Source organism: Enhydra lutris, unplaced genomic scaffold, assembly GCF_002288905.1.
Source record: "Enhydra lutris kenyoni isolate GAN:26980312 unplaced genomic scaffold, ASM228890v2 scaffoldscaffold56, whole genome shotgun sequence".
Classification (NCBI taxonomy): Eukaryota; Metazoa; Chordata; class Mammalia; order Carnivora; family Mustelidae; genus Enhydra; species Enhydra lutris.
This window is the reverse complement of record NW_019154140.1, coordinates 7,578,086-7,639,033: the sequence shown is the minus strand read 5'-3', so window position 1 is coordinate 7,639,033 and position 60,948 is coordinate 7,578,086. Positions and strand designations below refer to the sequence as shown.

General features: G+C 46.9%; 3 protein-coding genes across 4 annotated transcripts; 2 read left to right on the top strand and 1 right to left on the bottom strand.

The window, feature by feature from the left end:
• Positions 1-358: 358 nt before the first annotated feature.
• LOC111157808 (ADP ribosylation factor 3) lies at positions 359-19,466 on the top strand. 2 transcript variants are annotated; one of them, XM_022519470.1, is made up of 6 exons: positions 359-574; positions 960-1,065; positions 14,449-14,688; positions 15,500-15,610; positions 15,848-15,972; positions 16,512-19,466. In XM_022519470.1, the coding sequence occupies exons 3-6, from the start codon at positions 14,541-14,543 to the stop codon at positions 16,671-16,673; spliced, it is 546 nt and encodes a 181-aa protein (XP_022375178.1). In that variant the 5' UTR covers positions 359-574; positions 960-1,065; positions 14,449-14,540; the 3' UTR covers positions 16,674-19,466. The 2 variants fall into 2 exon arrangements, with proteins under 2 accessions (XP_022375178.1, XP_022375177.1); XM_022519469.1 differs by lacking the exon at positions 960-1,065.
• Positions 19,467-21,627: 2,161 nt separating this feature from the next.
• Positions 21,628-31,013, top strand: LOC111157807 (FK506 binding protein 11). The gene is made up of 7 exons (XM_022519468.1): positions 21,628-21,642; positions 27,338-27,658; positions 27,838-27,903; positions 28,285-28,372; positions 28,675-28,708; positions 29,076-29,146; positions 30,785-31,013. The coding sequence occupies exons 2-7, from the start codon at positions 27,533-27,535 to the stop codon at positions 31,000-31,002; spliced, it is 603 nt and encodes a 200-aa protein (XP_022375176.1). The 5' UTR covers positions 21,628-21,642; positions 27,338-27,532; the 3' UTR covers positions 31,003-31,013.
• A 314-nt stretch (positions 31,014-31,327) lies between these two features.
• LOC111157934 (coiled-coil domain containing 65) lies at positions 31,328-42,656 on the bottom strand. Its single transcript, XM_022519676.1, has 8 exons — positions 42,339-42,656; positions 41,594-41,761; positions 35,024-35,193; positions 34,350-34,488; positions 32,824-33,021; positions 32,405-32,623; positions 31,915-32,067; positions 31,328-31,800 (listed from the first exon to the last, which is right to left on the bottom strand). The coding sequence occupies exons 1-8, from the start codon at positions 42,468-42,470 to the stop codon at positions 31,483-31,485; spliced, it is 1,497 nt and encodes a 498-aa protein (XP_022375384.1). The 5' UTR covers positions 42,471-42,656; the 3' UTR covers positions 31,328-31,482.
• Between the last annotated feature and the right edge of the window lie 18,292 nt (positions 42,657-60,948).

The window sequence follows — 60,948 nt, the reverse complement described above, 5'->3', positions numbered from 1 at the left end:
AGCCTGTGGTCTGGAAGAACAGGGTAGGCCACAGCAAGGGCTCTGCACTCATACCCTGCGCCTGGTTTTGCCTCTCCGCCCAGCCTCTTCCAGGGTGGCCAGCATGCAGCTCCAGTCCTTAAATTCCAGGCACGGTGCTGGAGCTTGGGATTCTCACCTCAGTGCCCACTGCCTCATCCCCACTTCCCGGTTCCCGCCTCCGCCGCCCGCAGCCTGCAGCCCCCACATCGCCCCCGCCCAGGCTTTAGCTCCAGCACCCGGTTGCTTCTGCTGCAACCGCTGCCATGGTGATGGATCTCGCGAGAACTGCCGCTCGCTACCGCGCTGTTCTCGCGCGATCGGGGAGGTGGGAAGTATCCCGGTCTGGGGGTGGGGGTGCGCCGCACAGCTCCCGTCGCCGTCGCGGCTTCCGGTGCTAGGTGGAGGAAAGGAAGGAGGGAGCTGGGGAGCGGGGCCAGGGGAGCAGCCTTGCCGAAATCGGCGTGGGGGAGTCGGAGGGAGCGGAACCAGTGCCGAGCGGAACCTGCGGAGGCGGAGGCGGTGGCTGTGGCGGCGGAGCTGGGATCAGGAACAGGTGAGGGGCTGGGGAAGGAAGGCGGGTCCCCGTAGAGGAGAGGCTCGGGGTGGGGGCTGAAGAGACAGACACCCCCCGCCCCCGGCCCCCAGCACTGCCGGTCATGGAGCGGTGTGGTCTTTCCCACCCGAGAGCTCGGGGAGGGGGCGCCGGGCCAGTCTCTCTCCTGCCCCCACATTTGAAGGACGCGGAGCTGCGGTGGGGGTGGGGGGCGCACACGAATTTGTGCTCTGCCTCGCACGCGGGGGCGACCCGGGCTGCAGTTAGGTTCCCCTCGCCTGCAGGAGGTGGGCTTACGGGGGGTCGGGGCTGGGTTGAAGGAACAGTCCAGAGGGAGGTGATGCGGGGGCGGTGATGACTGTTTTGTATCGTTTTCCTGTTAAAGGGCTAGGGAATGCCGCTTTTTCCTATCCTCTCTCCTGCTCCACCTTAGTACTAGGAGACCAGAGCCTTGCTGCAGTGACACCCTGTACTCCCTCCATGGGGCAGGAGTGCGTAGGGGGTTTAGGCATCAGTTTGCCAGGCAAGCTAGTGGGGTACCCCAGGGGCACTATTCCGGTAGAGGTTGCGCTTTGAGTCTTGGGAACTGCACGTTGGGAAGAGGGCAGCAGGTGGGGAGCGGGCGGAGGAGAGTGGGGGGGGATCAGATCTTTGCTGGGAGAGCAGAGGTGGTGCCTTCCTGCCCCAGGCAAAGCGGAGGCGGTCTCACAGGAGGAGGGAGCAGCTTGTCGCTGGCTCTGAGTTTGTGTCTTCCAATCCACATTCTTCTTTAGGAAGTACCAGGATTCCCGGAACAGAAAATGGAGCCATTGCTTACACCAATGTTTGAGGGAAGGAGGCGGAGGTGGAGTTCCCTGTTAACCCGGGCCACTTGCATAGCAAAGTGATAGCTCCTCTTTTGGGGGAGTTCCCTTCTTTCTGGGTTTTATTACAGCCGGTCTTCCTCTGGCCAGGCCAGGAGGAGTGTGGTATGTGGTCAGGAATGAGAAGAAATAGTGAGGTCATCCAGTTGAGGGAGAAGCGTAACTCAAAACCTACCTCAGTGCTGTTGGATTGGGTCACCCCTGGTCTATGGCATGAAAGTTTTATGGCTAGGAGATCTGCTGCAGGAGTCTGATTGCTTGGTCAGTGCAACAGGAAAGAATCTAGTCTCTGCATACTTTTCTCCACTGGCCTTAATCAGGTGGTGACCATCTTTGCTGCCATTTTGTCTTGAGCTTCTCGGGGTAAGTGTCTCCACTTAATATGACTGAAGTGGAGCAGTGAATTGGGTTTTGCCCATTAGACCTGAGTTTGAATAACATGTCTCTGAAAGCTCATTTTAAGGAAGAAACTGATCCACAGAGGTCACCTTTTCACAGAATGAATCATTGACCTTGGATTTAGCTGGGAAGGGCCCCCTGTGTATCACACATTTACATGCTTCCTGCCTCCCAGCATAGAAGAATTACTTACTATTATTACTTTAAAGATTTTATTTATTTGTTAGAGAGAGAGAGAAAGCATGAGCAGGGGTAGAGACAGAGGCAGAAGCAGGTTCCCTGCTGAGCAGAGTGTCTGATGCAGGGCTTGATCTCAGGACCCTGGGATCATGACCTGAGCCGAAGGCAGCCAGTTAACCAACTGAGCCACCCAGGCGCCCCACAGCATAGAATTATTACGTTGCATCATCAAAAATTTTATGTGTAAGTCTTGTTTTTCCAAGAGATGAGACACTTTGATTGGAGGGATTGGATTTTATGTTGTATCTCCCACAGTGCCTAACACGAACAGTAGGCCCTCAGGATGAATACAGGATGTGGATGGAGAGAACCCAACGAGCTTTTGGACTAAAGTTTAAGGAAAGAGAAAAAGGTGATTTGGCTGTCAGGGAGAATGCCTGGAGATAGCTGAGTGAGGGTACAAACGCCCTTAGGCATTGTAATTAAGAAATCTTGGTCTCTCCACCTTCCTAAGAGGCACAGTACAGACATGGATAATGGAAACTAAGACCCATAAAGAAAAATATTACTAGAACACAAAGTCATTATTTATCTGAAATCCCAGATCTCCTGCTTCCCCATCAAGGGCAAAGGGTTCTCCATCAGATGTTAAGTCCTTCAGAGTATTGTCAAAATTGAAATTCTGGAAATGACGGAGGAGAGAGCCAATGTATGTATGTAGTGCCTGGCACAGACCTGATGCCAGTGAATGGTAGTTGCTATTATTAAATTGAATGTAATATAAAGGAGGGGTGACAGCAGGCTGGAAAGAGTGGAAGTGAAGTCTCAAGTGCACAGAGGATCATACTGTGTGTGTTCATTTTTGCTGCTCTCTTTTGCCCTGGAGTCATAATAAGAGGAAATGGACTCAGAGGGTAGTGGGTGGGATTTGTTGCTTGAAGGAGGAACTTCTTTAAAACCAGGTTTGTTAAAGCTGAGTAAATAACAGGGAAATTGTGGAGTCTGCTTCCCCATACACCTTTAAGAATGGATGCCAAGCAGCCCAAGACTCAAAGCATATCACCGTTTTTTGGCTCTCCTCAGCATTTTTTGTTGTGGGTCAGTTTAGAGGCAATATGTTGTGGTTTTTCAGAGGTGGACCTTGGAATCAGACAAAATTGGGTTCACATCCTGCCTCTGCTAATTACTAGTTTTATGAGTTTGATGAAATTACTTGTCCTCCCTTAGCTTCATTTTCCTCATCAGTAAAGAACATGATAATGATAGTGCCTACTTCATAGTATTGGCATGTGAATTAAATGAGATAATCTATGTAAAGTGCTTAGTACCATACAAAGCACATAGTAAGCCCCAAATAAATGTTAGTTGCTATTAATAATCTTCATCATAATAGTAATAATAATATGAGCACTCAGGGCTGCCTTAAAAGAGAGGAGGTTGACAAAAGAATAACTTGCCGCCTGTGTAGAGGGATGATTGTTACCATGACTTTCTTTGCTGGTCGTAGGCTTATGAGCAATGAAATCTTTTTTCAGCATCAGCTTCACAGAGGCAGCTCCTGCTGCCTGAGTGGGAGGTGAAGCTGGAGCAAGGCAGGGGCCCTGAACCATCAACTTGGATGCAGGGTAAGGACGTGGGGGCTTGAGAATAGTGTTCATGTTAGAAAGTCAGCATGAGGGCTGCTGCCTGGGTGACTCAGGGTTAAGCCTCTGCCTTCGGCTCGGGTCATGATCTCAGGGTCCTGGGATTGAGCCCCACTTTGGGCTCTCTGCTCAGCGGGGAGCCTTCTTCGCCCTCTCTCTCTGCCTGCCTCTCTGCCTACTTGTGATCTCTCTCTCTCTGTCAAATAAATAAATAAAATCTTAAAAAAAAAAAAAAGGAAAGTCAGCATGATTGAAGTAATGGTTGACTCTTTAGTACAAGAGCACTCTAATTGACCTAGGTCAGGGATTTAAATTCCTGGGTCCCTTTACCTTAGGTCTCACTCAGTATTTCAGCATCCTCCATTTCCTGGGCCACTCTTTTCATTTAGTTATATCTCCTTTAAATGTCTGCCTCTGAGTATGTTTCAGAATGTACTGTATTAAGGCCCAAAGTTGTGATGTCTGTGTAATTCTATCTGCTATACCTTTTCAGCATCTGTCACAAATACAGGTGGAGTGCTAGGAAAGCTTTTTGATACTGAAAAGACGTGGGGAGCATTCGGAAGTTCCACAGATGTTTGAAGGCTTGCATTATAGTCTGGGAAAGACCTGATTGAGGTAGGGATTCCATGAACGTTTTAGAGCTTTGCATAGGACTTTTACAAAGGATCTGCTGTGCCATATGGACCAGAAGGGACATGGCTTGGGATTTCATGGATCCACCGTTATCATTATCACCATATTCCTGAAGAAAAGTGAGATGACTGGGTGTAGCAGATCTCATCCTACCCTTTAGCTCTTCCATTACTGATGAGAGCTTGGTATAACCCTTCCTTTATGAGCTTTTACACTAGAGCATCAGGCATGGATGTTTAAACTTTAGCGTGATTTAGGATGCAGGAGAACATCTGCTCTTTGTTGTAGTGGTTTTTAACCCCCCTCTAACTCTTCTGTTAAAAGCAATTAAACCTTACCTTATATAAAGTCTTATTTGAAGTCTGATATGTTACGTGGATAAAAATGGGCTGCTCTGGTGGTGGTGTAGAGGGGAGGAGCATAATTAGAGCCTCTTATATAGTACCCCCATCCCCAAGCCTATGAATCCCATCTAAGGAACCCTAGAGCTCTGAGAACATAGCAACCATTTCTTGAGTTTGTCAGATACAAGAAAAGGATCAGGGATCACCTATAGAACACTGTCTTCCTCAAGCTCAGAAATATTTTACCACCATCAGTAGAAACATACTCCTCAAAAGCAAACATGTTAGTCACTAGCTACAGATTAGTCATGGTGCTGGGGACATGAAACATGAATAAGGCATGGTCCCTGCTGACAAGGGGCTCATAGTTTAGTGAAGTAATTCCTCAACCTTTTGTCATCATGGCATAAACAGAAAATGGTAATAGTGAGACAGACCTAGTTCTTGCAGCCTAAGATGACTGGCCCTTGAGCTGTAGCCACCCTAAGCCCTGCCTAGCCATCCAGTACTGATGGGATGTTTGACAGACCTGTAATGCATTAAAGGCACATTATTTGGGAACTTTTAGCTCTGGAAAGCAAAACAGACAAATATGAATAAAACATACTAAATCCTAGAGTAGGAGTGTGTTTGAGGTGCTCAGGGGTAATCAGTAACTGTTATTCCCCAAGCTAGTCAGTTTCCTGTTTTCTGAATCCTTAGATTGCTCTGTAATGGTGGGCCTTGTCTAAACCATAGCGTCCTGTGTCATCTCTTCACCAGCAGCTCCATTTTGACCTGTGAAGTGGGAGCCAGATTGGGGCAACATTTATTAGGGCTTTAGGATGAGGATTACTACTTGTGGAATTTCAGTGCTTTTGTAATTAAGAAAGCATAGTGAAACATCAAAATAGTAGAATCCACAGGATTTAATGACTGATTAAATATAGGAAGGAAGAGTAGATGAGTCAAAGATGATTCCCAGGTTTCTGGCTTGGGTGATCTGGTGGCACTTCTTTAGCCAAGAAGTACAAGAGGAACAGATCTGAGATTGAAGGTATTTGTTTTTATTTTTTATTTTTTGTGTTTGTTTTTAAAGATTTTATTTATTTGACACAGAGAGACAGGGAGAGAGGGAACACAAGTAGGGGGAGTGGGAGAGGGAGAAGCAGGCTTCCCGCCGAGCAGGGAGACCGATGAAGGGCTCAATCCCAAGACACTGGGATCATGACCTGAGCTGAAGGCAGACGCTTAATGACTGAGCCATCAAGGCGCCCCTATTCTTTGTATTTTTGAAAGATTTTATTTATTTGAGAGAGAGAGAGACAGCATGAGGATGAGCAAAGGGGGAGGAGGCAGAGGGAGAGGGAGAAGCAGACTGCCCGCTGATCAGGGAGCCCAATGCTCCCTGGGCTGATCCCAGGATCCTGAGATCATGAGCTGAGCAGAAGGCAGATGCTTAATCGACTGAGCCACTCAAATGCCCCAAAGATATATTTTTTTAGATTAAACTTGGATTTTGAGGTGCTAAGGTATGAGCTCAGGAGAAAGTCTGGGCTGGGTATTTGGGAATCATCTGCGCAGATAGTAACTGAAGCCATAAGAGAAACCAAGATCCAGGATGACAGCAGTTAACTGGCTATCTACCCAAAGAGCCATTCTTCCCCTTCCTGCTTCTAACAGAACCCCAATCTGTTCAGATATTGGGGAGGGAGGGCATAAAGATACCCTTCCCCAGCCGTAAGGGATGTGGGCATTCCATTTCCCTTGCCAGTGACTGAGTCACAAATGGTCATGTACTAATTCTAGCCAATAAGATATGGGGAATGTCTACTGGGAGCTTCTGAGGAAATTTTCCTCAATCTTAAAAAAAAAGACATATGGCAACATTCTTTTGTCTGACTTTAGATGTTTATGTAGAAGAGTGAGATGCTGGAGTGATTCTGAGAGCATGAAGAGACAGACATAAGAACTCTAGGATGGGGCGCCTGGGTGGCTCAGTGGGTTAAGCCACTGCCTTCGGCTCAGGTCATGATCTCGGGGTCCTGGGATCGAGTCCCGCATCGGGCTCTCTGCTCAGCAGGGAGCCTGCTTCCCTCTCTCTCTCTCTGCCTGCCTCTCTGTCTACTTGTGATCTCTCTCTGTCAAATAAATAAATAAAATCTTAAAAAAAAAAAAAAGAACTCTAGGATGTCAGAGCAGAAAAATGGAGAAAATGTGGGTCCTTAATAATGCTGTAAAGCTGGTAGATTAAAAAACCAAGTGTTGGGCTCCTGGGTGGCTCAGTGGGTTAAGCCTCTGCCTTCGGCTCAGGTCATGATCTTAGGGTCCTGGGATCGAGCCCCATATCAGGCTCTCTGCTCAGTGGGGAGTCTGCTTCCCCCTCTCTCTCTGCCTGCGTCTCTGCCTACTTGTGATCTCTCTCTATCAAATAAATAAATAAAATCTTAAAAAAAAAACAACCCAAGTGTTCTAGCTCTAGATTTCTTTGTGTATATGTATGTGTGTAGGGGAATATGTATAACACAATTTACCATTTTGGCCATTTTTAAGTGCACAGTAGAGTGGCATTAAGTACATTCACACTGTTGTGCAACCATCGCCGCCATCTATCTTCAGAACTTTTTCATCTTCCCAAACTGGAACTCTGTAATTGTTCTTTTTTTTTTTTTTTAAGATTTTATTTATTTATTTGACAGACAGACACACACACACACACACACACACAGTGAGAGAGGGAACACAAGCAGGGGGAGTTGGAGAGGGAGAAGCAGGCTTCCCGCTGAGCAGGGAGCCCGATGCTGGACTCTATCCCAGGACCCTGGGATCATGACCTGAGCCGAAGGCAGATGCTTAACCCACTGAGCCACCCAGGCACCCCAAGAAACTCTGTAATTGTTAAATAATAACCTGTATTTCTCCTACCTCCAACTCCTGGCAACCACCATTCTACTTCTATCTCTATGAATTTGACTATTCTAGACGCTTCGTATATATGGAATCATACAATTTTGTCCTTTTGTGTCTGGCTTATTTTACTTAGACTTCAAGCTATACGTTTTAATAAATTTACTTGTTGAAGCCCCAGGTGTGTCTTTTGTCTTTTGCAACTGATGCTATTCTAACTGATATATCTAGCGTGAGTCAGTACAGTGGGACAGGAGAAAAGGCCAAAGGCAGAAACTTGGGGCACATCAACATTTAAAGCAGCGGGCAAAAAATGAAGGCCAGGAAGGAGAATAAGAAGCAACCAGAGTGGCCAAAAGGACATCAAGACAGTAAGACAGCATAGATACCAATGAGGAAAAAACCTTAAAAAAAAACAAAAACAAAAACAGAGGCACCTGGGGGGCTCAGTGGGTTAAAGCCTCTGCCTTCAGCTCAGGTCATGATCTCAGGGTCCTGGGATTGAGCCCCGTATAGGGCTCTCTGCTCAGCAGGGAGCCTGCTTTCCCCCTCTCTGTCTCTGCCTGCCTCTCTGCCTAATTGTGATCTCTCTGTCAAATAAATAAATAAAATCTTTGAAAAACAAACAAACAAAAACAAAGGGCAGGAAGGTCAAAGGCTGTAGAAAGGGCAAATTAAAATAAGACCTGAAAGGGGCACCTAAGTGGCTCAGTGGGTTAAGTCTGACTCTTGGTTTCAGCTCAGGTCATGATCTCAGGGTTGAGATTGAGCTCCACTACGGCTCCACACTCAGTGTGGAAACTGCTTGAGATTCTTTCCCCCTTCCTCTCCCTCCCCCTCTGCTTCCTCCCCCATCCTCCTGTTCCCTCACACACCTTCACTCTCAAATAAACAGACAAATAAATGAAATCTTAAAAAGCCTGAGAGATGCCTGTTAGACTTAGCTACTAGACAGTTGATGATATTCTTACAAATTAAAACATATCTAATTAAAATTAGGCTCTGCTTAACTCAATTAACGGTGTTTAGGCTCAGGCCAGAATCATGCCAGTTTTCCTTCTAGTCTGAGATGACTTCAGTACAGAAGAACCTGAAAGGAGGCCACATTATCAAGAAAAGAAGGATCGAACTTGCTCTGTCTGCTTAGAGAGACCCAAGCACCTGGGAAGGGTCTGGTTTTTCCCATGGACAGCCCTTTTCCTGTGGACAACCAGCAATTGAGTCAGAACAAAGAATCTGGTCTTTCAGAATACATGGCCAGATAAAAAAGTGATGAGATAAAAACTAGACTCATTTGTTTCTTTGGAACATTCCGTGGCACTGCCCTCTAACCAAAGCTGCCCTATTCTTAGAAACTGACCAGCTTACAACCATTTCATCTGATATTCCATGGCTCTTCCAATGCCTACAACTATAGCCTTGGATATTCGGAACACGATGTTTTTTTAAAAATTATTTTTTATTCTTTAAAAAAAATTATTTTATTTACTTATTTGAGAGAGAGAGCAAGAGAGCCTGCGCATGTGCAAGGCTGGGTACGGGGATGGTGGGGAGAAAGCAGACTCCCCACTGAGCAGGGAGCTCAATGTAAGGCTCAATCCCAGAACTCCGGGATCATGACCTGAGCCTAAGGCAGTAGCTTAACTGACTGAGCCACCTAGGTGCCCTGTTTTGGTGTTTCAAATCTGTCGTTTTGTTTTTATTGCCATCTGTGGTTAAGAACTTTTGATTTCTCAGCTGTATTACTGTACCTCCCACATGGGCTCTCTTCCTCAAGTCTTTTCTCTTTTTAATTTATACCCTAAATGAATGTCAGAATGGTCCTTTTTTTTTTTTTTTTTTTTTTTTTTAAAGCAAGCTTTAGACCCAGCATGGGTCTTGAACTCACAACTGTGAGATCAAGAGTTGCATCCTTGGGGCGCCAGGGTGGCTCAGTGGATTGGGCCTCTGCCTTCGGTTCAGGTCATGATCTCAGGGTCCTGGGATTGAGCCCCACATCAGGCTCCCTGCTCAGCGGGGAGCCTGCTGTCCACCCGCCCCCACACCTGCCTCTTTGCCTACCTGTGATCTCTGTCAAATAAATAAATAAAATCCTTAAAAAAAAAAAAAAGAGTTGCATCCTCTACTGACTGAGTCAGCTAGGTATTCAGAAAGAATGGTCTTCCTAAAGCACATACTTGATCATGTTACTCAGTGTGGCCTTTAAGCCCCTTCATGATCTAGTCCCTTCTTATCTCTCCATTGTGGTCACTTCCTTTTACTCACAATGTGGCACCCAAATAAACTGACTCCAACTGCACCTGGCTTGGCTAGTAAAAAGTGCTGTCTCTAATTCAAGTCTTTATGCCTTTGACACACTGTTCCTCTCCCCCACTCCTTCTTCTTTATTGTTTGATTACTTCCTGTTCTGTTGGGAGTCAGCTCAAGGGTGACCTGAAAATCATGTCTGGGAATTGCCCTTTAGCCCTTAGTCTTGATGAATTGCTCTAGTTTTCTGTCCCCATAATACTATGTGCTTATTCTACACTTAACCCTCCTGCTGTTTGTAATTCTCTGGTTGCTAGTCTTTCCCTCTCATTGACTGAGTTTCATGAAGGCAGAAGTTGTCTTCCTCTCTTTATCCCTAGTTCTGTATAGTTGATAATTGCTTAGTGAATGGATGGAAGCTGCCATCAGAAGCTATTCCTTGTGTTTGGGAAATCTCTGAGTCCAGTAGAAGTCATTGAGATATTAATCTAGGAGTTCTTGTGTGCTTGTGATTACAGTGCTCTTGAGACAAAAACTTGGAAAGTTTATAGTGGTCACAAGCCAGCTGTGCTAAGGAAACTAAATACGGGCAGAACCTGCTTTTGTTTCCTTATATTTTATTGGGCTGCTCCATTGGCTTTACTAAAAATAGCATCTCTATTAGTGATATCTCAGTGTGAAAATGGTCTGGGAACAAAGCTGCTTTTAGCGCACCCTGCCTGGCAGCAGAGGGTTTGAGAGACCTTGGTCTCCCTTTCCCTGGACCCGGGTAGCCTGAACAGGAGGAAGAGGTGCCAGGTCAGAGGTCCCCTCAGAGGTAGGTGTCATTGGAGGCAAGCCCGAGTCAGCCCGCAGAGTTAGGTGGGGGTGTGTTGTATGTGGCAGAGTGAGTGTGACTTTCAGAATCACCTGGAGAGTAAGGCAGGCCAGGATGGCTGAGCCATCCCAGCAACAGCCTGCTTCTCCTGGGGGGGTGGGAGGACCGGCTCGGGGGCGGTAAGCAGTCGTCAGTGAGGACATCCTCAGATGAAGCTTAAATCAGGCAGTGTGCTTGATTGAGCTCCTGCAGTGTTCCACACAGATTGTACTGGAACACACTTTAGGAGCTCTTCTTGTTATTTGTACCAGCTATAACAAAGTTTGTGGCTGTAAAATAGAATGTTGAGATATACTTTTTTGATAATAGGGATATTGCCATAGCCCATTTTTCATCTGAAGCCACTCATCTTCAGTTTTGACTGCCGATTCTTGGTTTCTCACAGCCCGTGGAACCCTGGCATTTTGCCCTATCGACACAGGAGTGCCATCTGTGGTAGAAGAGAGTAACTAGAGGCTGTGCAGTACATAGGGAAACAGTCCAGGGTTTTTTTTTTTTTCTTGCCATGCTGCTTCCCAGAGCTTTTTTAGGAATGCAGTATGGGTAAAAGTGAAGATCGGCTATATAACCCAAGAGGTGTGTTCGTGACACAAAGCTGTAAGTTGCCACCATCCTCGTGGTAGAGGCAACGTGCTAGCTGGTGATAGGGACAGAGAAGGCCAGGACAAGAGAACCAGCATCCACTTGGGAACGCTCATCTGAGTCCAGCTCCTGATTATATTAAAGAGGAGTCAGAATGTCCACTAATTTCAAGGTGTGGCGCTGCTGCCAGAGGACATGCAGTGACTCCGTGGGCATTTCATCAGTTATCCATCAGGCCCATTGCATATTCAATGGCAGAAAATTCCACCGATTTTGGTCTTCTAGTTCTTTTGCGGTGTTTCCAAACCAGTCTTGGGGTCAAATATGGTGTGGAAGATGGCCAAGAATTGACAGGATATCACAGAAACCAGCTGTGCATTACACAGAGAGACCAAGTACTGCTAGCGCAGAAGAAATGATAGGGACATCCTCAGAGGAGGCTCAAATTGGCCCATGTGCTTGGTTGAACTGCTATAGGGGGCTTGGTACTTGGAGTGGGGACAAATCCAAAATAAGTAAAAGGCAGTCCTTGCCCATGGAGAATACAGTTAAACTGTACAGACAGTAAATGTACAGACTTCTGAGAGAGAGAGAAAGCTCCATGAGGTAGTAAGTGCCACATGTCCAGGGACATGCCAGGAAAGAGACGTAAGTATAACACTGGGCTCAGCTTTTGAACCAAGACGTTAGCATATTAGCTTAGCAGAGAAGCAAACCAGAGGACAGTGTGTGCATGTTTTGGGGCGAGGGGTATTTGTTAGCCACTCACAGTTGGTAATCTCTCAGTCAGCAGTTGCTTCATTCATGAGGACAGCAAGATAAATGCGTGGTGTAAATTCAGTTCAAAACCTGGGCCAAAGCCTATTACCAAAGCCTTAAAGCAAAGTATCGTCTGGAGCTGGAGAAGAGGAGACCTGAGTAGGAAACAAGATAAAGACCAGGAAGACTTGGGGAAGGTTTAAATTTCTGGAGGTGAGGGTGGCAGAACCAGAAGTCTGACTACTACAGATTGCCAGGGTTGATGGAATCTGATCTTATTAGCTGGGCAGAGGTCCCCTCTTGCCTAGGGATCCTCTGGGATCTGCCTGCCTGGGTGGGTTTAGGCAGGATGGGCAGGGAGGATGGCTAGTGGGCGACTTGGCTGAAGTTGAGCCCTAGGGTTGAGCCAGGTCCTCTCCCTGGGGTGTGAGCCCTCTGGGTCAGGGGCAGGGCTCATCTGAGGAACCTACCAGAAGCACCACGCCTGGCTCATTAGTGGATGTCTGGGAAGGCCTTTGAAGATGAAACACTCTATAAGCACTCATTGTTTCTGTTTTTTGGACAAACTAGTACTTTGGTCTCCAGGGACTGTCGATCTGGCTCCTCTGTACCAGTCTGGAATTTGCTGCAAACTGAGTAGAGTAGGAAACAAACAAACAAAACTGAAATAGTTTTTGAGAAAACAGCTCAGCTCCCACTAAACCCCCATGCTTTAGCTTGTAAACCAGATTCCTCCCCATCCACCTTTCACATTCTTAGGTTTGGGTGCACTCTGTCTTGACCTGTTCCTTCGCCTGCTGGGTTTGGGGTGTGTGTGTGTGTGTGTCTCTAGTTCCCAGACTCTGTAGAGAATGCCAGCAGCTGGCATATGGTGATTGCTGAATAAGCTGCCCGCTGACACATGTCTCCTGCAGGCACAGAGAACTGGCTGGCATGGGCGATTCTGAACCCCTGTTTCATTGTCTCAGAGATGCATTTCTGTGGCTGTCTTGTGCCATAGAGAAGGGAGGGAAGAGGAGAGGGAATGAGTGACTCTAGGATTCTGTCTTCGGGGGCAATAGGTGGGGTGGGAAGGTGGGCATTTTGTAGCTTCATAGTGCTTCTTATTGCCATTTTTGTATTTTCCGCAGATCTTAGTTAAGATCCTAGTATGCATCAGGCATAAGCTTCCAGTCCATCTGAGAGAGCTGCTTAGTAAGGTTAGTATTAGATCCTGGAAGTTTTAGTTCATTTGTTCAACTGCTGTGTACCAGGCACTCACTATTCAAGCTACTGGGAACACAGCAGTGAATAAAGTAGATAAGGAGCCGACGTTGTAGTAGGAGAAAAATAGTACAGCAAGAAACAAATATGTGATGTATCCAGTGGTGCTAAATGCTATGAAGAAAAATGTGGGATAAATGGGGTGAAGAGTGATGTGTGTGTGTTAGAGGTGGTTGTGGAAGGCCTCGTTAATAAGGTGATCCTCCAATGGATACCTGAAGGAAGTGAGGGGATACTCTGTGAAGGTTCTCTGGGAGAGGAACATTCAGGGCAGAGCAAATAGCAAGCTTTGAGGCAGGAAAGTGTTGGGAAACTGAAATGGAGTAAGCCAAGGGAAAAGTAGTAGGAGAGAAGCAGGGTAATGCAGATCGTGCAGGACCTGGTAAGCCACAGTATGGCTTTGGATTTTACTGAAAGGAAGATAAGAAGCCAAGAGAGGGTTTTGAACAGAGAAGCAGCATGACCTGATTTTGGTGTTAAAAGTAGTCTGGCTGCTATATGGGGAATAGACTGAAGGGGGTTAGGGAGGAGGCAGGGAGTGAGGTGACTGCCTCATTGCAGGTGAGAATGTGGAGGAGCTCTCCTTGGATAGGCCACGGTGAGCCTGGGAGTGAGGGTTAGCCTAGGTGCTCCGTTGTATGAATAGGGCACAACTTGACCTTATTTCTTTCTGATTAATTTTGGTATGTGGAAGGAGGGTGGAATTGTAGGCATATAGAAAGGGAAGAAGTGGAGTCTTTTGATTGAGCATGGACCTTGGGAACCTGACAAGCCTGAACTTTGTCAGGGGTCACAAAGAGCCACTCCTCATTCCGCTCCTTCCTCTTTCAGCCTTTCCAGGAGTCTCAGGGTAAGGTTGGGGGAGGGAGGGGCATTCATGGTCTTGCAAGGCTTTGTATGGTATAGAGTGAGAGAATTGAAGGGACTTCAGTAGTCATCTAGTTCAATCCCTTCCATTTATAAGGGCAGATATGGATAGGGAGAAAAGCTCATCCAAAGTCCCACAGGTACATTGTGGCAGAACAGGTGTCCTGAGTGTTCACGGCTTTGTTTCTGCTCCCAAAGACTCAGGATATGTCTGAGTGGGACTTGATCTTCATAGCTTGTTATAAATTTCAGCCATGACTTTGACAAATCCCATTTACATGAAATCCTGACTAGCAGAGGGTGGTAATGAATGTGTCTCTCTGCCTAGGATCGTGTTCTCCATACCAGGGCCTGGGCCAAAACCAGACTGCCACTCCTGCACTTGAGCCCTCCTGTCCTCAGAAAGTGGTTGCTGTGATCATGGGTAATATCTTCGGAAACCTTCTGAAGAGCCTGATTGGGAAGAAGGAGATGCGCATCCTGATGGTGGGCTTGGATGCTGCAGGGAAGACCACCATCCTGTATAAGCTGAAACTGGGCGAGATTGTCACCACCATCCCCACCATTGGTAAGGGCACAGCTTAGATGGAGGCTTTCATGCCAACAGCTGGGCCAGGCAAGGGCCTATTCCTAGATCCCCCACCTGGCCACCAGGCAAGTCCATACAGCTTGGGGGGATTCAGGGAAGGATGGTTATTTAGCTTACTAGCAGGTGCTGGGGCTGCCGTTTGCCCACCTCCCCGGGCTCTCTCTGATGCGGGAACTTCCGCAGCCTGGCACTGAACAGTTGCCCTCAGGCACTGAGCTGGTTTGTTCTCTGTGTTGTTTAGAAAGCGGGTGAAAGGCTTTGATGTTCCTGCCAGAGGCCAGGAGTTGTTTCAGTTTAGATCCTCAGTGGCCCTGATCCTGGTTAAGACCTGCCTGTGCGAGGGAGAACGTTTGCCTTCCAGATGGGGCTCCAGATCGTCTTTGTCCACTGGTTCTGCGTTTGGGCCTCAGGGACTAGAGCTCACTTTTTCCTCACTGTGTTTCCCAAGGCCTACATTTTAGCTGCGGCAGACTGTGATGGCTGAGGTACAGGAGTGGGGCTGAGTCATTTCTTTGCAGGAGGGAGAGGCAAAGACAGAATGAGCGGAGGTTAGCTTACGTTACCAAGGGAATTGTGAACCTCCTAACTGGCCCTCCTGGTCCTCTTCCATTTTTTCTCTAAGGTTTTCTTTTTGGCCTTTAGGCTACTAGGTCAGGGGATACTAGGCCTGAGGAAGCCTTAGCTTTCTTTCCTTTGCTAGGATCAGAGCTGTGCTGGGGGAAACAGAACAAACCACTGGGGTATTGTTTGCAGGGGTATTGTCCACTGCCATTGTCTGTTTTTTCCAAAGGGTTCAACGTGGAGACAGTGGAGTACAAGAATATCAGCTTCACAGTTTGGGATGTGGGTGGCCAGGACAAGATTCGACCTCTCTGGAGACACTACTTCCAGAACACCCAAGGTACGGCATACGAATTGCCCAGCTGGACATGGGTTGGTTTGGTGTGAGCAGAAGGTGTGGCCGTCATTCTTGGTTTTGGCCAACCAGTCCTCACCCTGCCACAGCTCCTGGAGGTGGGAGAACAGAAGGAAAGGGAGCACATATTTGGAGGTGTACGGAGGGTGGTGTTGGCATTTGGTGGTAGGGATGAGGGGAGTTCATCTGCTGTCTTACGCAGCCCATGCTCTGCCTCCCTAGGCTTAATATTTGTGGTCGACAGTAATGATCGGGAGCGAGTAAATGAGGCCCGGGAGGAGCTGATGCGGATGCTGGCGGAGGATGAGCTCCGGGATGCAGTACTCCTTGTCTTTGCAAACAAACAGGTGAGACTTCTCCCCACCCGTGGATCTGAGAGAGGTCAGCCTGGCTATGGAAATCATGGGTGTTGGGGCTCATTGTAGGGGAAGCCCTGTGACTGTGTTGTGAGTTTTGGAAGTGGGGGAAATATGATTACCTGGCTTATTGATGTTCCTCTTCTTGTCCCCTACCCAGCTTTAGTCAGCAACACTTCTGTCCTCAGGGATTGGGGTGGGAGATACCTCAGATCCGTCCTTCATCTTCCCTGTTGCAACTGCCCTCACTCCTGCAGTCAGACCTGATTTTTTGTCCAGTCTGAATCACCTCTTCACTTCCCTACCAACCCCATATTTGGTTTGCAGCTCCCCAGTGGAATGACCTTTATCGCTTAGATCTATGGTTCTGGGATGATTAAATCCAAAGCAGCTTTTTCGGACCTGGGTTCTGGTACCTACAATGAAGGAGGAGGAGAGGGTGCTGGTACACATTGCTTTGGTAGATTGGTGCTCTAGAAGCTTTTGAAAGATCCTGAGCCTCCTTTTTGTATGTCTCCCTCGTGCTCCAGGATTTGCCTAATGCTATGAACGCTGCTGAGATCACAGACAAGTTGGGCCTGCATTCCCTGCGTCACCGCAACTGGTACATTCAGGCCACCTGTGCCACCAGTGGGGACGGGCTGTACGAAGGCCTGGACTGGCTGGCCAATCAGCTCAAAAACAAGAAGTGAGAGCCAGACAGCCCTATCCGACCACCCCACCCACCCCTGACGCACCTACTGTCTCCCTGCCCCAGCCCTGCCCCTTCCTTCCCGTTGCCAGTGTGGCCAGGGCCCTGGGTATCATGTCCGCATGCCCAACAAGAGCCTTGCTCCCTGCCTCCCCTCCACTCCCCTGTCCATGACCAGTCCCCAGTTGCTGTCCTGATGATGAATCATTCCAATTTATCGGATTTAAAACAAAAACAAGGTTGTTATGGTTTCATGGGTGGCCCCCCCCATCCTCTGGGGTTTGGGAGGGGTAGTGGGGTGGGGTATTCTCTCCGTTCGCTTCGTTTGGCTCTGGTTGCTGTGCTCTTGGCATCTCAGTCCCTTCCCTCTCCCCACAGCTTCCTCTCCTACTCCCCATCTTCCTTTCCTTTGCCCCTCTCTTCCTGTTCTACATGGAAATTGCACGGGCCTCTCTGTGTGTGCGTGCGTGTGTGCGCGTGTATATACGTGTATAGAAAGATGTATATGCAGGGGGAAGGGTGGAGGGGTGGGGTGAGACTCGGTGCTGGGGGCCAGGTCACACTGCCCACTCCAGTCTATCATTTGCCCCTCCAATGCTGGTGAGATAAACGGAAGAAGGTAGAGGGAAGGCTGCTGCAGTCTCGCACTGGTTCCTCTCCTCTCTGCAGGTAGGTTTTTCCAGATGATAGGACGGATGATGGATTTTCCACCGCTGTCTTCCTTGTACCCCTCTCTCCACCCCGTTCAGGGCAGGGGGGTGGTGTTTATAGCTAGATGACTGTTCCCAAGGAGATGCCATTCTGCCCTGCCTTGCCAGTGGGAAAGAGAGAAGAGCCCACTCACTCTTACCAGCCCAGTATTCAGTTGATCCTCCTCCTCCTCCTTAGATCGGTTCCTCAGGAGCCTGTGAGGAGGATGGGTGGGGCGGTGAGCAAGACCATGGGGTATGTTTGGGATCCAGGGCACCGGGCAGGTGGGCCTCAGGTTTTCCATCTTCATCCTTTTGTGTTGTTAGGAGAAGGTGAGGCATGGATCAGTCTACTCTTGCCTTCCCATGCCCCCCCTTCCTCATCTTCTGATCTCGGGGACTGGGTGGTTCATCTGTCCTTTGTCAGAGTGTCCTCATGCTAGTAGTCCTGCTGACCTGACCAGGGCTGGCTGGGTGGTTTAATGGGGAGGAGGGGAGTGGGGGTGACATGGCAGGCCTCAGTTTCAATTCCCCTGTTCTCCATTTCTCTCTTTTTCTAGTCTGGGATGTGCTGAAGGCTGAAAATTTTCTTTTCTGTTTTTAGACCCTCAGACTATCCTGCTGTCCCTCCTCACACCACCCCAACAGTTTTCTTCTGCCCATTTCAGCCCCTTCCCCTGAATCAGTTTGAGGCTTGGAGTGGAGGAAATTAGAACTCTGAAGTAGTTGTTGGTGCTGGTGGGATGTAGTGGTCTTCAGGTCCTCCCACCATTATGTAGTTGTTCAGAAGCTGCTGCTACTGCGTCTCTCTCTTTATGGGGGGCGCTTGTCCCTGAGGTCCTGGCCTGGGTCCTGACTTTGCGGTTTCTATGAAGCCGTGGCTTTTCTGTGGGCTCCCGTGTGTGCTGGCTGCGCCCTGAGCTCCAAAATGGCTGCCCATGACCTTTCTGCTATGGTCAGGGCCCAGGCGCCCTGTCCCCTCCTTCCCCCACAACATGGCTGAGGGGCCCCTTCCCAGAAGGACTGTCCCAAACCCACCCCATGGGGCCAGGCTTCCTGCCACCTTTGTCTACAACAGGCAGATCAGTACCCCCACCCTACCCCAAGTTGAACTGTGAAAGAGAGGTTCCAGGGGTGTCTCCCTCAGTGCCAGTTCCTTAGTGATGTACTGTTTACCCAAGATGCAGTGGGAGTGTGCAGGTCTCCTGATCTCTGGGCCTGTGTGTGTGTGTGTGTGTGTGTGTATTTGGTGGCAGGATAAGGGGAGAGGTGTGCTGGAGCTTCTAGTTCATTTTAACATGTATTCACTCCCCTGACCCCGTGGATGCTTTCCTTTGCCTCTGCCTCTGTTCCATCATTTCTTTCTTTTTTTTTTTTTTCCTCTGCACTTGTTGCCTCTCCCCTCCTGAATTCTTTCCTTTGCCTTCTCAACTCATTCACTGCTGTTGCCTGTCTCCCCTTTCCTTGTTTCGTTCCTACTTAGGATTCTCCACTCTTGGTCTCTGCAATAGCTGAGGATTTTGCCTCTTCTCCTGCCTCCCAGTCTGACCGTCCCTAGTTAGATGGCAGTCCCAATTACGTTTTTCTTATTTAAGGCCCACCCCTACCTTGTTTTGGGGGGCTCCAGAGACCAGTGGGCCTGAGGGTGTTAGGCAGCAGCCTTGGAGGTTGCCTTGGTGTTGCTCAAGGATCCATCCAGCAGGGGGCAGTAAGTGATCGTGGTAGTGTCCTTGGCTGCTAGGCCCTTGGCAGGGGTGGTCCTTGCTACAGTCCCATTCTCCTAAAAGCTCTTTTTGGATTGGGTTTCTCATTCCATTTTTGCCTGCTCCCTCCCACACTCTCCTCTGGTAGATTTAATTTTATGCTTTCCTCTGTTACAGCCTTTCTTTTTCCCTAGAGATTCCCCTCTGCCCCCCTCCCCTCTGAAGTTTGTTTTGTGGTGTTACAGTGGTAACTGCAGTCCTGGTTTTTCTCTTCTTTTTTTTCCCCCTCTGGAATGTAGACTGTATATGTTTAATAACTCACCTTCTCTCTCCTTGCCCAAAATGTGGGATACGCGATGACTGTGACCCTGGTTGGAAATTAAACTTGTTTTATGCAGCTTTGGAGCAGACCTTCATCCTTGATGTGCAGCAGCCATTGGGCAGTATTTTAATCGTGAGGGTATTCCTGTCTCTGGTCCTTCTCTGTAGACTGCTCCTTCTCTCAGCAGAGGGGTAAAGGGTACACTTGACAGGGGGAGAGTGAGGTTATGGAGGGACTTAGGCTTATTTCTACACTGCTTACTACTTTCCATCAGCCTAAATGGAGCCTAAATGAATTAGGCACCAAAATGTGAGGGCTTCGTGACTGTGCTCTTTTAGTTGTAAAGGCTTTCATCCTGTTCTTAGCCTTATTTATCACCTGTTGGTAGTCATTAGGGACTTCAGTGGCTAGAGGGCCCTGAACTTGGAGTGACCCACCCTGCCTCCACTCTCAGATCTCCCCAGCCCTGTGCAATCAGGGGCTTCTGGTTGGAACAGGGTTCCCTCATCCATAGATTGGAGTCCCCTCACCCGACTATTTCTGAACTTTGGCAGTGAGTAAACATGAAGGGTAAAGGTCTGGATAGTATAATGAACTTGATCCTCCTTACAGCTATGGCCCTATATCACCTTTGCTTCAGGCATGTAGTTCCCCATTGTCAGGATGCCAAGCCTCATCCAGAGATTCCAAAGTGTCCTGAGGGAAAGGACAAGCCTCTGCCCTCCCAGCCCACCCTTGCCACTACTCTCTTCTTCTCCTGCTACTACTGTCTGGCTCCAGGAACGGAAAGAGGTGGTGCTCTCCTTCCTTTGGTGGGTGAAGTCTAGGTGAGTTAGGCAGGCGTTCTTCACTCTCACCACCTTCTTAAGCTTTGGGGACAGAGACCTTCCAATCCTGACATTATGGGAAAGAGACAGGATTTAGGCATACGGTAAGTTTGAGAGCCCCAAGTACCAGTGTGAAGAAAATCATTTGTATTTAGTTACATCTGTGCTCCTCAAAAGTCCTGCTTGGTGACCACAGTTACTGATAAGAACACCTTTACCAAGTGCTTTATTTGTACATTAATAAGCATATTCCTTTTAGTACTATAGCCCATCATAAGATAGTGATAATGGAGAGGACTTTAGCTGGATGGCAGGTCAGTGGGTGTCTTTTTGACTCCTGAAGAGGATGACCTAGTCCATTTTGCCCCTCAGTGCTCCATTTAAGGTGCCAGGAATGAGTTGACATCATCTGATGTCAGAGCACAGTCCCTTGTGGCTGTTGCTTAAACTTTTCAGCTTCTTTTGGGGGCACATGGTGGGATGAGGGAGAGACTTAACCTGGAAGATAAGTGTTCAGCATCCAGCTCTTAAGGACAAAGAGCAACCATATCTGCCCAGAACTTGAATAGCTCTTCAGTTATGGCTTGACAGAAGACTTGGGCCCAGGATCTACTTCAGAATATTCTGGGCAGGGGATTTTCTGACATGAGCCTAGAGAGAGCCAGCAGAAAGCCTTGGATTGGTCTGGCTGGGGTGGACGACAGACTGTCGCCTTCATTTCAGAGTTTGGGGACAGTGACAGGGAAAATGAGTGTGGTATGTAGGAGTTTCTCAGACTTGAGGTATAAGGTCTGAAGGCTCTGGGGGTTCACTGCATCACTTCCAGTTCAAGTGCCTAGATTGGTCAGAGCAGAAAATTGACAGGTACTTACTTAGTACCTTTTACGGTTCCAGACCTGTGTTAAGAAGGAAGTCTTACCACTGTCCTCATGGAGAGAGCTGGCAATCCATTTCTGGGATGCTTGGAAATCCTTTGGGATATCCATAGTGCAGCACGTGGGGCAGTGAGAGTTGGGGAATAACTGTGTGGGGGATACCCCTTTGCTGCTGCACAGCGTGGTGTCTTTGGGCAGGCAGTCATAGTACTAGGAACACTTCTTTTCCAGTTCTGAAGGGTGTGGAGATAGGAAAGCCAAAGCCCAGCTCTCTACTTTCTAACCTGGTAACTGGAGGGATAGAGTAAGTATCGTGCTGGTCACTGGGGAGTGATAGGATCCAGAGGCCTGCCTTCCTCTAAAGGTTTTCAATCTAATTGGGTTTCCTGGCTGTGGTTGCTGGGATTGGGTAAGAATGACCCCAAGTTCCTGAGCAAAGGGAAGAGAAGGTTAAGTCTGAGGAAATCCAAACCTTAGGAAAGGGAGCAATGCAGTGCCTGAAGGTCTGGAAGTGAGGAACTTGGGTCAGGACTATTCACCATCATGGCTTGAAGGTGAGTGTCTGCTTGTGTGTGTCACTTCGGCTATAAGCTGCAGAAGAGAATGGGCTGAATGAGGGCATAACCATACTTAAAAAGAAAACATTTTGTCATCCAAGGTATACCTGCCCTTAAAAATGCGGCATTAGATTTTGGATCCAGGTTTACATATGCTGACTCAGAGGCTTTTTGTTTATTAACAGTCTGTTAAAAGTAAACATATTAAAAATATTTAGAAAGCAGTGCCCTGCTTACGGTCTGGCACATAATAAGCATTCAGCCTTGATGAATGAATAAACATCATTGTCCTTGACCAAACTGGATCCTGGCGGGTACCCTGTGAGTCCAGGGAGCTATGGTAGAGTTTCGTCTTCTCGCTGATAGAGACACCTTTGAAGGTGGAGGCCTTTCCAGGAATGCTTCTGATTTCAAAGTTGTGCCTCCAGTCAGGGTTGTGCCAACTCCCCTGCCTTTCCCAGAACCATCTTGCCTTTCTCTGGCCTTCAGGTTCCTCTTAACTTGATCCAAGGAGAAAGCTCCTTCCTCCCTGTTCCCTTCTAGGCTCAGGTGGGCTTGCGCTGCCCTCTGTGGTGATAATGTTGTCTTAGTTTTGCCTGATTCCCACTATCCACCCCCTGCCCCAACTCCACCTCCACTTCCCCTTCCCATTCCTGACAAAGTGTCAGACCTGGACTGGGCAGTAGCCTTCCATCTTCATGACACCATTCCAATCACCCCACACATCAGTGCAGTGCGCATGGTCACGGCTTTGCTCGGAAACCTTCAGTGGGTTCCCGCTGCCTTCATCTGACATTCAAGCTCTCCACAACTAGCTCTTGCTTCCTTCTCGAACTATCTCTCTCTGCTCCTCTGCCTGAATCCATTACTTTAACCAAAATTGTCCACTCATTTTTCCCAAATATCCGACCTGCTGCCTTTATCCCTTTTTCTATTTATTTATTTATTTATTTTTAAAATTTTAATTATTTATTTGACAGAGAGACATCACAATTAGGCAGAGAGGCAGGCAGAGAGAGAGTGGGAAGCAGACTCCCTACCGAGCAGAGCGCCCAATGGGGGCTTGATCCCAGGACCCTGAAATCATGACCTGAGCCGAAGGTAGAGGCTCAACCCACTGAGCCACCCAGGTGCCCCCCTTTTCTCACTTTTTTTTTTTTTTAAAGATTTTATTTATTTATTTGACAGAGATTACAAGTAGGCAGAGAGGCAGGCAGAGAGAGAGGAGGGGAAGCAGGCTCCCCGCTGAGCAGAGAGCCCCACGTGGGGCTCCATCCCAGGACCCTGGGATCATGACCCGAGCCGAAGGCAGAGGCTTTAACCCACTGAGCCACCCAGGCGCCCCCTTTTCTCACTTTTTAAAGAATACCACTTTTCTTTAAGATCTGCAAAGCTGCCATGACCTCTCTAATCACAAGGACTCTTACCCGCTCCTTTAGTTTCATTAGCACAACTCATTCAACACCTCCCATACATTCCCTTGTATTATTATATATTGTGTTCATTCATTTACTATTTAATTTTAAAATTTATTTTTGTAACCAAAGTAACTTTCATTGTGGAACATCCAAACAATACATAAGTATACAGAGCAACATGTGAAACCCGTTCCCCTCTACTTTTCTCACTCCCATTCCCAAAGTAACCACGCATGGCTGCTTAGTGTGCCTCCTTTTGGTAGTTTCTTTTGTAAATATATATACCTCCACACACTTGGGGAGGGGTTAAAATATAAGTGTACTCCTTTCATATCTATTATTATTATTATAAAAAATTTATTTTTTAAAAGATTTTATTTATCAGAATTCACAAGCAGGGGGAGCAGCAGGCAGAGGGAGGAGAGCCCGCTGAGCAAGGAACCCAGTGTGGGCCTTGATTCCAGGACCCTGAACTTAACCAACTCAGCCATCCAGGCTCTAGTCTTGTCCCTATTCTTGCCTTTTTTTTTTTTTTTTTTTTAAAACATAAGGAGATACACACACACACACACATTTGTCTTGGAGGTTTTCCAAGTTAATATAGTTATATATGTATTTTTTACAGATTTATTTTCAGAGAAGGAGAGAATCTCAAGCAGATTCCATGCTGAGCACAAAGCTTGACTCAGGGCTTGATCTCACAACACTGAGATCATGACCTGAGCTGAAACCAAGAGTTGCTTAACCAACTATGCCACCCAGGCACCCCAGTATAGTTAGATATTTTTAATTCTATTGGAAGTATTGCATAGCATAATACTTATTCAATATAAAAGACATTTGTCTAGAATCTGTTATATGGGGGGTATTGTGCAGCTAGTACCTAGGGGTCTCCAGGCATGATCATAACCTTGTCCTTGCCATCAGTGAGCTGGCTCTTCGGAGATAGGGAGAAGTGGGGCATACACAAACAATTGCAACACAAAGGAAAATGTAATAATGTCCCCCAGAGTGTGCTGGATGTTCAGAAATAAGTGACTTCTTAATAAGGGAATCAGGACTTTACAGAGGAAGTAATATTTGAGCTTGGTTTGGAGGAAGCGTGACAGGTGAAGGAACAGCATGAGCCAGGGCACAGAGATGGAAACATATGATGCAGGTTCATCTGATGTCAGAGTACAGTCTGTGAGCAGGAAGAGGATTTGGTTCAATTCATAAATGTTCATCAACCCGTCTATGTATCAAACACTATACTAGGCAATGAGAATATAGAAATGAGAAAGATGAGGTTGCTGTCATTAAAAGGCCTTCAATTTAATGGAATAAAAGCCAAGTTTGGAAAGGCAGATTAGGACCAGATGATGAAAGTTTTCAACTGACATGTCATGGAGTCTGAGTTTTTTTTTTTTAAAGATTTTATTTATTTATTTGACAGACAGAGATCACAAGCAGGCAGAGAGGCAGGCAGAGAGAGAGGAAGGGAAGCAGGCTCCCTGCCGAGCAGAGAGCTGGATGCGGGGCTTGGTCCCAGGACCCTGGCATCATGACCTGAGCGGAAGGCAGAGGCTTAACCCACTGAGCCACCCAGGCGCCCCTGGAGGCTGAATTTTATTCGCTGGGCAATGTGGGGCCATAGGCTCCATAACTGGAGCTGAGCAGATAGCAGCAGTGTACAGAATGGGCTAAAGTAGGGAGACGCTAGGGATTGGGGGGCTTAGAGTGCTCTCTCTTTTTAAAACCAGGTAGCAATTCATTTCTACCTCAGTTAAAAAGTGTCTGGTGGAGGCCCCTGGCTGGCTCAGTGGGTTGAGCATCTGCCTTCTGCTCAGGTCATGATCTCTGGGTCCTGGGATTGAGCCCTGGGTTGGGCTCCCTGCTCAGCGGGGAGTCTGCTTGTCCCTCTGTCTGCTGCTCCCCCTGCTTGTGTGCACTCTCACAAATAAATAATCTTAAAAAAAGTGGTAAGCAGTCCAGGACTGGAATGGTGGACTCCATGGTTATCAAAGCTTAGATGACGACTTTTTTTTTTTTTTTTTTTTTTTTTTTTTTTTTAATAAGGACTTTAGGTATGCCTGAGTGGCTCAGTTGGTTAAGTGTCTGCCTTTGGCTCAGGTCCTGGGATCAAGTCCCGCATCAGGCTCCTGCTCAGTGGGGAGCCTGCTTCTCCCTCTGCCTGCCACTCCTGCTTGTGCTCTCTCTCCGACAGATAAATAAGATCTTTTAAAAATTAATTTATTTGGGGCGCCTGAGTGGCTCAGTGGTTAAAGCCTCTGCCTTCAGCTCAGGTCATGATCTCAGGGTCCTGGGATCGAGTCCCACATTGGGCTCTCTGCACAGCAGAGAGCCTGCCTCCTCCTCCTCTCTCTCTCTGCCTGCCTCTCTGCCTACTTGTGATTTGTCTGTCAAATTAAAAATAAATAAATAAATAAATAAATAAATAAAAAATAAAAATTAATTTATTTGAGAGAGGGAGAGGGAGAAGCAGACTCCCTGCTGAGCAGAGAGCCCTGGGCAGGGCTCAGTCCCAAGACCCTGGGATCATGGCTTGAGCCAAAGGCAGATGCTTAACCCACTGAGCCACCCAGGTGCCCAGGGCTCAGACTTCTTTTTGCTTCACCGTCCTTGCACATAGCTTCATCCTCATGGTCACCTCATGGTCTGATGTGACTGCTAGAGTGTAATTCATCTCATCTATATGCCAGGCAGCAGAACAAAGGAAGGGAAGGAGCTGGAGGAGAGGAGGAGGAGCACACAATGACACACTTCTTAGCTGAATTAATTTTCTTTAAGGGGCCTTGCTGGAAGTCCAGGACAATATTTCCAACACTTCTGCTTATGTCTTACTGGCCTGAACTTAGTCATATGACCTTATCCAGCTTTGAGGAAGACTTGAAAATGTAGTTTTGTGTTTATTGTTATTTTTTAATTGGAAGTATAATTTGTGCAGTGCAATGCACAGATCTCATATAGTTTAAGTTCTAACAAATGCATACACCCATGTTAGCCACCTCCCTATCAAGATATAGAGCATTCCATCATCCCTAGAAATCCCTTCCTCCTGAGGGGACTTTTTCAACAATTCCAAAGAGGTAATGGCTTAATTAGGGTGGTAGCCTTGGGAATGGAAGGAAAGCTTGGAGAGGTGGTGGAAGGACAAATCAAAGGAGACTGGTTGATGTGGGAATGAGAGGAGAATTTAGGAGAATGCTAACAGCAGAGCCAATAACAGAAACAGAAAATTGGGAGGGAATTCTAGATTGTTACAGATGGGATGGATGGAGAAAAAGGCATGAGTACAGTGTTGGGTGTGTTGATTTGATGTACTGGTCAAACACCCAGGTGGAGATACCCAGCAGGCAGTTAGTTGTATCTAGAGCTTGGGAGGGCATTCAGAGCTCAGCAGCATCAAATACGAGAGAGATGCTGAAGAAGACAGGGACCAAGAAATGACACAAGAATTTGGTGACTGAGCTCGATGACTTTTTGAGGGAGCAGAATTCAGGTGCCATGGCCTGAGTGGGCAGTGAGGGTTTAAATCATACAAAAGGGGACTGGTTGTGTTGCCCGAAATACTTTAAAACCCCTTTAAGAAATTGAAGTCCTTGGGGGTACCTGGCTGGCTCAGTCTGTAGAGCATGAGACTTGATTTTGGGGTGAGGTCAAGCCCTGGGTTGGGCAAAATAAACATTAAAAGGTTGTAAGTTGCCCTTTTTACAAGCTTGCTGATAAAGGAGGAGGGATAGGTCGGTGTGAGGAAAAGATCAGGGATTCATTCGCCCCATCCTTGCAGGAAAATAGCTCCTGGCTCTTTGAAATTATCTTTCCAAAGAACAGGCAGACAAGACAGCTCCCTGCCTCCTGTGACCTCCAGAATTCAAGGTGAATGGCTGGAAGTGGGACAGGGGTGCCCTCTTTAACAACCGCTGGGTTGGGTTGGGCCAAACAGACACTGCCAGGACAGATGTGAAGAGACCTGTATCTTAAGAGGAAAAACCAAAGACCCAACACGCGGGACTCAGGCCGTCCTGAGTTTGAATCTTGTCTCTGGCGCCACCTAGCTAGAAGACCTTGGGCAGGTTTCTTAACCTGAACTCATCTGTAAAATGGAAACAAATATGCCTACCTTTCAGGGTGGCTTTGAGAATTACAGAAAAGTGACTGGCACACAATAGGTCATCGTAAGTGGGTGCCATTAAGTGACCCAGCCCCTCGCTAGGGGACAGAACGGCCAACGGATGGACCCTAAAACGCGACCTCCCTATCTCTGAGGGTAGGGAAGGGCTCCCGGCGGCCTCCTCCCTCCAGGAGGTGGGGACAAGGTGGAGGAAGGGCTGCTGGAGGAGGAGCTGGCGCGTTGCGACCCGCCCCGTCCCGTCCAGTCCGGCCTGGGCTCCGAGGGAACCGCTGTCCTAGGCGCCGTCACCGGAGCATCCTGTCCTGGTGCCCCGTGCCTTGCCCCGCGTCCAGTCATGACCCTGCGCCCCTCACTTCTCCCGCTCCGTCTGCTGCTGCTGCTGCTCAGTGGGGCGATGTGCCGGGCTGAGGCTGGGTTTGAAACCGAAAGTCCCGTCCGGACCCTCCAAGTGGAGACCCTGGTGAGGAGAGGGTGTCCCGGGGCTGCGGCGGCCAGGCCTTGGTGGGGAACGAGGGGATCGCAACGAACCAGGGAGCGCGGAGGAGAGCGAGTGCGGGAACTGATCTGGGGAGTGCTGGGTGTCGGGGCCGGAACGGAATCTCTGGAGGAGCCTGCGTGACTCCTGTAGTCCGCTCGTAGGTGGAGCCCCCCGAGCCGTGCGCGGAGCCCGCTGCTTTTGGAGACACGCTGCACATACACTACACGGTGAGGGATCTGGGGGGGTCGGGGCGGGGCCCGGGAGGGGGCGGCGCCCTGCTGGAACACGTCAGCGCTGGCTGGGACACGTGGCAAGCGGTTCGGGAGTGAAGCTGGAGCTCCGGGGTCGTCGAGCACGTGGCGGGGGGAGGGGCGCGCCTCCTGCCTGCCCATTTCCCTTCCCCGCTTTTCCGCCAGTTCCGCCCCGGCTCAGAGAAGCGAAGGGTGGGGAGATCTCTGAGAAGCACCAGCCCTTTGGGGCTTCCTGTTGCTTTTTGCCCGGAGGGGAATGCTGGGCTGCAGCTGCGAGGGGGTTGCCGCCGCTGCCCAGGGGCCCAGGTGTGTGTGGTGCCCTGCGAGGTGTGCGCTCCTGCTGCTCTCTCCCCACAGGGCAGCTTGGTAGATGGACGCATTATTGACACTTCTCTGACCAGAGATCCTCTGGTTATAGAACTTGGCCAAAAGCAGGTGATCCCAGGTATGTGACCTGAGCCTCCCATTCTATTTCTTCCCGACCTAAGCCCTTCTTAGCCTCCTCAATCCCTAACATACGTTGAAAATGCCACCAGGACTCTACCAGTCACCTCCTGAGGTTCAAACCCAGCTTCTGACACTCCCTTTGCCCCACACCCCACGGATAACCAGGGATTTGAGAAGTGGGGAGTTTAGGGATTTGAGAAGTGGGAAACTTAGTTGAAGGTCGTAGGGAGCATTTGATCCTCCTCTCCTGGGCTTTGGGGGATAGGTAGCTTCCTGTTCAGTTGTGTCTTCTTCCTCAAGGTCTGGAGCAGAGCCTTCTAGACATGTGTGTGGGGTGAGTATCAGGGCAGGGGTGGGCTTGGGCACCCCCTTTGCATGAGTGGAGGCTTACTTTGTTGTCCTTGCTCCTCAGAGAGGCAGAAGAATGTGTGATAAAGGCTTTGCACTGGGCAGGTCCAAGTCATTGGGAACCCAAAGGGCATCCAGAGCCACTGTGCCTCTCTGGCTGTGGGTTCTGTTGGAGGAGCTGAGGCATGTGGGGGGACAGAGACCTTTCCTGGTCAACCTGTTTGGTGTTCAGCTGGGAGAGTTCATCATTTGGGGTGAATATCCAGAGAGTGTTGCTGGTGGGGCTGAGGATGGACTGAGGCTCCTAGCCCACCTGGTCCCACCCCAGCTGTGATTCATATTCCTTCCCTCAGAGAGAAGAGAAGGGCAATCATTCCCTCTCACTTGGCCTATGGAAAACGGGGATTTCCACCGTCTATCCCAGGTAATCTGACTAGTCCTCTCTGTCAGGCAATCAAAGTACCCAGTCCCTCAGAGCTTTGTCTAAATCCAGTTTGCTAAAAAGGCCAGGGGTGGCTGGGGCCTCCTTCTGTAGGGCTGCTGCTTTTTTCCTCTTCAGATCACCAATAGGGACTAGACACATAGAACCCGTTAAGGCTCCCTGGCTTCCCTCTGGCAGACAGCACCTTGTTAGGGAAGAAATACCGACCTGAGCCACTTGGGTCTGTTGCCTCTGCTAGCCCTCTTTCATGCCTTTTCTCCACAACTCCAACCCGTGTCATTTATGCTGTTGGCATGGCTTCTCACCACATCTCCACCCCTCCATTCAGTCTCCATGAGGGAAGAGGCAGTAAAAATCATCACAGTCAAGTAATTTAAAAAAAGCAAAACAAAAAACAACTTTTAAAAGCCAAGCCCAGGGGCGCCTGGGTGGCTCAGTGGGTTAAGCCGCTGCCTTCGGCTCAGGTCATGATCTCAGGGTCCTGGGATCGAGTCCCACATCGGGCTCTCTGCTCAGCAGGGATCCTGCTTCCCTCTCTCTCTCTCTGCCTGCCTCTCTGTCTACTTGCGATCTCTCTCTGTCAAATAAATAAATAAAAAAAAAAATCTTTTAAAAAAAATATAAAAAATAAAAGCCAAGCCCAGGGGTGTCTGGGTGGTTTAACTGGTTAAGCGTCTGCCTTTGGCTTGGGTCATGATTCCAGGGTCCTGGGATCGAGGCCCGCATTGGGCTTCCAGCTCAGTAAAGGGCCTGCTTGTCTCTTTCCCTCTGCCTGCCACTCTGCTTACTTGTGTTCTCTACCTCTCTGTCAAATAAATAAATCAAATCTTAAAAAAAAATTTAAAAAGAAAAAAAAAAGCCAAGCCCACCCTATAACTTTAAAAGCTGTCAACAGGTCCCAGGACAGATTTCCCAAGATGCAGATCTCTTGCTCTGGGTTATAACAGATGTTCTATTAGCTAAAATGTTTTGTACTTCAGAGTATTAGGATAAAAGTTCTTATCCTAGTTCCAACTTAGAGGAAGAACCACAAAGAGGGTCATGGGACTAAAGAAAAGCTCTTTCACCCAAAGCTCTACGATCTCCCCCTTTCTAGTGTTTGCCTTTCTCCCCTGACTCACTCCTGTTCATTCACCTGCTTCTTCCTTCTTAAGCCACCTCCTTCCTCTGTGATGAAACATCTGTGTTTTCTAACAGTCACATCGCATGGGCTCATTGGTTGGTGACATTTTAAAATGTCTAGGTTAAAGCCAGTTAATTACAGCCCTGCAAAGATTCTGTCAATGTGGCTATTTGGAAATGGGAGTGCAGTTAGTATAGGGGTTCTCGGACTTACCAATGGAGAACAGCCTGTATGTCTTAGATCCACAGAGTTTTCCTGTCCTGTCATAGACTTGTCACTGAACACAAGCCACATTTATAGATTTGGGGTAAACATAACTATCAGTAGAGTCTGCTCATAACCCTTCTCTGCTTTTGTCGAGAGGAACTCACCATGTTTAAATCTTGCCACCTTCGTAGTTGTTGCTTTTGTGTGGCCTGCCCTCCCTGCTTTCATTTAGATTCAGAGCCCTGGATAAAATGCAGAGATTCTAACCCTCGCCTCCTCTCTGCCTTCAGCGGATGCAGTGCTGCAGTTTGATGTGGAGCTGATTGCACTGATCCGAGCCAACTACTGGCAAAAGCTGGTGAAGGGCATTCTGCCTCTGGTAGGCATGGCCATGGTGCCAGCCCTCCTGGGCCTCATTGGGTATCACCTATACAAAAAGGCCAACAGACCTAAAGTCTCCAAAAAGAAGCTCAAGGAAGAGAAACGAAACAAGAGCAAAAAGAAATAATAAATAATATTTAAAAATTTCTCTGGATTCTTCACCTGATACTTTCTGAGGCTACTTCTGTAAGTGGGAATGAGGGAAAGGGCTGGGGAAAAAGGCATTCTGAGTTGGATCCTGCCTGACATTGGGGTGGTCGGAGGCTCTGGATCACCTCTTCCCCTGCCTCCTCTTGTCCTAACTTACTGCCAAGGACCTGCACTTGAATGTTCCCGTAGGATCTCTACATCCCAAAGGTATGGGTTCTGGCCCTCTTAGCGCCCAGAACTCGAAGCAGTGCTTCTTGAACAGCGAGCCTCCTGGTAATTGCCTGGCTATTATCTCCACTCTGTGGGGCCACTGTATTCCTAGTATCTTCCAAATAGGCTGCACTCTCCAATATAGCAAACATAGAAGGCACTCATAAACCCTCTTGGAAATTTTTAATAGCAAAGTCTTCAGTTCTCTCAAAAAATTGTTTGGGGTTTGAAAAGCGATCTTCTCCTATCACAGGATGTGGGAGATCACGTGGGCTGCTTCAATGATGTTGTAAGTGGCTGGAGGTGGTTTGTCACCTGGCTGGGTGGTAGGTGTGGACAAAGGCTGGGGTAAGTTACTGCGATGGTTGACGATGAAGAGTGGGTTGAGCTGGCTTAGCACTTCATCACTCACTGAGATGCCATCCAAGTACTGCTTCAGCATCTCCCGCAACTTCCTATTGATTTCTGACAACTGGGTGTGTCTGTGCTGGAGGCTCAGTTGCTCCAGTTTCACTTTGTTGTACCTTTTCCAGAAATTCTCCATCCCTTTGTAGTTCACTATCACCTGGGAGTGGAGTTAAAGAAGAAGGTGCGTGTTGAGGCCCATTCGCAAATGCAGTCCCCGTGGCCCGTGATCGCCAGCCTCAGGTGGTGGCCCCAGGACCCTAGGACCTTTTACCTTTGTGAGCTCCTCAGTAAGCTCCTCTGGGTAAATTTCTTCTATCTCCTTCTGCTCCTCGGGAGTCAAGACTGTTGAATAGAAAGGCAGCACTTTTTCTTCCTCGGTTTCAAACTTCCTACATATTTCAGCAAGTTTCAGAATCTTTTCACCCTGTCAGAAGCAGGAAGAGACCTTTTATTAGGAAATGGGGTGGGGAGGGGAAATAGGGGAGCTATTCACCCAAATGTGAGACTAGAGTAATGACTACATCTAACACAGAGTGCTTACTACGTGCCAAGCACTATTCCAAGTACTTTACAGTCTGAGCAAATTCATTATTCATTTAATTTAAAACATAAGAGGGGAGGGAACGTGGAAGACAAAAGGTAGTCCAGACATCCATGCAGGTAGGAAGCAGGAGAAAGCCCTCTACCTCTCTCAAACCCCTTCCACTTTGCAAGGAGCCAAGTTCCTTGTTTTTTTTTTTTACTGTCCTCTCCCCTGTTACCTTATCGACGATCTTTCTCAGGGCCTTGAGGGTGGCATTACTTTCCAAGGTGAGTTTGACTAAGTTTTCCTGTGATAGTTCCCGGGCCTGAGTCCTTTGGGCTTTAAGTTTTCGCAGCTGGGCAAGGACCAGCTCTTTGTCCTTACGGATGTACTGGTTCTGGTCTTCACTCTCACGGTTGTGCATCGTGATCTTGCTTTTTAAAATAATTATGGAGTCCTGGAGGGATAGAGGTTAGAGGAAACCCTTGATGAGCTAAAGGCCTTCAGTGAGACAGGTAAAAGGACAATCTGGGGACTGAAATCCAAGGATCTCGTTTTTCCCCAACCAGTGACAGGGTCCAGTGGAAATTGGGAGAAGATGACCAGGGGATAATGGAGCACTTAAAGCAGTGAGTATTTCCAGTTGGCTGCACTCACCTGTAGTCTCTGTATTTTTTTCATCTGTGCTTCAATCTCTTTGGAGCTCTTCTCATCTTTCACCTTCAGAGTCTCAAAGGCAATCTTTTGGTCTTCTGTGGCATCGGTGTAATTCTTGAGTGCCTCCTGGAACCTTCTCCACAGGTCTTCTACTATGTTCTCCAGTTGCAGTCTTAGAAAATGCTTCTCTTCTAGATTCTAGGAAGTGGCACCAAAATAGCCAGTGCTTGGCTGCCTCCAGCACCCTCCCCCTCTTAAACGGTTTATAACCAAGTACTGTGCAGAGGTTGCCAATGAGAATGCTACAAAGACCAGGCAGATGATGTAAATAAGTGCTGTAAGCTAGAGGAGGCCTGTGGTGAACCAGAGAAGAAATGTTTCATGGGCTTTGGGGGTGGTGCAGAGCATATCTGCTCAGCTCCACACCAGTGTCCCCATTTGGAAATGGGACCCAGTGTTGCCAGATCTTTTTTTCAAGAGAAGCTAAAATTTTGGGGTTTTATGTGAAATCTTCCCCCATTTTTAGTTTTGTTTAAAAAAAATTTTTTTTAAGATTTTATTTATTTGAGAGAGAGAGAGAGAGCATATGAGAGGGAGAGGTCAGAGGGAGAAGCAGACTCCCCGTGGAGCTGGGAGCCCAATGCAGGACTCGATCCCAGGATTCCAGGATCATGACCTGAGCCGAAGGCTGTTGCCCAACCAACTGAGCCACCCAGGGACCCCAATTTTTTTTTTTTTTATTAACTAGGCTCCATGCCCAACATGGGGCTTGAACTTATGACCCTGAGATCAAGAGTCTTATGCTCTACAAACTAAGCCAGCCAGGCGCCACCACTGAAATTTCCCAATTTTTTTTTTTAAGATTTTATTTATTTATTTATTTGAGGGAGAATGAGTGAGAGAGAACATGAGAGAGGAGAAGGTCAGAGGGAGAAGCAGACTCCCCAAGGAGCCGGGAGCCCGATGCGGGACTCGATCCCGGAAGTCCGGGATCATGACCTGAGCTGAAGGCAGCTGCTCAACCAACTGAGCCACCCAGGCGCCCTGAAATTTCCCAATTTTTGAATGTAGGAAGCTTATTTTAAAACTTTAAAAAACACTGTGGAGCAAAACAAAACAAAACAAAACCCATGCCCAAACCCAGGTCTGCAGGTTACCTAAATTTGCAGCCTCTAGGATGGTGGAAAGCACTTTGGGACAAGGGCAGACCTGGATTTTCCTGGTTCTATCACAGTGCAGCAGCATGACTTTGGCAGATCATTTTACTTCTTTGGGCCTTAATTTGTTCATCTGCAAATTACAGGGTGAATCCAGACGATCTCCTTGGTGCCTTTTAACTCTAAAGTGCATTTCCTCGACATTTTGGAATAGTATTCCCAGCTAATTTCTACAAAATTACAAAATGCAGTAGGGGTACAGGCATTTTCTTGGTTGTGTTGGTTAAGTGTCTGTAGGCCCTCCAGTGGCCTTGAGCATTTTTCTCTCCCTTCTCTCCCAGTTCTTGCCCAGGTACTCTCCCTCCATACCTTGTTTTTGAGATCATCCCACATGCTCTGGAACTCCAGCTTACTTTCATACTCAGAATCTATATAGTTCTGCTCCATGGCCATGAAGACATCTTGTAGGTAGTGAATCTCTTTTTCATGCTGGTCAATAATTGTCTTCCTGCAGGAGATAAGACACTGTCCCTGCTCTGAGGGATAAAGCTTATGGACCAGTAACGACCATTCAGCACAGTATGTAGAGCTGTATGAGTGATACAAACTCCTAGGTACTTGAAGGATCACAGAGGGAGGGTAGGCTCTATTCATATTAGGGTCAGAAAGAGTAAATAAGATTATTTTCATCTTTGAACAGGGAATACATTCATATGATATGAAAAGCAAAGAAGTACAAAAGGTTTCAGTGAGAGGTCTCCCTCCCTTCCCTGTCCCCTGCCAGATGAGTTGGATTTTGATAGCTGAAAGTAGGTGGTGAGGGAGTTAGAGGGAGAGACCTGGCACGGGCATAGGGAAGCTAAGGCTACGAGCTTAAACCTGCTTTAGTTCAGAAGGAACTCTGGATGTTCTCTGTGGGGGTCATGTCATAAGCAAGGTGGGATGCTCCAGGTTGCTGGCCGCCTCCGTAGAGGTAGCTCCTTGACACAGGTTCTGGATCCCCTCCTGGACTCAATCCCCAATTTCCTCATAGGCCTCCATACCTTTCGGTCTCAAACTCCTTGGTTAGGGCCTCCAGCTCCATGTTGTAGCTTTCCTCTAGGAGGCAGAGCCGGCGTCTCTGCAGGGCTAAGAGCTGGTCGATGCTGTGCAGGTGGCTGCGCAGGGCATGGGCATACTGCTCCTCTGCTTCCGACAGGTCCTTGGCTAAAGACTGGGTAGGAAACAGAGAGCTCCCATTTTGGCTGAATGGCATCAGTACGGGAACATAAAAGTGTATTCAGCTGGATGGCGTGAATGGCATTTCCCCCGAGTTCCTAATGCCAGCTTCTGGCTCTAGGAGAGCTGCTTCTCCTACTCATGATTGGAAAGTATAAGCGACATCACGGGACCCCATGGAGCCCGGCAGTATCCTAGGGACAAAAGATATTTCTAACAATGAGGCTACCACTAAAAGGGATTGAGGAGGATGCCTGGGTGGCTTAGTGTGTTAAGCCTCTGCCTTTGGCTCAGGTCATGATCTCAGGGTCCTGGGATGGAGCCCCCCATCGGGCTCTCTGCTCAGCGGGGAGCCTGCTTCCCCTCTCTCTCTGCCTACCTGTGATCTCTGTCAAATAAATAAAATCTTTAAAAAACATAATAAAAGGGATTGAGGATGCTTGGAGATATGACTGCTCCAAGGTCTGAGGCAGAACATAAGCGAGTAGAACCTAAGGTATCTCATACAAGATAGCAGAGCAGCTATGAAAGACCAATGGCGTCATGTCAGAAGAACTCAGGAACCAAGAAAGGTGTCTCACTGGAGCAGATTGTATCTTCCAAAGATGGGCATGACAGTATTTGCTATCCTTCAGTCTTCTGCAACATGACCTTGCCATTCCTCCATCAAGAGGTAATCTCTCCTTCCGTCTCCTTGAATGTGGGGAAATGCTGTGACTCTTGGACCATGAGAATATGGTGGAAGTGACACTGTTCCAGCTGCAGGCATAGCCCTTATGGGACCTGGCAGCTTCTGCTTCCTGCCCCTTGGAATGCTTGTTCTTGGGACACTCCCTCCAGGAATCCAGCCATCACAGTGTGAGCAGGGCAGTGCTCGGGGAGGAGCCATGTTAAGGCGTTCTAGTCAACAGCCCCCCCTGAACTCCCTGCCAGCTGACAGAATCAACCGCCGGCCGCCTTAGACATCCAGCCCAGTCAAGCCTTCAGGTGACTGTAGCCCCAGCTGACATCTGACTGAACACTGTAGGAGAGACAGCAAGCAAGCACCAAGCGGGTGAACTAGATCAACGAATCATGAGAAATAATAAAATAAATTGTTGTTTTAAGTCACTAATTTAGGGATGCCATGTTATGCGGTATTGGATAACTGGAACACTTCACTGGCAGAAAGGGGGCAACGTGAGCATTGATAAGGGTAAAAACTACAAGGGACTGAAAAATATCAGTTATGTTTATGAATTCATAAGGATACTTAAAAAATCAGTTACCATTGAGAATACCAGACAACCCACTGGCTTTTTTTTTTTCTTAATGGTGTATAAAGGACAAAGAAATAATCAAGTATTTATGCTGCCTTTATTGTATAAACTATACCTCCTGGTAACTGAATGCTCAATGATAGAAGGTATCTCTTTATAGCAGTAGTCAAGCTAATAAATGAAAAAGGAATGATACTATTAGAAAATCAGCATTTTAAACAAGATGGGATCGGGAGGGAGACAAACTATAAGAGACTCTTAATCTCACAAAACAAACAGGGTTGTGGAGGGAAGGGGGGTGGGTAGGGAGAGGGTGGTTGGGTTATGGACATTGGGAAGGGTATGTGCTATGGTGAGTGCTGGGAAGTGTGTAAACCTGATGATTCACAGACCTGTACCCCTGGGGCTATTAATACATTCTATGTTAATTTTAAAAAATCAGCATTTTGCAACCCCCAATGAATTAATGGAATCAACAGCTACTAACATCAAAAAAGAGATAACCAGGCAGGGTGCCTGGGTGGCTCAGTCAGTTGAGCGTCTGACTCTTGATTTTGGGTCAGGTCATGATCTCGGGGTAGTGCCACTGAGCCCCCCCAACCCCCTGGGCTCCACGTTCAGCAAGGAGTTTGCCTGAAGATTCTCTTCCTCTGCCCCTTCCCCTACTCACACATGCTTGCTTGCTCTCAAATGAATAAATCTTAAAAAAAAAAAAAAAAAAAAGATAACCAGACATATGTCCCTGGTTGATGGAAGAATATGGAAGAATACAACACCTCCAACCTTCTAGATTTAATTACCGAAATCTAGGAAATACAGAATACAAAGTAATTTGTTAAACTACAATATAGAATATGATGCAGTTATTAAAAGAAAAAGAGAAGATCTTTATGGGCTAATGTGGAATAGTCCCTAGGGTAAATTGTTTGAAAAAGACAAGGGGCAGAACAGTATGTAGTTCTACCATTTGTGTAAAAAAAAGGTTTACTCATGAAACTACAATGATTGAGGGAGGCCCTGCATGGCTGAAAGGCACTGGTGGGAGGGCACTTTTCTCTGTATAACTTTATCTTTTCAATTTTGAATAATGTGAGTGTATTACCTATTCAAAAAAGTAAAACAAATTAAAATTAACAGGAAAGAAATGTGTGCCTGGCTGGCTCTGTCGGTGGAGCATGCAACTCTTGATCTTGGGGTTGTGAGTTCAAGCCCCATGTTGGGTGTGGAGGTAACTTAAATATAAAATCTCTTTAAAAAAGTAAATGAAACAAACAAAAAAGGATTTAGTGAATGCCTACACGATCAGACACATTGAGACACTCACTGTAAACTACCACAACCTCTGTGCAGAGCTAGCTTTTACTTTATATGTTTGGTATGAAATAGGATCTTTTGAGATAGGTGCTGATAATGGAAGCCTCTTCATTCACTCAGCCAACGTTTACTAAACCTGTCATTACTGGCACTGTGCTGGGTGCCAAGGATTTGGGGATGAAAAGACATGCTCATTGCCCTCCAAAGGAGCTTGCAGTCTTGCAGTAGGAAAGGAGTTACATAAACAGAAATTTACTGTATAACCTGGAAATTGCTATGAGGTTGATGATTGACCAGTGACAATGGTATATAAAAGACTGAATGCCTGCGTCTGACTAAGAGCACCATGGAAGGTTTCACAGGACAGATGTCCTTTGTAGCACTCCTGAAGGAGTAAGAGTTTGCCAGGAAGACTGATGAGATGGGGAAGAGAGACTTCCAGATAGAGGGAACAGCATGTGCAAAATCACAGGTAAGAAACAATGTGGGGTGTGTGAAAGGTACAAGGAGAGGCCAGATCATGAAGGGCTTTGATGTCCTTTCCCTGGAGTTTGGACTTTTTCCTGTGGAAGTGGAAAACTAAACTAAAATTTAAGGCAGTGGAATAACAGAATCAGATTTTTTTTTAAGATTTTATTTATTTATCTGACAGAGATCACAAGTAGACAGAGAGGCAGGCAGAGAGAGGGAGGGAAGCAGGCTCCCCGCTGAGCAGAGAGCCCGACGCGGGACTCGATCCCAGGAACCTGAGATCATGACCCGAGCCGAAGGCAGCGGCCCAACCCACTGAGCCACCCAGGAGCCCCAGAATCAGATTTTTGTTCCAAAAAGATGATCCTGGTAGTTTTGTCAACAGGCATCTCAGGTGGCTGGGCATGAAGGCTGGAAGATAGGAGACTGTTGGAACAGTCTGTATAAGAGAAGATGCCCAGGTCTCCCCTGCAGTAGGACAGTGGGGAAGGAGAGCAGAGTATAGCTTTGAAAAATACTTAAGCAGAGGATTTATACAAAACTTGGAACAGAAGTCAGGGATGGAAGCAATGCCTAGGATGATTCCCAGATATCTGTGTTGGGTGGTTTGGTGAATGAATGGCACTGGCCACCTGAATTGAGTGTAAGGAAGACCAGATTGTGGAAAAATTGGTTTGGGCCTGGCCAGGGAAGAGGAAGCTCCCGAGCTTGGTTGTGAGGACAATGCAACAGCCAGAAACAGATATCTAGGAATCTTGAATAGAATGATGTGGAACTCGAGAAAGAAATCCAGGCTGGTGTTGCAGAACCTGGAAGTCATTGATATAAAAGTGGTATTAAGGGGCTCCTGAGTGGCTCAGTGGGTTAAGCCGCTGCCTTCGGCTCAGGTCATGATCTCAGGGTCCTGGGATCGAGTCCCGCATCGGGCTCTCTGATCAGCAAGGGAGCCTGCTTCCCTCTCTCTCTCTTTCTCTCTGCCTGCCTCTCTGTCTATTTGTGATCTCTCTCTCTGTCAAATAAATAAATAAAATCTTTAAAAAAAAAATAAAAGTGGTATTAAAGGTCAGGGTAATGAGGGGCACCTGGGTGGCTCAGTCGGTTATGTGGCTGACTCTTGTCAGCTGGGGTCGAGAGATTGAGCCCTGCGTCAGGTTCCACACTCAGTGAGGAGTGTGCTTGAGATTCTCCCCCTCTTCTCCTCTCCCCAGCTCGTGTTCTCTCTAAAGAAATGGATAAATGAAATCTAAAAAAGTTGAGTCAGGGTAATGAGCACGACTGTCTAGGCCCTAGACATGTGGTTAAAGGGCGAGATGGCCAGACTCAGAAATGTGCAAAATTAAGTTCAGGCATTGGGAGAGAGGAAGATAAACTCACAAAGAGGATTCGCTATATATTCCCAAGGCAGGAGAAAAGCCAGGAAAAAGTGATGTCATGGAAACCAAAGGGGAGTTTCAAGGAGGGCGTGAATAAGAAAGTCAGTGCCACAGGGGCACCCGGGTGACTTTGTTGGTTGAGCCTCTGACTTCAGCTTGGGTGGTAATCTCGGGGTCCTGGGATCGAGTCCCACATAGGGCTCCTTGCTCATAGGGGAGTGTATCTGGCCCTCTCCCTCTCCCCCCTCCCCGCCCCTGGCTCCGGGTCTCTCTCTCTTTCTCTCTAATACATAAAAAAAATTTTTTTTTAATTAAAAAAAAATTGTCCATGCCACAGAGGACTCAGGTTAGATGAAGACTAAATGATGGAAAGTATCTGTGATTCGGGCCTGGTAGTCTTTACCAGAGCAAGTTCCTAGGGAAGAGGGGAAAGCAGTTGTGGGATGCAGGGTCCAGAGGAAGTGAAGAAGTGGAGATAGCAAGAGTCAGCAAGATCGCTAACATTTGCACATTTAACATGTGTAGGTTCGATTATTCAGGAATGACCCTGAAGGCGCTTAATTAGCAGCGTGTGACTTTCCTAAGGTGGGACCGGCAGCATTAGCTACAAAGCTGGAAGCTAACTGGCTGGAGGGTGAGCCTGGCCACAGCTCAGCATCCTTAAACGAACCCTGCTGGTTCTCTTCTCCGCAAGTATTTGATAACTGCCAATAAGGGGCTGAAGAAGTCACTTAAAAAGCCATAAGGTGGGACGCCTGGGTGGCTCAGTTGGTTAAGCAGCTGCCTTCGGCTCAGGTCATGATCCCAGCGTCCTGGGATCGAGTCCCACATCGGGCTCCTTGCTCGTCAGGGAGCCTGCTTCTCCCTCTGCCTCTGCCTGCCATTCTGTCTGCCTGTGCTTGCTCTCTCTCTGACAAATAAATAAATAAAATCTTAAAAAAAAAAAAGCCATAAGGTACAACAAGTGGGGTAAGGAATTCTAATATATAGTGGTTTTTGCAAATTTGGGGACTCTTAATATGTATCACTTGAAAGCTTGCCCAGGTCTACTGAAAATTTTTTCCCTCAGGGGTTAGGGTGTGAAGGAGAAAGATGCGTCTTTTCAATAGGGGGCATGCCAGGCCGGTAAGGTATATTTTGCTATTACTGTGGGATTTCTGTTGTTGTTTTAAGATTGAAAAGACTAAGGAGGAGTGGTAAAAAGAGGTTAAAAATAGGTGAAAGAAGGGAGTCTCCCAAGAGCATATGGCTGTGATTGAGATGCTTAGAGAGCCCTTACCCATGGAGATCTCAGATTCACCCAGGGCCAGTGAGCTTGAATCAAAGAGGCCAAACAGTTTGGTTAAATAAAGCACTGGAGTAGGAGGAATCAAGAAACTCATGCTCTCGTTCCAGCTCTCTTGCTGACTGGCTGTGTGACATTGGGCAAGCCAGTTCCCTTCTCTGGAACCGAGTCTTCTCATATCAAAGTGAAGGTGCAAGACTAAGTTCAAGTCACTGGGTGACGTCTGCTGTGCCTTACAACTCTAATATTGTATAGCGCTGGTTTTAGGCAGTAGATGACCAAGGAAGATGGCTACGCTGAAGCAGGGGAGAGGGGAGGACAGCCCAGGAGTCCACTTTTCATTTCAGTGAAAACTGGCATTACTAATGCTGGCTTCATTACAGCTTGCATCTTGTAAGGGCTTTAATATTGATTAAAAAATTAGGGGTGCCTGGGTGACTCTGTCGGTTAAGCGTCCAACTCTTGATTTCAGCTCAGGTCATGATCTCAGGGTTGAAAGACTGAGCCCCATGTCAGGCTCCGCTCTGGGCATAGAGCCTGCTTGAGATTCTTTCTCTCTCTGTCCCTCTGCCTCTCTCCCATCCTTCTACCCCTCTGCCCCCCAAAACTGATTAATAAATTAATTCAGTAGGACCATTCTGTTAAGAGATCAAGGCAGCCAGGTTTAAGTATTTCCTTGGGAAGAGCGCCTACCTTGATGACACTGTCCTTGCAGTCCACCACTCGTTCAAATGTTTGGCTGAGGATCTCAATGTCCTTATGAAGCTCTCTGGTCTTGACTTCCCTAAGGACGGTTCTCCACTGTGTGTTAATCTTGTTAAGGTTCAGAGCACTATTGTGCTCCTCCTTGGCCAACTTGTCCTGTGTGAAGGAATAAATACGCCCCCAGAAGGTCAGGGCATGAAGCCCTTTTACGGTAAAACAAACAAGATCACAGATTGTCACTGACACCTTACCCTTTGTCTTTTTTTTTTTTTTTTTTTTCATAGAAGACCAAAGTTCCTGATGACTAACACTCAGGGGGTTCCTGTTCTTGTTTTTGGGAAGGTCTGAAGTAAGACAGGAACAGCCTGATGGCACTTTAGGGAGGGCAAGTGTGAATTTCTTTCAGGTGAAGACATCAGAGCAGGATGTTGTTTGTAATCTCTAGGGAGCATATCAGAATTTCAGACCGCTCAGACAGCTAACACCTCTTGTCCCAGTCTGGGGCTCAGTCGTGGCTGTCAACCTCTATACCACTTGCCCCCCTCCGTGCTTCACAAAGAACTGCCTCCTCCCCAAACAGTGTTGCCAGAAATCTGAGTATATTTGGGTTTCAAGATTTCCGGAGCAGGGGAGGCCAGCATGAACGTAGGCTGCCACAATGAGAGGGTCAAGGCGACGGGGCCGTGCAGGGAGTGGGTGGGGTTGGGCAGAGAGAAATGCAGAAAGCCATCACCTTCAAGAACTGGCTCAGGAGCCTTTCTTTCTTCTTGGCCATCTCCTCCTCTGCCAGCAACTTCTGCTGAAACAGAAGCAGCTGCTCCTCATCGGACAGGGGCAACTTGGCCTTTTTCCCTTTCTTAGCCATAGCGGGGTCGAGGGGGATGGAGCTAGGTGAGGATCTTTAGTCCGCTTTGGTCAGCTTTAGAAGAAGGAAGAGGAAAACGCCCCCAAAGAGGGCCTTGCGGAACTGCCCCTGGATGGTTGTGGGACCTTAGATCTTAGTCCTCACACAAGAGAGAGAACTTGGGACAGCGGTGAGGCTGGGGTCCGGAGCCCAAAGACGCGTCTACGTCTCCTAGCAACGAGGATCTCGCTAAGATGGCGCTGCGAAAGGCTAGGAGGAGAGACCTTGGCTTGGGGCGCCCTCTGCTGGCTGGAGGACTGCAGTCAGTTTTTGAGAGATGGTCGTTTCACCTGGATAAAGGTAGCCTCCTCACTGAACATTTTAAAACTTTTGGGGGGGAAGTTATTTTTCATAGAGTGTCCATATTTTAGCATACAGGTAATAACATATTTTGAAGAGAATGTGGAGAAATGGAAACCTTCACACTTCGCTGTGGGAATGTAAAATGGTGTAGGCACATCGGAAAACAGTTTGGCAGTTTCTTAAAATGTTAAACAGAAATTTACTGTGTGGTCCAGCCATTTAGCCATTACATATCTATCTAAAAGAAGTGGAAACGTATCCACACAAAGAGATGCACAGAACTGTTCTTAGCGGCATGCCTCATAATAGCCCAACTGGAAAAAAACCAAATGTCCACCAATGTGTGAATGGGTAGACAAAATATGCTCTTTTCATACAATGGAATACTATTTGGCAATAAAAAGGAACAAATTATGGGTGCATACTACCACGTGGATGAACTACAAAAACACACTCAGTGAAAGGAGCCACATACAAGAGACCATATATTGTAAGTTTCCATTTATATGAAATATCCAGAAAAGGCAAAGCTATAAAGTCAGAAGAATTGCTTGGAAGAGGGATAGGGGAGATTAATATAACATGTGCATGAGAGATTATATTGGGTTGATGAAAATGTCCTAAAATTGAATTATGGGGGTGTCTGTAGCTCAGTCAAATGTCAAACTCTTGAGTTTGGCTCAGGTTATGGTCTTGTGGTCATGAGATCAAGCTTTTTGTTAGACTCCATGCTGGGCATGGAGTCTGCTTAAGATTCTCTCTCTCCCTCTCCCTCTGCCCTTCCCCTCTCCCCCACAGACACTCTTTCTCTAAGAAAAATTTAAAAATAAATGAAAATAAAATTGATTTATGTTGGACAACTTGATGAATTTGGTTTAAAAAAGAATTGAATTGTATATTTGAAAGGGGCAAATTATATGATAGGCAACATGACTGTCTGAACCATGCTGTTGGATTTGCCAGCCGAACCAGCAAAGCTTTCAGCAACAAGCAGACTGTGAAACAGTGTGGCTGTTCCGAAGTTTATCTGGACTGTTTACAGACATTCTTGCCAGCTCTCAGTTGTCCCTTGCAAAAGGATATTCTCAGAAGTGGAGTTCGTACTTTCCTTCATCGCATGATTATTTGCCTAGAGGAAGAAGTTCTCCCATTCATCCCGTCTGCCTCAGAACATATGCTCAAAGATTGTGAAGCAAAAGACCTCCAGGAGTTCATTCCTCTTATCAACCAGATTACAGCCAAATTTAAGATACAGGTATCTCCATTTTTACAGCAAATGTTCATGCCTCTACTTCATGCAATTTTTGAGGTATTGCTCCGACCAGCAGAAGAAAATGACCAATCTGCTGCTTTAGAGAAGCAAATGTTGCGAAGGAGTTACTTTGCTTTCCTGCAAACAGTCACAGGCAGTGGAATGAGCGAAGTCATAGCAAATCAAGGTGCAGAGAATGTAGAACGAGTGCTGGTGACTGTTATCCAAGGAGCAGTTGAATATCCAGATCCAATTGCACAGAAAACCTGTTTTATCATCCTCTCCAAGTTGGTAGAACTCTGGGGAGGTAAAGATGGACCAGTGGGATTTGCTGATTTTGTTTATAAGCACATTGTCCCCGCATGTTTCCTAGCACCTTTAAAACAAACCTTTGACCTGGCAGATGCACAAACAGTGTTGGCTTTATCTGAGTGTGCGGTGACATTGAAAACAATTCATCTCAAACGGGGCCCAGAATGTGTTCAGTATCTTCAACAAGAATATCTGCCTTCCTTGCAAGTAGCTCCAGAAATAATTCAGGAGTTTTGTCAAGCGCTTCAACAGCCTGATGCTAAAGTTTTTAAAAATTACTTAAAGGTATTCTTCCAGAGAGCAAAGCCCTAAGGACTGGATCTCCCTGTGCCTACTTTATGATCAGGAATTCCAGTTGATTTATAAGGAAGCAGTTTTGTGTGCCATTCACCCTGGTCTTTTTAACATTGCTTTAAGCTTATTGCAGTATATGTATTGGGATTTCTCTGTAAAATGGGTGTAATTTTCTCTGAATATAGGTATGTGACAACAAGAGAAGTTGCTTGCATGCCAGTGCAAATTTGTTCTATATAAAAATGCTGTTAAAAGATACAGCACGGTTATTCTAGTACCTTTTTTTTTTTTTTTACTTGAAATGTTAAATCCTTTATAAAGACCATAGCAGGAAAACAGTGTACTTTTTTTTTCAATTGCTAAATATAAAATGTTTGAAAATTAAAAAAAAAAAAAAAAAAGGGGGTGCCTGGGTGGCTCAGTGGTTAAAGCCTCTGCCTTCAGCTCAGGTCATGATCCCAGGGTCCTGGGATCGAGCCTCACATCGGGCTTTCTGCTCGGCAGGGAGCCTGCCTCTTCCTCCTCTCTCTCTCTGCCTACTTGTGCTCTGTCAAATAAATGAAAATCTTTAAAAAAAAAAAAAATTATAAAAAAAAAAAAATTTTACCTATTTGACAGAGAGAGATTGAGAGAGAAAGGGCACAAGCAGGGAGAGTGGCAGGCAGAGGGAGAGGGAGAAGCAGGTTCCCCACTGAGCAGGGAGCCGGATGAGGGGCTCAAATCCAGGACTCTGAGGTTATGACCTGAGCTAAATGGACTTAATGGACTGAGACACCCAGGTACCTGACAAGTACAATTTTAATGCAATATTTTAAATATCTAAATTAATGCAAAAAATCCTTAATGAACAAAACATCATTTTATTTTATTTATTATTTTTAAATTTAAGTTCAGTTAATTAGCATATAATGTATTATTGGTTTCAGAGGTAGAGGTCAGTGATTCATCAGTCTTGTATAATACCCAGTGCTCATTATATCGTATGCCCTCCTTAATGTCTATCACCCAGTTACCCCATCCTCGTACCCCCAATAAAGTTGTTTTTTTTTAAAATATTTTATTTATTTATTTGACAGACAGAGATCACAAGTAGGCAGAGAGGCAGGCAGAGAGAGAGAGAGAGAGAGGAGGAAGCAGGCTCCCCGCCGAGCAGAGAGCCCGATGTGGGGCTCGATCCCAGGACCCTGGGATCATGACCTGAGCCGAAGGCAGAGGCTTTAACCCACTGAGCCACCCAGGTGCCCCCAATAAAGTTGTTTTAAATGTGAGATATAATGATGTATTAGGGTTCTCCAAAGAAACAGAACCCATAGGATGTATGTACATACACACACATCTGATGTTTTAGTCTGAGTTCAAAGGCCAGAAAAGACCATATTCTAGCTCAACAGTCAAACAGGAAGAATTCCCTCTTGCTCAGCATTTTTTTTCCTATTCAGGCCTTCAATTAATTGGTTGAGGCTCACCCACAGTATAGAAGGCAATCTTTACTCAGTCTACTGATTCAGATGTTAATGTCATCCGGAAATACCTTCACAGACATACCCAGAATAATATTTGACCAAAGTGTCTGGACACCTTGTGGCTCAGTCAAGTTGGCACAGAAAATTAACCATCCCAGGTCTACCTCTTCTCAGTTCACATCTTCTTAAACTATATTTAAACTCCAAATAAAGACAATAACAAGATATAATACTTAAATACTATGATGTAAAGTCATAGGATACTAAGGATGGTGATAAGGAAATAAGAGACGAAAGAAAAAGATATTTTTATACACACACACATACACATATTCATAGCAAAACAAGGAGGAACCCTTATGACAATTATAGTTCTGTAATTACAGAAATTACATTTCTGTAATGGTCATGTGGTTGTAGCTGACAGTTTATAACTACCTTCTTCCACTATCCATTCTGTATTCTCTTTGCCTTCAGCAAACACCTCTGTTGGTCAAACTCTCATTCCTAAAGGAACTGGGCCATTAGTAGTCCTGCCCATCGACCCAAACATGGGGCATAGTAATGCTAGGAGACACCCTGAGGGATCGCCTGTATCCCAGACATGCTTTTCCTTACCTCCATTGTGGAGCAGTCATGCAATTTCCCCCTTGGTAGTCAGGACGAATCCCAGCCAGCAAAGTGACTCCCTTCTTTCCCTGTTGACTCAGTTGCATGAGGAGCGCTAAGTGTCTGGGTGACAGTCTTAACTTCTAGTTCAATGGAATCGTTATTGTGTCACCTGATGGAAGGATTCCTCCATTGGAGCTAAGACCTCTAAGCCAGCACAGGACAGGGGCAAAAATTTGTGTTAGTGGTTCACTAGGGATCATAGTTCTTGGTGCCACTTCTGTTTCCGCCCCCTTGATTCCTGGACCTGTGAATCCTGGCTGTCAGAAAAAATAGCCTTACATGTTGGACTCTGATTCAGAGCACTTTCAGCCCTCTGGAGAACCTTGCCCCCGCTTTGCAAGCTATTGCCACCTAGGTGGTACTGTAACTGAGTCTTCAAAAGGCCAGTCCACTGTTCTCTCAAACCAGCTGCTTCAGGATGGTAGGGAACGTAAGACCAGTGAATTCCAAGCACCAGCCTGTTGTCATGTTTCACTTGCTCTGAAGTGAATTCCGTTATCAGAAGCAGTGCTGTGGGGACTACCACGACAATGGCAAGTCTGTGAATGGTAGTTTGGGTAAGACGCATTATAGGCAGGGAAGGCAAATCTGCAGCCGGAGTCAACACCTATCCCCCCCTCCACAGTGGAAGAGGGCTGGTGTAATCAACCTGTTCAGCCCAGGGAATGATCTGATGTCAGAGGCCCAGTGTTGGTCTCTGTTGCTGGCCACCATGTCCGCTTTGTTCATGAGCCTGTTGGCGGGTGACAGGAGAGGCTGGGGGAAAAAGCTGACTGGTCTCCACAGTACAGATGATCCTATCCACTAGATTGTTAAAATCTTCTCCTGCGGAGGCTGCCCTTTGTAAGCACTCACATGAGACGGAGACCTGCTGTCTTCATGGGTTTGCTTGTTTGTTTCTTTGTGGGTGTTTTTTGTTTTTCTCATTCAGAGAGACCTATCTACATACCTTCTCAAATTTCCTTGTCACCATTTTCCAATCATGTTTCTTCCAAGTCCCTGACCATCCAGCCAACCCTTGGCCACAGCCCACAGCATCTGGCCATTTCTACCTCCAAGCAAAGTGAACAACCGGGAGACCTGCTCATAGTTCTGCCCACTAGGAGGCTTCCCCTTAACCCCCATCCTACAGGGACGTCCCTAAAAGGGACTGTGGTATTACAACTGTTCACTCTTGGGTGGTGCTTCATATTGTGCAGAATAATCTGTCAGCCAGGCCCGAGTGTTTTCTTCCTTTGTGAAATGACCCCAGAGAAGTGCCCCGGAGGACGGAGTGCAGGCTGGGGCACCACGGGGACCACGGGCAGTCGGGCCCCATCTCCATGTAACTCACTTATGCCATCAGGGCCTACATGGACCCAGTCTCATCTATTCCAATTTCATTTGCTGACAGAATGCGGTTTTGCACTCCCAGCTTCCATGGCATGGTGGGTCAGCTAACACCTGGTTCGGGACGGACAGCTCAGGTCACAGAGTAACTTGGTCCTTTTTTAAGTACTCAGTCCCTACTAGGGCCCATTAGCAAGCCAAGAGCTGTTTTTGTTTTGTTTTGTTTTTGAAGATTTTATTTATTTACTTGACAGAGAGAGACACAGCGAGAGAGGGAACACAAGCAGGGGAAGTGGGAGAGGGAGAAGCAGGCTTCCTGCCAAGTGGGGAGCCTGATGCAAGGCTCCATCCCAGGACCCTGGGACTATGACCTGAGCAGGCAGATGCTCAATGACCAAGCCACCCGGGTGCTCCCCAAGAGCTGTTTTGAAAAAGAAGAGTTGTTATCTGTGGAGGATGGCAAGGCTTTGCTCCAAAATCCTAAAGGCCTGTGCTGCAGTTCACCCAGCGGGGGTTGACCAAGTCTTCAAACAGCATCTGGTCTGACCTGCTGCTTCCAGCACCACGAAATCGACCAGATCCAATGGCACAAGGGACAGGGCAGCTTGCACGGCAGTCTGATATGTTGCAGAGCCTTCTCCTCTTCCGTGTCCCACTCAAATTTAGCAGCTTTGCTGGTCGCTCAGAAAATGGGCCAGAATGACACAACCACAGGAGGAAGGTGTTGCCTCCAAAATCCAAAGAGGCCCAAGTAGGTGTTGTGCCTTTTTTTGGTTATAAAAGGAGCCAGGTGGGACAAGTTATCTTTCACCTCGGGAGGGATATCTCAACATGTCCCACCCCACTAGACCCCCTAGAAATATCACTGAGCTAGAAGGCCTCTGAACTTTTGGTCAGATTTATTTACCACCCTATGACATACGAATGTCTTTATTTTCCTTTTTAAGATTTTATTTATTTGTCAGGGAGAGAGAGAGAGCTCAAGCAGGGGAGGGACAAAGAGAAGAGGGAGGCTCCCCACTTCGCAAGAAGCCCCATGCAGGTTTCAATCCCAGGACGCTGGGATCATGACCTGAGCCAAAGACAGATGCTTAACAGACTGAGCCAGCCAACTGTCCCTGACATACAAATGTCTTACTAGTAATTCTAGAGTAGTTGGTATTTGTTGCTCACTAAATCTGATCAGTATGATGTCATCAATGTAATGGACAAGTGTGATATCTTATGGAAGGGAAAGGTGTTAAGCAGAATAGTATGAACTTGTTACCAGTGTCAGGGGAAGGTGCCAATGACATGGAGGCTAGCAAAGATCATCACAGTGTCAGTCACCAGAAATACAAACCCAAACACTTCTGCCCACTGCATCTGGGTGTCAGAGTCACCAAGGAAACACAATGCAGTCAAGCACTGGATGAAACGATATTTTTCTGCAGAGAGAAGAGATAGAACGAGCTCAGCTTTGGTCATGGGCTTTGGTCCCCCATGCTAGCAGGTGCCTCCTGGAAGCCAATGCAGGGCAGTTGACTGACGTGTACCCCGTGGTGCCATAGTAGAAGGATCTCCCCACCTCACCTGTGGAGTTTGACAGCTGGGGGGCATGCCAGAGGGCCACTGATACCACACTTCAGCAGAACAAAGGAATACACACAGTATGAAACAAGCAAAGATATTCCCATACAAGGTGATAAGTCTAGCACAGGCTGTGTGGGTTCTTTATCTCTGGGTAAAGAAGTGTTGCAGGCCCAAGGTCCATTCTTACGTGGCTGAGCAGCAGTGGAAAGGCTGCAAGCATGAGGTTGTTTTTTCCAGCAAAAGGTGATCAAGATTCTTGTGAACTAGATTATGATATAGGCCTGGAGAGTTGATACACCCAGAGGTAAGAGAGTGAAGGTGTATTGCTGACCTTGCCAGCTGAAAGCAAACTACTCCTGGTGGTCCTTATTGACAGGGATGGAGAAAAACGCATTTGCCAGATCACCAGCTGCCCACCAGGTACCAGAGGACACAGTAATTTGTTCAAGCAATGAAACCACATCTGGCACAACAGCTGCAATCAGAGTCACCACCCGGTAAAGCTTAGGATGACCTGCTGTCATTCTCCAAGAGCCATCTGTCTTCTGCACAGAACAAATAGATGAGTTGAATAGGAATGTGGTAGGAATGACCACCCTGCATCTTTCAAATCTTTGATGGTACTAGTTTCCGCAATCCCTCCGGGAGTGCAGTATTGCTCTTGGTTTACTATTTTCCTAGGAAAGAGCAGGTCTAGTCACTTCTACTTGGTCTTTCCTTAACTCCATGGATCAGAGAAGCAATCCGGGGATTCTGACAAATGCCGATTGCGTCTAGTCCAGTTTGGTATCCAGAGCTGGGAAATTAACCATAAGATGGGTTCAAGGACCCATTGTCCCACTGTGAGTTGGACTTGAGCTGAAACTCTGTGATCACCTGACTTTCATAAACCCCTACTGTCACTGGTGGGCCACAGCGACATTTTGGGTCTCCTGGAATTTGTGTCTGTTCCCAGCCAGTGTCCAGTAGTCCCCCCAAAGTCTGATGATTTCCTTTCCCCCAGTGCACAGTTAGCCTGATAAAAGGCCATTGGTTCTGGGGTCGGGGGAAGGCTAGGAGAAAGATTAACAGTATAAATCTTTGGCAGTGTCCTGGGGTCCTCCCTTAAGAGGACCCAACCTCCCCTTCATTTGGGGGATTACTGGTCTATCAGTTGGCTCAAGTCTGGAAACTCTGATTTTGTGATTCAGGTTAGAATTTTGTTCACTTGACCTAGAACTTCTCTGTTCATATAGATCAAGTGAGAATTTAGTAGGCCTCTTATCTATCTCACTTCTATCTCACCATGATCAACTAGGCAATGCCATAAGTCTTTGTAAATCACACTGTTGTGTGTTTTTTTAAGTTTATTAAATATTATTATTATTATTTGTAATCTCTACACCCAACACGGGGCTCGAACTCATGAACCTGAGATCAAGCGTAGCGTGCTCTTCTGACCAAGTCAGCCAGGGGTCCCAAGTCAGACTGTTCTAATTTCTGCTTTGACTCTGCTGTCCATTATGGTAACTGCTCCCATGTTGCCTTTGGTGGTTGAGGGCAACCACTTGGTGTCGGCCGCCCTGGGATCCAGTTACTCTTATTGCATTTTGTTTTACTAATTTGGTGACTGCAGTTCCCACCGTAAGGTCTGGCCCACAGAGAAGAGCCATCACAAAGCTGTATAAGGATGCTGATGCTCCCGTCACAACTTCTATCCCCCCCACTCCCTCCGCAGTCATGGTGAAAGTTATGTCATCTGAACCTTCCCGATGTGTGTGAGTAGATCTTAAATGACAACTCCATTCTAACATTCCAGTTCCCCTAACCCTTTGAATTCCTTTCTCTACGTGAAACCAAGTCAGGGCTGGCATTTTCAGCTTGCTCAGTGTGGGTCACCTTCTGGTCCATGTTTCTGACAACCAGTCAAACTGTTAAAATCCTTTCTAATCCCCCAGGATGCAATATTAATTGCAGAATCCGTGCTTAATGAGCTCATGTCAATAAACTGAGCCAGAGCCAATTTGAATGTTTCTTTCATCATTACACCATAGCCTTAATATCCATTTTCGCACATGTTCTCTAAATTTCTGTCAGTATAAATTAGAATACTCAAGTAGTTCTTTTGGAATGTAGTACACGTTGTGGGACACACTTTGCACCTCACCTTTAGGGACCTGCTGGGACTCGAGTCTGGTTATAAGCCTGAAGCAAAGAGGGGTGGTGGGTGTGGGTCCTGAAGAGAATAGGCCTTGTCTTGCATGACAACTGCCTCAGGGGAGGCCAATCCTGGTTCCTCAGGAAATGCAAGGTCAATTTCCTCAGATGGGGGGATAGGGAGGCCAATACCACAGGGGTAGAGAGGCCTTTTCTGAAGGCTTGTTGGAATTTAGGGGCTCAATGACCACACCTTCATCAGGGCCTTCCCACACATCCCCATTCCAGCTTTCAAGATCCCATCCTTGCCAAACACTGCCCTTGCTTTAATAGTAGACACCCTGGGAGATTGGGAGTTCAAGTTGCGTTGTAATTCAGATGAGAATCTGTGTTTGGTTTTTAGCCGTGTCCACCCTGCTGCCAGAGGAGACAGGGGCTCTTTGAGGACACACATAGTAGCTTAGAGGTCACTTATGTGTCACTTGAGCTCAGAATTTGAATCTCTAAAATCTTCCTTTTCTTTCCTCGTTTGTCCTGTAACAATCAGAGCAAGCAGCTAATCTCATTATTTTTGTTAGTTTGCCAAAAATGTTAGAGTATCATATACACAGCACCCAGGTCCCTGCTTCTTATAGGGGGTTGATTAAGAACATCCAGTGGATTATTAAAAATATATATTTTAAAAATTTAAAAAATTAATAAAAATTTAAAAATAAAAAAAACAAAAGACATCCAGTGGTAATATTTTGCATACCTCTCTTGCCAGATCATGCCCTGGACAATCAGTGTTCTCTTTATCACTGGAAACAGAATCATGAGTGTCTTTATATCTCATCAGATTAGAGAGTCAATTCCAGAAACCCCAGAACCAATTCAGAAAACTCATCTTTACAGTTCTGTTCATCTAGAACCACTCCCACTACCAACCCAAATCTGTAGTAGTCAGGGTTCTCCAGGGAAACAGAACCAATAAGAGATAGATTAGATAGATGATAGAGAGAGAGAGAGAGAGAGAGAGAGAGACATGACAGATTTATTATAGGAAATTGACTCATGTGTTTATGGGGGCTGAGAAGTCCTCAGATCAGTAGTCAAAAAGCCGTAGTGTGGTAGTGCCTTTTATTGAAATGTATGTAAATAAAAGCAATAAGTTTGTATGACTTGTATATTGTTCCTGTTCTGCTGTCAGTGCACATTGGGATCGTTTCCCGTTGAGAGCTGTCACGAATAATGGGGCGGTGAATATTCTCGTACGTGTTCCTTGGGGGCACGTGTGCATGTATTGCTATGAGTCTGTACGAACACCAGTTCACAGACTGTGCACACATGAAACTTCATCAGAATAGACTGAGCTATTTTCCAAAGTGGCTGTGTCAGTTTCTACACCCACCAGCAGTGTATGAGAGTTCCTGGTGCTTCACATCCTCCCCGCACTTGTTATTTTCAATCTTTTTAATTTGAGTGTTTCTGGTGGGTGTGTATTTTCTTAATGATTAATGAAGTCAAACACCCTTTCCACTGTTTATTTGCCGTCTGGGCATCCAATTTTGCAGGATAGCCATGCAAAATTCTTGCTCATTTTTATGTTAGGTTTTTTTTTTTTTTAAGATTTTTATTTATTTATTTGACAGACAGAGATCACAAGTAGGCAGAGAGGCAGGCAGAGAGCGCAGGGGTGGTGGGGGTGGTGATAGGGGAGCAGGCTCCCTGCAGAGCAGAGAGCGAATGCCAGGCGGGCTTGATCCCAGGACCCTGAGATCATGACCTGAGCTGAAGGCAGAGGCTTAACCCACTGAGCCACCCAGCGCCCCTTATGTTGGGTTTTAGGTCTTTGTCTCATTGATTTGTAATACTTTGTTTTATATACCAGAGGGAGGTCCTTTATCAGGATATGTGTTCCAAATTTGTTCTACTTTGTGGCTGAACTCTTCACTTTCTTTTCCTTCTCTATTCAAATGCAGTTAGCATACAGTGTTATATCAGGTTCAGGTGTATAATACAGCAATTCAACACTTTTGTACATTACTCTGTGCACTTTCTTTTCATTTTTACAAAGTTTAATTCACGTGCTATATTATTAACCCTTTTCTTTTTCACATTTCAATTTTTTTTAAAGGATTTTGTTTATTTATTTGACAGAGGGAGAGAGAGCGAGCGAGTGCACATGAGCAGGGGCAGAGGGAGTGGGAGAGGAAGAAGTAGGCTCTCCATTGAGCAAGGAGCCGGATATGGAGCTCAATCCCAGGACCCTGGGATCATGACCTGAGCCAGAGGCCGAGGCTTAACCAACTGAGCCACCCAGGCCTCCCATTTTAATTATGTTTTGCTTGTTTCTAGCCAACAGAATATTTTAAAAATTTCATGTGGGCAAATGTATTGGTGTTTTTCTATAGGCTTATCATTTCCTTTGTATACTGTTTAAGATGTCTTTCCCAGGGTGCTTGGGTGGCTCAGTTGGGCAAGTGTCTGCCTTTTACCTGGATCTGATGGAGCCCTGTGTCAGAGCTCCCTGCTCAGTGGGGAGTCTGCTTGTCCCTCCCCTCTGTCCCTCCCCACTCTTATGCTTTCTCTCTCAAATAAATAAAATCTTAAAAATAAAAAAAAATTTCCTTATCCTAAGGTTTTCAGGATATTTTCCTGCCTTACTTTCTAGAGGCTTTATTGTTCTGCCTTTTACATTTATGTCTATAATTCACCTGAAGTTGATTTTTGTATATTGTAATTTTCTATATCCCTCAGGGATATTTCCTTATTACTCTGCACTGTCCCCTTTATCATAAACCAAATGTCCATATATATGTGGGTTTGTGTTTTAGTTATTTATTCTATTTTGCTGGCCTGTTTCTTTATTCCTGTACCAATACCACATTGTCTCAATCCTGATAGCTTTGTTGTAAGTCTTTATATATGCTACACCAAGAACTCACATCTTCTTGGAGAGTATCTTGCTTATTCTTGGCCTTTTGAGTCTCTATGTAAAATTATAAACCAGCTTGTCAGTATCAACCTGTTGGTATTTTACGGGGCATTGCAGTGAATCTCTAGATAAGTTGAGGGAGAATTGCCGTCTTTATAATATTGAGTCTTCCACTTCTTGGAAATGATATATCCCTCTATTTCTTTAGGTTTTCCTTAATTTCTTTTAATATTATTATATAGGTTTCCTATTAGAAGTCTTGAACATATTTTGTTAGAATTATTCTTTGATATTTGATATTTCTAATTCAAATGTAAATGGTATCTTTTATAACTTACTTTTCCTGTTTGTTGCTGATATATTGATTTATATGAAACATTGATTTTTGGAAACTGATCTTGTATTCAGCTATATTGCTAAATGCACTCTCTTAATTCTTAATTTATTTGTAGGTTTCTCTAGATTTTCTATATCACAATTATATCATCTGTGAATAATGACAAGTTTATTTCTCCTTTTCCTTAAATCTTTTATGCCCTTTTCTTGCATTGGTTAAGACCTCCAGGACAACATCAAGCAAAATTGAATAAAAAAAATGATAGGGGAGCGCCTGGGTGGCTCAGTGGGTTAAAGCCCCTGCCTTCGGCTCAGGTCATGGTCTCAGGGCCCTGGGCTCTCCACTCAGCAGGGAGCCTGCTTCCCCCCTTCTCTCTCTGCCTGCCTCTCTGCCTGCTTGTGATCTGTCTGTCAAATAAATAAATAAAGTCTTTAAAAAAAAAATGATAGGGGGTATTTTGTTGTTGACCTCCAAGGGAAAACTTTCAATATTTCACTGCCAAGTGTGTGATGTTCGGTCATGGGGATTTTGAAATTATTCTGTGTCAAATGAAGAAACTTTTCATTTATTCCTTAGTTTATTAGATTTGACTGTTTTAAATCATGAATGGATGTGGAATTTTACCACTCTTCTGTATCTATTGCTCTGTGCTGTCTCCTTTGTCCTGAATCAAGTGTCCATATATGTGCGCACACTTATTTCATTTTTCTCAGTGTTTGGTTCATACAGTGAATTACACTGATTTTCAAATGGTAAAATAACTTCATTTTTTGACTGAGGTGAACATAATCATGATGTATTATTCTTTTTATAAATGGCTAGTATAGGGATGCCTGGGTGGCTCAGTCAGCTTAGCATCTGCCTTCGGCTCAGGTCATGATGCCAGGGTCCTAGGATCGAGTCCCACATCGGGCTCCCTGTTCAGTGAGGAGCCTGCTTCTCCCACTGCCTGCCACTCCCCCTGCTTGTGCACTCTCTCTCTGACAAATAAATAAATAAATAAAGTCTTTAAAAAAAATAAAAATAAATGGCAAGCATAAGTGTTTATACTATAAACGATTAGAAGACTTTACTTATTGGACTTTGCATCTGTGATCATGAATCTATTTTCCCTTTCTCATAATGTCTTTGTCAGTTGTTTTTTTTTTTTAAAGATTTTATTTATTTGTCAGAGAGAGAGAGTACACACAAGCAGGCAGAGAGGCAGGCAGAGAGAGAGGAGGAAGCAGGCTCCCTGCCGAGCAAGGAGCCCGACGCGGGACTCGATCCCAGGACCCCAGGATCATGACCTGAGCCGAAGGCAGTGGCCCAACCCACTGAGCCACCCAGGCGTCCCTCTTTGTCAGTTTTGATATCAAGGTTATGCTTGCCTTATAAAATGAGTTGAAGAGAGTGGCCTTTTCCTCTATTATTTGGAAGAATTTGTGTTCAATTGGCATTTTCCCCTTAAATATTTGGTGGAGCTCACTGGTGCCACTTCAGGGCTTGGTATTTGATTTGTGGGAATTTTTATTTTTATTTTTTTATTTTTTATTTTTTAAAAGATTTTATTTATTTATTTGACAGACAGAGATCACAAGTAGGCAGAGAGGCAGGCAGAGACAGAGGGGGAAGCAGGCTCCCCGCTGAGCAGCGAGCCCAATGCAGGGCTCAATCCCAGGACCCTGAGACCATGACCTGAACTGAAGGCAGAGGCTTAACCCACTGAGCCACCCAGGCGCCCCTTGTGGGAATTTTAAAAATAAGAGCTTTATTGAGATGTAAGCCACATACTATACAGTTCACCCACTTAAAATATGCGATTCAGCGGTTTTTAGTACATTCACGGAGTGGGGCAGTCATCACTACAATCAATTCGGGAACATTCTCACCACTCCCAAAAGAACCCCAAACCATTGGCAGTCACTCCCCTTTTTGGGACTGTTTTATTTTATTTAAGGATTTTATTTATTTATTTGAGAGAGAGAATGAGAGGGAGCATGAGAGGACAGAAGGTCAGAGCAAGAAGCAGACTTTCCGTGGAGCCGGGAGCCCAATGCAGGACTCGATCCCTGACTCCCGGATCATGACCTGAGCTGAAGGCCATGGCTTAACCAACTGAGCCACCCAGGTATCTTGTGGGACTGTTTTAAATTACAGATTCAGTTAAGAGTTTTCTGCTTCCGGGACGCCTGGGTGGCTCAGTTGGTTAAGCAGCTGCCTTCGGCTCAGGTCATGATCCCAGCATCCTGGGATCGAGTCCCACATCGGGCTCCTTGCTTGGCGGGGAGCCTGCTTCTCCCTCTGTCTCTGCCTGCCATTCTGTCTGCCTGTGCTTGCTCTCTCTCCCTCTCTCTCTGACAAAAAAAAAAAAAAAACAAAGAAAAAAGTTTTCTGCTTCCTTCAGGGTCAAACCCAATGCCTACATTCCAGGATTAGCTCTTCCCTGAGACTCCTGCTCCAGGCTCAGTGTCAGCAATGACAGCCATGAGGTCCTGTCTGTGGCCCTGCACTGGGCACAGAGACACAGACACGAGATGAGTGCATAGGGCAATGAACTCAGGCTTTCAAGAACCCTGAGTTACAGCCTCAGGTTAGAGCTGAGCTTTTAGACAAGCTTAAACTCTGAATCTGCATCTTTGTCTGCCAAGTGGGGAGAATAAGCTCTTCTCTCTTTTTCAGGATGGAGGTGGGACATGAGAGAATGTGTGTGAAAGTGCTTCGAAAATTGTAAAGTGTTAAGGTGTTATTAGCGAAGGGTTGCCGGTTGAGCTAGAGAGACACACATGATAGCTAGACACAGACAACAATAACCATATTTCTGAGTACTCACTGTGTGCTAATAACTGTTTGCAATGTTGTATATGCATCCCCTCATTGGATTCTTGCAATAACCCGGGGAAGTACTTACCAGAAGTACTTACCAGCACTTAGCAGAAGTAAGTGCTGCTAGTATTTTTATTTTACATTTACAGATGAGAAGTGTGATGCTTAGGGGGTCAAGTAAGTCACCCGAGTTCACCCCTCTACGAAGGACCGCCGGCCCATGGGGAGGGGTTGGTCAGTTTGGACTGACCAGTGGCCCAGGAGGGGACTGCTCTTATGGCCTGTCCACGACGATGCCTCTCTTCACAGGGCACAAAGTATGCTAATAACCCGGATCAAGCAACCCCTCCCCCGCCCCAGGTCTCTCCTCCTCTCCCCAGTTTCTGTGAACGTTATCTCTTTGGCCTTCCTCTGCACCGTCCACCCCCCACCCCAATCCAGATTCTTCTCATAGCTTCACAAATCAGCTCTGGGATGGACGCAGAGGCTCCTGTTTCCATGGTGATGCGGGGAGGGAGGCTGGTGCACCCCCACGCCAAGTGTAGGCAGGCGATGCAGAGAATTGGCTCCGGATCCAAAGGTGTCGGCAGTAGCCAGGCTCCGGGAAAGAAGATGGATCTCGCAGAAAGCCGAGTGACTGGAGGAACTGGAGTTCTAGAAGAACCTCCACCCCCACAGCGCCCCCGGCCCTCCCCAAACTCCCAATTTGGGAGAAGTTGGGACCCTTGGGAAGGGAAGCGGTGAGAGCTCCAAAGCAGAAGCCGCTGGCCCTGCCTCGATGGAAAATAAAGCCTTCCCTTGCAGGGAAAGACTGCCCGGTGGGGGGCCGCCCCCTGCCCGGGACCCCCCAAACCACCCACCACACACCCACAACCCCACCCTCTCCACCGCCTGCAATGTTTTGCCTGACTCTCGGCTTTCGGGCTCTGACCTCATTCTTTGCGCGGCGCTGAAGGGGAGAAAGGCAGCCGGCAGGGGGCAGAGTCTCCCTCGTCCAGAGCTCCTGCAGGACTCCTTCCTCTCCTCCTCCTCTCCTCCGCCACCCTTACCCCTCTGCTCTCGCCACGATTATTTTCAGCGACAGGCTGCAAAGGCGCAGTAGGTTATGTCGGGACTGGAGATGGGTTCCGGCCACTGGAGCTTTGGTCTGAAGCCGTGGGCCATGGCGGGAGGGATGTTTGAGGCCACGGATTTAGGGGCTGGACTGGCAAAGGTTTCTTCTGAGATTGGACTGGTTCCGTTGAACATATTTGAAACACCCCAATCCTGAGGTGGAGGCATAGTCATCCACTCAGTAACTGTTCATTGAGTATCAACAACTCTATTCATGGATGGATGAATACAATCAAAGACAAATGTTTACTGCTGCCTACTCTGTGGTTCTCAACCTTGTTTTGGTGGGGGCTGGAGAAGGGTGTTACATGTCCTTTGAGATTATGATAAAAAATACAGACTGTCTCCCAGGAAGGACGCACTACGAATCCATAAACATTTTCATATGATTTGAGAAGCCTTGTGAACCCTTGGAAGCTCATCCATGAGCCCCAGGGCATAAGCTCCTGTCTGTTATGGGCCCTGTGTTGGCCTCTGAGGATCCAATAGCAGATGAGATAAATATGATCTCTGCCCCGCCTGAGTTTGGCAGGCTAGTGGGAGACATAGCTAAGTAAAGGGATGCTTAAAGTACAGCAGGGAAGTCCAGATGCTAGGAGACCCACTGGCCTAGACCAGGAGACTTACCGAAGCCTTCCTGGAGGAAGCGGCAGGTGAGCTGAGACCCATAGAAGGAGTAGGAGCTGGCCAGGCAAAGACCTGAGGAAGAAGACTGGGCAGGGAAAAGCGCACATGGAAAGGCCCCAAGGAGGTTGAACAGCCATCCTGAGACTCTGAGAGCAGGCTTGTGTGGCTGGCCCAGAGATGCCAGATGGGGGACCGGAGAGAAATGAGATTGGAAGGGGATGTCTGGGTATCTTAGTGGGTTAAGAGTCTGCTTTCAGCTCAGGTCATGATCCCAGGGTCCTGGAATTGAGTTCTGCATGGGCTGCTTGCTTAGTGGGGGGCCTACTTCTCCCTATCCCTCTGCCTGCCCCTCCCCTGCTTGTGCTCTCTCTCTCACCAATATATAAAATCTTAAAAAAGAAAGGAAGGAAGAAAGAAAGGAAGGAAGGAAGGAAGAAAGAAAAAGAAATGAGGCTGGAGGGATAAGTGCCAGTTTAGGGGTACAACAGAGAAGAGGGGACAGACAGTTGCCACCCTCAAGGACACGCATAAGAAAGCCGGCAGTGACGATGTGGGTGGTCAGTGGCACACTGGGAATGAACACAGAGTCATAGGGGAGCAGTGGGAGGAGCTTTAAGTTCAATCTTGGGGATCAGGCCCAGGCCCAGGAAATGGGGCTCAGTGATATACTCTGTGTACCCGGAACACCCTCAGCTTCTGAAAACAGCTGGATGGAGAAAAGGCAGGGAGGAGTCCCAAGTGCACCGTGATTTGACTGCAGCCTACCATTCCAAACACCTCTTATTCTTCGGGTGACCAGGGCTGGGTGGGAGTGAACTCAGCTCTGCCTCCTTTTTAAAGTACCAGACTTGTGGCCAGAGGCAGCCATAGGTAGAAAAGCAGAGAAGGAAAGAGAGTAGTAGACTTGGCCCCTGGCTGGAGGTCTGAGAGTGGGGCGGGGTGACTGGGAGAGCATGGAATGAAACCGAGAAGCAGATGTCGCCATGATTTATTGCCAATGATTTATTTGATTTAACAAACACTCATATTATGCTTACTACATGCCAGGCACTGTCCTAAATACTTGCTAAATGTTAACTCATGACCTAGGAGATAGGCATGATCATCATCCCCATTTCACACATGGAGAAATTGAGGCACAGAGCAGTTAAGTAACTTGGAAAGATCAAGTAAGTGGCAAAGAGCCACCGTCTGAACCCAGCCTGGCTGGGTCCAGAGTCTGGGCTCTTCACAACTAAACCATGCTACTTCTTAAGAGGAAAGGCATTTGCAACGGTTAAGAATTGAACCCCGGCCTCCCACATAAG

Bases quoted from the DNA above. Each gene is read 5' to 3' on its own strand.
- LOC111157808 (XM_022519469.1), top strand. From the start codon at position 14,541: ATGGGTAATATCTTCGGAAACCTTCTGAAGAGCCTGATTGGGAAGAAG. The intron at 14,689-15,499 runs GTAAGGGCACAG...TTTTTTCCAAAG, and splicing joins CACCACCATCCCCACCATTG to GGTTCAACGTGGAGACAGTG. The intron at 15,973-16,511 runs GTGAGACTTCTC...CTCGTGCTCCAG, and splicing joins TTGTCTTTGCAAACAAACAG to GATTTGCCTAATGCTATGAA.
- LOC111157807 (XM_022519468.1), top strand. From the start codon at position 27,533: ATGACCCTGCGCCCCTCACTTCTCCCGCTCCGTCTGCTGCTGCTGCTG. The intron at 27,659-27,837 runs GTGAGGAGAGGG...GTCCGCTCGTAG, and splicing joins CCCTCCAAGTGGAGACCCTG to GTGGAGCCCCCCGAGCCGTG. The intron at 29,147-30,784 runs GTAATCTGACTA...CTCTGCCTTCAG, and splicing joins ATTTCCACCGTCTATCCCAG to CGGATGCAGTGCTGCAGTTT.
- LOC111157934 (XM_022519676.1), bottom strand. From the start codon at position 42,470: ATGGCTAAGAAAGGGAAAAAGGCCAAGTTGCCCCTGTCCGATGAGGAG. The intron at 34,489-35,023 runs GTATGGAGGCCT...TATCTCCTGCAG, and splicing joins AAGGAGTTTGAGACCGAAAG to GAAGACAATTATTGACCAGC. The intron at 32,624-32,823 runs GTGAGTGCAGCC...CTATCCCTCCAG, and splicing joins AAAAAATACAGAGACTACAG to GACTCCATAATTATTTTAAA.